Source organism: Trachurus trachurus (genome assembly GCF_905171665.1).
Source record: "Trachurus trachurus genome assembly, chromosome: 1".
NCBI classification, from domain to species: Eukaryota; Metazoa; Chordata; class Actinopteri; order Carangiformes; family Carangidae; genus Trachurus; species Trachurus trachurus.
This window is the reverse complement of record NC_139891.1, coordinates 28,744,311-28,805,258: the sequence shown is the minus strand read 5'-3', so window position 1 is coordinate 28,805,258 and position 60,948 is coordinate 28,744,311. Positions and strand designations below refer to the sequence as shown.

The 60,948-nt window shown below is 40.3% G+C and overlaps 1 protein-coding gene across 3 annotated transcripts; it reads right to left on the bottom strand.

Annotated features, from left to right (window-relative positions):
* Nucleotides 1–398: 398 nt before the first annotated feature.
* On the bottom strand, nt 399–14,939 carry parn (poly(A)-specific ribonuclease (deadenylation nuclease)). Of its 3 annotated transcripts, none has more exons than XM_083986152.1 (26): nt 14,859–14,939; nt 14,455–14,532; nt 14,268–14,347; nt 13,762–13,829; nt 13,174–13,255; nt 12,931–12,991; nt 11,846–12,011; nt 11,497–11,559; nt 11,345–11,383; nt 11,220–11,262; nt 11,023–11,103; nt 10,811–10,867; nt 10,597–10,674; nt 10,414–10,457; nt 10,034–10,076; nt 9,346–9,421; nt 9,135–9,245; nt 8,894–8,963; nt 8,742–8,797; nt 7,192–7,278; nt 6,066–6,140; nt 5,768–5,948; nt 5,039–5,166; nt 3,706–3,772; nt 3,452–3,610; nt 399–1,439 (listed from the first exon to the last, which is right to left on the bottom strand). In XM_083986152.1, exons 1-26 carry the CDS (start codon nt 14,875–14,877, stop codon nt 1,436–1,438), a joined length of 2,016 nt encoding a protein of 671 aa, XP_083842278.1. In that variant the 5' UTR covers nt 14,878–14,939; the 3' UTR covers nt 399–1,435. The 3 variants fall into 3 exon arrangements, with proteins under 3 accessions (XP_083842278.1, XP_083842276.1, XP_083842277.1); XM_083986150.1 differs by having other exon boundaries at nt 399–1,442; nt 3,456–3,610; XM_083986151.1 differs by having other exon boundaries at nt 3,456–3,610.
* Nucleotides 14,940–60,948: the final 46,009 nt, after the last annotated feature.

The window sequence follows — 60,948 nt, the reverse complement described above, 5'->3', positions numbered from 1 at the left end:
GTGCCTACAGCCACTGGGCTTTTTAATTCTTCTGCAAATGGTGGACGAGCTGCCAGATAAATTAATTTCCCTTTGGGGATTAATAAAAGTAGTTCATATTCATAAATTGTGTGATATATCAAAAAATATTTCTGATATTCATGGGCTACCTGGAGAAAAAGATACTCATCTGAGATATTATATGGAAGTAAATTAAATTAAAATTTTAATTACTCAAGTTCAAGAAACTTTTTTTTTTTTTTTTTGAGAACCAAGAGACTCGTGAGAAGTCATAAATTTAAAAAAAAAAGTTCTCAGATGCTTTGTTTTAAATGTCTACTGAAGTCTATTAAAAAGGAAACGTGGAGAACGTCTTCGGTGTGTGAACAGAGGATCCAGAAACAGGAGATTACTAAGAAACATTCTTTAATTTTTTCCCCTTTCCAAGGAAATATTTAAGATTTTAAGATTCTTAAACTTTATCTTATACAAAAATGTACACGTCTTTTTTAACGTTTATACCTTTTGCATTAGAACATACTTTGACATTGTTGCAGGGTTGACACAGTTACAAAACATTCAACACAAAGAAAAAAAAAGAAAAGATCTGTACAAAAAGAAAAACAAAAAAACCAAACAAGCACCTCATCAAGGGTCAAAACGCCACCAATCATAAATATCACATTATCATTGATGAGCTTATATGATAAAACTGGAGGAGTTGACTGAACTTAAAAAAAAATAATATCTGACTGCATTAAAATACTAAATTACCTTGACATTGTAAACTACAGGACCTGTCGTGGTATTTTACCTCTCACAATTTATGAAAATTGATTCACAGGGATACAAAGACTAGAGGAAAAAAATAAACGGTACATGTTCCGCACATGCACGAACTCGCATACAACTCACGCTCACAAAATTTAAGACTGGGTCGAGGTGACGTGTCGTTAAAATTGATCAATGATTCCAGAGTGATAGCATGGCTGTGGTGGCTAAATCCAGTCTGGACATATCAGAGGATCAATGGACATTTCTGTACTTGTAAGATTTTCTTTTCTTTTCTTTTTTTTAAAGATCTCATGGTTTACATGTGTTTGTATGCGTGTGTATGTGTTTACCCAGAAGAGTTTCCTGCTCCTCCCGTGGTACAAGATCAAAATATGGCAGCTGTCGTTATGGCTTGTGTTCTCTCTTTCTTTCCTTCCACAGTCCAGTCGAGCAGTTTGGCTGGTAGCTTCGGACACGGTATCCACAGCTGTTGAGTGAACGAATGAATTTTAAGGGGCGTGCACCACTCTCCCGGTGATGGACGACCTTACGGGAGGTTTCTCCCCCCCCTCAAGTGCTTCTGAAGAGACTCTGAGCAGGAGCGCGGCGTGGGACAGCGGCGGCTCCGCTCCCCACCGCTCGCTACCAAACCTCTGGGACTTCGAACAGCGACGCCTTGGATTCAGCTGCTGCAGCAGAAAAAGAGAAGGGTGTTAAAAAGATTTTTTTTTATTTTAATGTTTATTTTGCAGGGACGATACATACAACATTGTCACAAAGAATGAAAAATGTGATGCATACAAGACGTCTAGCTTCAGCTAATTTGCAGTCTTTGTCCCTGGTCAGGCTAGAGAAGGATAAAAGATACTGAATACAATAAGTGCAATAATACATATACAGTGAATAATACAGTGAATAGTTATTATACAAGTATGTGAATCCATCACTTTGGGTCATGTTAACATATCTAAAAAGTTTAAAGGGATAGTTCAACATTTTTTGGCAAATTCCCCCCATAGACCAGAGTGGCATCTTTATGCAAGAGAGTGACTGAGGCATCCTGGGTAATTTAGGGGCAGCGCCTGGCATCCCTCCATTGAAAAGTTCAGCCTAACTGGCTTGACAAACTAACTAACAAAAAGTTGGCTATTAACAGGCTATTTGCAGACAAGCCAAAACCGACAGATTCAACCAAATACATGTAGATGTCCGGGTAAGAAATTTCTGGCCACTGTGTGGGGTCATTGATCACTGTGGGAGGCTAAATGAGCATACCAGTAGATTAATTAATTGTAATTTTTCAAGATAGCGTGAACGGTCGGTTTCAAGGAGGGTGTCAAAATAATTATGAGACATAGTGCTACAAAAGAAACACAAAATAAAACATTCAAATTGATTGTTAGTGAGTCTACGCTCCATCAAAACACAAAAAGCCACTGAGTGCAATTTAAAAATGCCGGACGCTGCCTCTAAATTACCCAGGATGCCTCAGTCACTCTCATTTGCATAAAGATGCCACTCTGGTCTATTGCCATAATCCGTATAATCTTAGCAGTAGGTTCATTACCATTATTTATCGGTGCATGTTGTTTTTAGATAGGCGGGGCAGAGACGCGAGCTGCTCACGAAACGGTACAGTACCCCTGTCCCTAAAAACTCATCAAATACACAATCCAACAACTCCAAAACGCTCTTGTGGAGAAGTTGTGACGTGTACATTCACCACGCTATGAGATAATCATGTATGTAGCATTACGACACATGAAGCAAATACTCTGAACTTTTGAAATCACTCCGCCCAGTAGCCGTGTCTGGAGTGTAGTTCAGGCTTAATTTGCCTCAAAAACAACTCCATCTTGTAATGTTACATGATTATCTCGTAGCGTGGTGAATGTGCAGGTCACAACTTGTCCACCAGAGCGTTTTGGAGTTGTTGGATTGTGTATTTGATGAGTTTGATGAAGGAAAGGCGAAAGTACAGCACGCCTCCACTGTGTTCACTGAGCAGCTCACGTCTCTGCCCCGCGCATCTCAAAACAACATGCACCGATAATTAAAGGTAATGAACCTACTGCCTTGACTATAGGGATTATGGTGAGAGGAGGATTTGCCAAAATGTTGAACTATCCCTTTAAACTTTGTACAGACATCCGTGGTCCCCAGAGCATGAATCCAAACAACTTGACTTTTCCCAGTAGAGCAACCATGTTTATCGACGACAGCTACTGGATGGAATTCACCTAGTGTCAGCCTGTCAAACAAATTCATTTTCACAACATCTTCAGCTCCATTTTGCGTCAAGTTTAAGACGATGTACACGTTAAAACTGATGATGGTAGGATGCTGAACTTTAGCAGGTATAATATTGAGTCTGTCGTTGTACCTCAAACGGCTGCCATTATGGCTGTCAAGTCTCTGTTTCTTCTAGGTTGGTTTTAAAGATAAAAGGATGAGTTGGCTAATTCAGAAATGCTGCCAATTTAGAGTTAGTTGTTGTACATACCGGTAATGTACATTGGCATATAGGGAAAAAAAAAATACAGGCTTTCAAAAGGCAATTAATAACTTGTTTGGAGAAACACAGAAGAAGAATTAAAGAACAGTTATGACCAATAGTGTGTGATTTTACCAGATATCTATATTTTGTGAGAACTATCTGTCAGAGAGGCTTCCAAGAGTTAACGAGCCTGAACAAAACGCACCTTTTTTTTTCTTGTTCTTTTGACCTTTCCTCCTGTTGCCAGATGGGGCTTGTTGCCAGGTGACCGTCCCGTCAGCATCATCAGCTGGTTCTGAGCCCTCAGGACTTTCCTCCTCGTCGGGGACCGGACTTAACCCTGGTGAATGTGACGTATCTCTGCGGGGGCACAGCGACCGTTAGGAGGGTTAAATCACAGCAAACAGGACTGATAGTCAACAGGATGAAGGATCGCCTTCTCTCCCCTCACTTACGTCGTCTTGAGCCACCCCTCTGATGTCTTGCTCTCCACTGCCTCAGCGTTTGCCTGTGCACTTACATCTGGGGAACACAATGACAAGAGTGAAAGACTAGATTAGACATTTCCAAAAGAGCCTCTGCTGCTGCGTATTTTTAGGATTCAAAATGTGCAACCACTGTGAAATTGTGGCGATAAATAAGACTCGATAGCAACGTCAGGATGGAGCCACGTGTTGCAAAACTCTGATTTAAGGCGAAACACTACAGACAAAAACACAGTTTTTTCATGCATTTTGAGCCATTTTTCCTTCCTTAACATGTATTCTTTCAGAAAAGTTGAAAGAAATGGTAGAAAATACACATTAAGGTTTTTATTTTACTTCATTTTGTCTCTTTCATCAGTAGATTTCTCCAAAATTCACCAAACGTCATCATGCTACTGTGACATACTGTGCTGAGCCTGTTGTCTGACCCATGTCAGGCATCTTTGTAAAGCTCTCTTTCTCCTGAACAATGATGTAGGCTACAAAAATTGTTATTTCCTCCGTATCCGTAAAAGTACGATTTACATTAACAATCTATGGAGTTTTACAGTACAAGTCTTTAAAGGATGTTTTCGCTTTTCCTCAGACTCTGAGCCCGAAATCTCATTATTATTCCTTCCTTCCTTATTCCTGCCTATGTTCTGAAGGTTTTTATCATTCAAAGCCTAATTTATACTTCTTTTTTTAATTCCTAAAACAGGCAAAATTAGATTTTTTTTTTTTTTTAGAGCTGGTGACAGTATTTTCTCATTTACAGAGTGATGTCAACAAAATAAAACAAGAATTTTGAAATGGGCTTTTTCCATTGTTCAGATTTCAGTTCTGGAAATGTATGCAAATAAGCACAAATTTCATCAGACATCGTCTCATTTACATATCTAAACATAAAAAAACTTGTAATACAAAAAATATTTGTCTTATTGCAAGTGATCATAGTGATATCTGTTAGTTAAGATTTTTACCCTATTCACCTGTAGTGTCTCAGGACACATGACTGAAATCTGTGCTTCTTCAGTTGAAAGGAAAAGCTAAAAATATGAAGTGAAAGTGTGTGAGGACAATGCTGTCAATCCAGAGAGCGCCCGACCCGTCTGTTGTGGAGCAGGTGGCTGTGAATAAAATATGAAGTCTGATCTTCAACTAATTACTCAGCCTCGGTTGTGATGATGATGATTATTCAAAATGCCACCTGCACCTCTTCCTCGGGCCACGACGACGAACCTCTGCTCAAGTACTCTCCTACAGGAAAACCTGCGAGTTGCCAGGGAAAGTAGGTTTGCGTACATGCGTTCACTTCACACACCGTCAGTTTTCATCTTCTTGCTGCCCGTGCTATCCAGGTACGAGTAGTGACTCCAGCCATCTGTAATTGGACCTTCTCCACTCCCTTGCTCTCCCTGAACTGGACTGATGCTGCGTTTCCTCAAACCCCTGGAACAAAAAAAAAAAGAGGAAGAAATTACAGCTTAAAGGAACAGTTCACCCAAAATTGAAATTTCATTATCTACTCACCCTCATGTCGACTAAGGGCTGGGAGAAGTTTCAGAGTCCTCTGTGGCTTCTCTGAGCTCAAGCTTGTTTTGTAGCGGAAGCTTCTCGAAGCTCCTCTTCCCAGTTCGTCAAATTTGGACGAACTGGGAAGAGGAGCTTCCGCTACAAACAAGCTTGAAATATAGACTTATTTAATTTTTTTTTTTCGGAACAATTTCGCATTACGGGGCTTCAATACAAGAGGGACATTACATACGAGCAGCATGGAGGTATTTGGTTTTGGTGTGTCTTTTTGTTACGAAGACAGTTGGTATCCATTTGCAACCGTCATATGGACATGCACTGCTACGCCGAGACCCCCTGTAATTCAGAGAAGGCACGGATAACTCTGAAACTTCTCCCAGCCCTTAGTCGACATGAGGGTGAGTAGATAATGAGTGAAATTTCAATTTTGGGTGAGCTATCCCTTTAAACAGAAAATCCTAGGCAATAGGTAAACACAGACAATAACTTGCTGAAAGACAATATAGCACAGTTGTACCTGGGATATCCAAACCCACTGGAGGCGGTGGAGGTGTAGTGCGGTTTCACCCAGCCGTCCTCGCCCCACGATCTGGCGTTGTGGCCGACCTTCTCCTTCTCCTGCTGCTGCTGTCTGCCCTGGATGTACTCGGCGTACGTCTGGATCCTGTAGCTCTCAGCATAGCGGCTGGTGTTCATGGCTGCAGGATGAGGGGAACACGTCAACAAGCTGCACCAACTCCTTTTTGTTTTGTTTTTTTAAATGTGCAAGATGACAGGAGAGTAGTGTGGTGTGAGGAGACGGAGGTCAGACTCACCTATCTGCACCTGGTCTGTTTGACTTAGGGACACGAATGCTGATGTGTCGTCTATCCATGAAACCTGGATGTTCCCTGCATGGAGGAGGACACAGAGTAGAGGGTTAGTGAGCGATATGGCCTTGTTCACACTGCTACACCAAAGCCGATTTTTGTCATATCCAGATTGTGTCTAGTTTGATTTTTTGACAGTCTAAGCAGCCAAAAACCACATGACATGGATTTGTAGAGATCAGATTCAATGCGAACAGTGTCGCTACTCAAATTTTGTGTCACTCGCAGCGCAACAAAGGATGGACAACATAATTCTGGAAAGACCGAAGGCATCACCGATCTGCTGGTACCGAACACCCCGTCGTTCCACCGGTGATCGCATGGAAGGAGGCACAGCTCCGCAGTCCACACGAAAACGTTGCGACATGACAAATATAGAACGTCCCTGGTAAAATATCCGTTTATCTTGCCCACATGTCAAAACAAATATGGCCTTTTTAAAAATATTCACTGTGGCCGGAGTTTTTAAAAATCTCTGTTTTAAGCCGTTTTCAATACGTTTGCGTGTGTTCGGACCCCAACCTGGATGAAAAAAAGCTGCGTTTATCAAAAATACGTTTTGTGTGGATAGAGCCCCAGTTTCTGTCGCTTTCATGCAATTAGCAGTTTATTTATGCCACGGCTCCACCTAACAAATTGGGACATGAACACACAGTTCCCTTTATGACAGTTTTTATGATAACCTGTTTTATGTTTCTATGCTTTCATGTACCAGTTTTCTTTTTTTAACTGTGTGTCTCTTTGTTTTGTACTATGTTTTCTGCTCTTTTCTGATTCTACTGTGAACTCCTTCTGTGAAAAGTGCTATAGAAATAAAGTTTACCAACTTCCCTCTCATGCATTTTGTTTGATTGATTGTTTGTGGGCGTAGCTTGTTACCACAGAAACCATTGTGGATGAGATGCATAATATGGACACATGCAGCTCGAATCTGATCACTTGCAACATGTGATGTAGCCCGTCAGTCAGTGAGATCGGATCCTGGTCAGATTTCTGCTGCTGTCTGAACGAGGCCTGCATCATGGGAGTGGTATCTGTTTTCCAGGCTGAACGCACAAAGAGCACATCTTACCAAAGGCACTAAAGAGCTGGTAGAGGTCACTGGTCTTCCATTCTTTGGGGAAGGTGACGTACAGGACGTGGTCTCTCTTCGGCTGCACTGTAGGAGCAGAGGAGAAGAGAACGGCAAAGAGAAGAAGTGAGGAGTGATGTAGGGAAGTGGCGAAAGTGATTTTAAATTAATCTTAATGTGACAGTCAACAAGCACAGCATTAGCATCAGGCCTGTGGCTTCATTTTGTATTTTTCTGTCCCCGCACAGCCCCCCTCCCTCCAAAGACTCCAAAGATCTCAAAAATCACTTCAAGCTGTGTTGGGAGTGGAGTTCTGCGCTCTTGTAACCCGACAGGCTGAATGCATTATGTCCTCATACAATTTTAAACACAGTTTAAATTGTGCATTGTTTACATGCATATTTGCTAGCTTGCAGTCTTAAGTCATCGGTGCCTTTTGCAAGTGCGTTGCTGCATTTCTCTGCCCCTCCACCAACATCTACATCTGGATACATACAGTACATGTATCGCACCGCAGAGTTACTGTTAGTCACAAACTTTATAGAGCACCTTTAGCAGTGGTTAACAATCTCTAAAGAATATACAGGTGCATCCTAAATAGAATAGAATAGAATATCATGGAAAAGTTTATTTATGCCAGTACATTATATAGATCCATTCCACACAGAATGAAACATTTCATGTCTTTATTAATTTCTTCTAATTGTAATGATGGCTTACATTTAATGAAGACCTAAAATTCAGTATTTAACAATTAATATTACAGAAGACCAATTAAAAAAGCGTTTTTAATATGGAAATATTGGCCTTCTGAAAAGTATGCCCATCTACACTGCCTATAAAAAGTATTCACCACCCTTTGATGTTTTCCCCAAAGTGAAGCTGGATTTTTATAATGTCAATTAATCTTAGTCTATTATGTACTTTTAGTCACTACGGACCTCTGGTTTGTGTCCTTTATTAAGTCTTTATATTATATTATCAAAACTATGTAAAATGTAAAATAAATGATTGCATAAATATTCACCCCCAAGTTACTGTAACATTTAATAGAAGCACCTTTGGCTGAAGTCACAGCTCTGAGTCTGTGTGGATAGGTCTCAGTCAGGCTTGCAGGTCTCTGCAATGTTTGTCAATGTTTCCTTGCAAAACAGCTCAAATTGAGTCAGATTGTTTGGGGATTGGGCGTGAACAGCTCTTTTCAAGTCGAGACACAAATTCTCGATTGGATTGACGTCTTCTTGGCTTTGACTCGGCCACTCCAGACCAGTCACATTTTATTACACATTATATAGTTTTAATTAATTGACATCACTTTGTAAAAATCCGGTTTCACTTTGACATTTGAGAGTTATTTTTTTGTAAATTCTTGTCAAAAAAGCCGAATCATATTGGGGAAAACATCTGAGAGGGGTGAATACTTTTTTTTTTTTTTTTTAATAGGCAGTGTATATGCACTCAATACTTGGCTGGGGGCTATGTGACTGGAAATGGACTTTTCCATGTTATTCTAATTTGCTGAGATGCCCCTATATAGTAATTGTACTCACGATCTGGTCCTGTGATGTTGAGGTAGGGAATATCTATTATTCTCATCAGGAAAAGCCTTGAGAGGAGAAAGAGGGAGAATTATAAACAGTCATTTCAAGAATTTTAATTGTTATTAAAAAAAAATAAAGGAGGAGGAGAGTGCACCACTTACTTGTTGAAGAAAGGCTCAACGAGTTTGGATCGAGCTGAGATGTAAGCTTTGGGTGGAGTCAGGAAAGAGCCTGAAAAGAGAAAAGTGTCAATCACACCGACTCAGACTGATTTTTATTCATTTAGACACATTTTTTTTTTTTTTTTACATTTGCAGACTGATTTTTATTTATTTAGACACATTTCTTTCTTTTTTTTAACATTTGCAAAAAAAGAACCAGTGTGATGGTGCATGTTGTTACCCAGGTAGTTGGCCATGGAGATGAAGCAGAGGCCAGTGATGTAGGCGTCGTACCCAGCCTCGTGGAGCTGCTCCTGGGCTGTGTCGTAACTGAGGAACCCTTCAGCTGCTCCTGGAACAGCGCGGAGGAGAAGAAAAGGCGTCAGACGACAGGAAGGATTTTAGACCGAGGAGAACATGTCGGGAAATTTGTATCGGGTGTGTTTTCTCACCGACTTGCGGTGACTTGAAGGGAGTCTCCTTCAGCTGTTTCTCCAGCTCGGCCAGAGAGGTGTTGGTGATCAGCTCCTTCACCACAACAAGGTAAAACACAACTTGTTAAAGGGATAGTTCGACATTTTGGCAAATTGGTCCATTGCCATAATCCCTATAGTCATAGCAGTAGGTTCATTACCTTTAATTGTCGGTGCAAGCTATTTTTAGAACAGCGGAGCAGAGCCGCGAGCTGCTCAGAGCTACGCTACGGAGGCTCATGGGATTTCTTGGTTTCCCTCATCAAACACACAATCCAACAACTCAAAAACACTCTCGTGGTCTCTGCATTTGCCTCGAAAACAACTCAGTTTTGCAACGTTTCGTTATTATCTCGTAGCGTGGTGAATGTGCAGGTCACAACAACCACCACAGCGTTTTGGATTTGTTGGATTGTATTTGATGAGTTTGATGAGGGAAACCAAGAAATCCCATGAGCCTCCGTAGCGTAGCTCTGAGCAGCTCACGGCTCTGCTCCGCCGTTCTAAAAATAGCTTGCACCGACAATTAAAGGTAACAAACCTACTGCTAAAACTATAGGGATTATGGAAATGGGCCAATTTGCCAAAATGTTGAACTATCCCTTTAATGTTGGAGAACATATTTACTGAACAGACATAGAGAACAAATACAAGTGAACATTTATACCTTGAACGGCTGAGTGGAGGCCATTAACTTTGTGTCCAGAAGTCTGCAAGACAACAGGTAAACAAGATAAATAACACTGAACAACATCTGTTTTTAAGAGATAAAAAACACACTTGAGGTCAAACTACTAAACAGTCGCTTTTAAATGATTGTGAAAGCTGTGGACTATTGATTTATTTGTTGAGGCTTTTTATTGTGTATTGCTACTGTTTTTATTTTTGCCATTGTTTTTTTTTTATCATATGTTGTTACTGTTGTTATTGTTTTTTATTGCACTATTTATAGGTTTTAATGGCTGAGAGAGAGCCAGGGCAGAATGCATTTCATTGCACTTGATTGTACATTGTTCTTTTTAAAACTTGAAAAGAGTGATGCGTTACCTTGGAAAGACACACATCGTGACCTCTTTGAAATCTTGAAGATCCTGGAGAAAAGAAAAAAAAAAAAAAAAAAAAAAAAAAAAGAGTGACAGCCGTAGAAATTATGCATAGATCACATTACTCAGCTCCAAGTTTGTGTAGCGAAAAGGTTCAATATTTAAAATCTCCATGTTGAGTCTGTACCTCTGGGAGCGGGCAGTAGAACTGGTGGATGGTGTGCATCACGTCCAGCAGCATGTTGTGGCCAACAACCAGTTTGCCCTGTGTGTGTGTTGGACAAAATATGTTACCAGTGAAATTTAGCAAAGACATTTAGCAAAGACATTTCAAACAACTAAAATTGTGATTGATGATAGTTTATACTTCGAGGTGTCACTGTGTGTTGAGGCTGACTTACGGATTTAGAGATGGCGTGGATGACCCTGGAGAAGCCAACGGCATCATTTAGCTCCTCCTGTTGGAGGGGGTAAGAACATAACCTGTAGTCAGACAGGAGCTCAGTCTCGAGTCTCGAATGAGGCCAAGATGTTTCTATACAATATTGTGATAAATATAAAATAAAAAACCGAGGAGTGGTATATCTTATTTTTGTCTGAAGCTCAAACTCACCTGCTCTCTCTCCAGTTTCTGCTGCTCCCTCCTCTTCCTCTCCTCATCATCTACTTTGCTAACCTGGATGAATCGCTCCTTCTGCAAACAAACAGAAATCACATCAATGATTCCACAGACATTTAAAAATATATTATATAAATCTTATATAAAAGAAAATAATAATAATAATAATAATAATAATAATAATCACAAACCTTTTCTGTTTCCAAGGTTTCCACATGAAGGCCCTTGGGAAACCTAACAGAACAAGAAAACTTTAGAAAAAAGAAAATCAAAACAAACAAATCATAATAACAGCCCGGTTTCAAGTGCCACTCACTTCCAGTTCAGGGTCTGGTAGATCAGCTTTCTCTGAAACCTGGTAAGAAAAGATGAAAAGGTTCAGATTGAAATACAAATGAAATACAAATGAACCTGCATGAAAAACACAAACAAACTCGATGTGGCCTTTTGAGAGAAGGGCCCACTCACCCGGTGCACGGCTCCAGGTCCAGGGTCTTCTCTGAGTTTGTGAACAGAGCCTCAACTCTCTCTCTGTGTGCAGAAATCAAAGTGGAAAAGATCAAAACTCTGCTGCCAACATAACTGTTTATTTGTTTTGTTGTTAGGAAGTTTCATCATCTCTCCTTTAATTCATCATCACATGAGTCGGAGCCACAGTGGAAGCTTTGTAACAACAGCAACCTGACAATTTATTTCCCCCCACATGTGTCCTGTTCTTTGGTCTGAAACAAGAGCCACTACTGCGTCTTCTCTTCTGTGTACATGTTTTACTCACATCTGGACTCGAGGGTACTCTGCACTGCACTGTAACACTTACACCACCCTGTTGATGAAGTCTTTGTGCTCCTCTGGTACATTCGCGCAGCCTTTGGACGAGGGGGAGATGTAGGACGGCGTCCCGACACCGTTTGCATGTTGATTCCTCCTCTCCTCCGTCTGCTCCCTCAGCTGGGCTTCCTCGTCTTGATTTAGGTACGGGATTCCTTTGAAAACCAGGAAGGGGAAAAAAAAAGAAATTTCTGTGTAGTGAGCTGGAGCTCTGTGTTTTTTTGCTCTTACACAGTGACTTAACTAGAACAGCTGCAAAACTAAACAGTTTACTGCATTCCTTCAAATTAAACAGAGTCTGTGTTCTGGAAAGTCTAGTGCGAGATGAAAAGGAAAGTTGCTGAACATTATTCTCGGCATGATTCATGCATTTTTTAGAAGATACTCAATGTCAACATCAACACAGAGGAGAGCGCGCTAGTGAACCACAGCAAACGACGCCGTTGCAAGTTCTTCTAAGCCTGTATAATGTTTTATATGCAATCACACATTTTGAAGCTGTGAACAAGTTGGAGCGTAACCGTCGTTTGCAATGGTAAAACGGGCAATATAAAGAAACAAAAAGATTTAAAAAGAGAAGAAAGACTTTCCCATAACTGTTAGTCAGCGAGCCAATAAACAAGACGCAAGCAGCATTTCGTTTCGTCAGAGCTCTGGAATCAGACTAACCAAAGATCCCCATCACAAATCTTCGTGAGGAGCTACAGGCCCAGCTGTTCAGCGCTGGTGACAGATGACAGCTTTTCTTACACAACACATGAACCCATGTTGAAGTGCAGATTTGAAAAGGATTCCTTCTTCCTTTTTTTACCTACAGATATGCCTTGAATAAAACTGTCCAAATGTTGTATAACAAAAAATATATTAGAAGTTTTCCTCAGGATTATGTGTTAAATATGTTCAAAAAACAAAGAACATCAGGACAAACTAAGCAAACACTCACTACCAGCTGAAGTAAAAGTTTGATACTTGGTGCTGTGAGCTTAAATAAGTTGGTAGTCAGGACAGATTCAGGACAGATGCCTTGCAGGACACATAAGAGTGGACATCTCAGTGTTATTTCATTACACTCACCGTGACAGAACACCTTGTTGAAGTCGAATCCCTGACTGGCCAGAAAATCAATACTGGAGCTCTGAAAATGAAGAAAAGTGAGCCTCAACTTTCAAACTTTCACACAAAACAAACTCAAATATAATCTTTTCACTGCTGACTGAGCAGAAACTATTTTAAACCATTTAAATCACAGACCCCCCACAAGTCATCTGTTGTTCACAAAAGAAATTACCCCAGTGAATAATAATAACGCCGACTTACTTGGCAGATGAACTTAATGTCAGGGGACGTCCTGTTGAACGGTTTCGGGAATATATAAAAATTAAAAGGCTTTGTGACATACCTAGGGAGACATAAGAGGAAACAAAAGAAAAATGAGGATAATAGCTGAATCACTTTCATCATTAGCTCTTAGCTGGCAAACATGTTTTTTTTTGCATAAAATCCAACAATGGCATTGGCAGTGGAACTTGGGATAAATCAGTCACTGCACAATAAATGTTCTGGGGCCCTGAGGCTGTTAGCCACTTTGTAATCCAGTGCTGCTTTAATGCAGGAGATGGCACAGGGAGTAATTGTTATTTGTCCGCCCCAACAATACACACAAATCTATCCTGTCCAGACACTGTCGCCCAGAGGACTCGCAACAAGTTGGCCCCTGTTATCTGCACCTGATGGAAAAACCGAGCTGGCCTCAAAACACTGCATCCTTTTTCTGGATGTAACAAATAACACATTTGAATAATGAGCCAGTGAGACAATCTTGGGATTCCTTTGGGAGAGATGAACGGTTTTCCTCACACAATACAACGGTCAGAAGCTGTACGTGGTCAATGGATTGTTACTCACTTTGACTTTGCCTGGTCGTATTTGAAGGTACACAGTCCAAACTGGAACAGCAGAAAGTCCATAGAGTGCTGTGGTAGACAGAGAGGAAGAGGTTTAATTAGATTAAAAACAAAGAAACCAATGTCAAACGGCTGCAGGACCATAGTGGAAAACTGGGATGCACTGGTCCTGCAGGAGCTGCAGCCGCTCCACCTTGTGTGTGCATGCTTTGGCACAACTAGACTATCTTCATTGTTGTCTTCCTTGCTCTATTCTGCACACATGCTATCTAGTTTATGTCTGTCCGTCCTCCTCTGTTGTCCCCTCAGAGGTTACTAATGTATTTTCTCAATTTATGAGCTGTTCTGTAGAGTTTAGAGTGTAGGGTTCAGGGACAGAAGGTGTTGTTGTTCGCTGTGCAGACTGTAAAGCCCTTTGATTTGTGATACTGGACTCTATAAATTAAATGAAACCTGGCTGAAGATGTGCAATAATTAAAAAAAACAAAAAAAAACACCTCTGCTGACCTTTTTCAGCTTGGTGTACCGCTCCTCTGGTGTGTCCAGCCCGTTGGTTAGTGCACTGACATTAGGACCGTCACTTATCCCTAAAAAAGAAACAAACACATGTCACCTTTCTGCAGACACAACATTTCAGTTTGGTCAGTCTCCACTTCTGCTTTAAAAAATAAAAAAACACTCTGCACATCGTCACCTGAAAACTCCCCATCGATGGCAAGGAAGTCCGCATCCTCTATCGCGCTGTACACCGCGTTTAAACTGTCCTTATAATCTGGGGGGGGAAGAAAGAAAGGAAAAGTGCCATTAATACCAGTGAGTTACCGTGCTGCTGCTGCTGCTGCGGGAAGCGTGCTTGGCTTGGCCCGCAGAGGAGCTCACAAACCCCGCAGAGGAGCTGGTTTCCTCCTCGCTGCTGCTGCTGCTGCTACCTAGTTAGCTAGTTAGCTACCTAGCAGCAGCAGCACAAACAGAAAAATTAAAAGCGCCCGAAGCGTTTTCAATTTAATACACGTCTCCGCTCGGTTGTACAGTTTCGCAATGTCCACATGCGAATGAAAACAAATAGCAGTGTGCGCTAGCGTGTGGCCGGATACTTACTCTTTCGTGTCACCTCCATCCCTGCACAATGACTGAACCGGGCTGACAGCTAACGACAGCTAGCATCAACGGGCTTTTAACCGTTTTACAAACACTTCCGGGCCGCTCGTGCTGCCGCGAGACAAAGTGCTGCTGAGAAGCTGCGGCGAAACTACACGATGCAGGCTGCTGCTGCTCACCTGGATTTGGATTTATTCAACATAATTTAGGTACAAAATTATAATTATTTTTCATGAACATATCTGCAGCAATTTCATAGACTTGCTCAGTTACAAATATACAGATATTTTACTATTTTTTTCATTCCACTTTAACTCATCTAGCTACTCTTTCATATTCAAAGTATAAATATTTAATACATTTTTAAATCCGCTTATTATTACAGTAGGCTACATCAGTTACAAATCTGAGGTATTTTACTTTACTTTTACTTATTTTATCTTTCTTATTTTACTCTATTTTCATTAACACATCTAGCCTACTCTAATATTAATAGGCTACAAATATTTGGCGTAATTATTATCATTATATAGATATTTTTAAATAAATATATCTGCTTATTATTATATTAGGCTACATCCAGACAGAAAATGTATAGACTTACTCAATTACCAATTTTAGGTAGGCTATTTTAATCTGTTTTCATTCCACTATAGCCTATTCAAAGGGAAATGGCTAGTATTTTTTGTACTCCACCACTTTTTTTTTTCCTTTTGACTGTTTCAGTTATTTTACAGATTTGTTTGACATGTTTACGTCAAATATTGTTGCTGTTAATCTGGCTTGTAGACTACAAAATTATGTTAAAATATCAATGCTCAGGTTTGTTGTCCATGTTTTTGCATGCTCCTCCTTGGACATTATTATAATTAGTAGTGTATCCATACACACTTTTATTTTCTATAAGTAAGGCTTTAAGTTCCAATAATCAAATTGTTTGTAAATACTATAGGCTATCAAACCAAGTTCCATCTATCTATCTATCTATCTATCTATCTATCTATCTATCTATCTATCTATCTATCTATCTATCTATCTATCTATCTATCTATCTATCTATCTATCTATCCACAAAACAGTCATGAAACATTACAGTTATGGGACTTTTTGTTTTGTTTTTCAGACAACCAAAGGTCATCAGGTCACAAAGTTATGGACCTCTTACATTTTCCAGTTGTAAGTTTTCAAAAACAGAAAGCAGCACATCCAAACAATGTGGTACACTCTAAAGAGAAAGCTTGTCAAAGGTTATGTTTATCTACTTAAATTCACGTGTAATTCTTATCCTGTGTGATGTATTATATCTGTCTCATGGCCCTGTGTTTGTTGCTGTTGTTTCATGTTTTTCTCAATAATCTATAATTTTATCACAGTTTGCACCTGTGGTATACCAAATGTCATGCTGTTTAATACAGCTATATCTACGATACCAACTATCCACACAGCCTCTCTTCGCCTCACTATCTCTCTGCCTGTATCACTGTGTCCTTTTGTGCATCCAATTTACTAAGCAGGAGGATGCGTCCAAACTGCAGCTCCACTGTCAAACCATGTGGGGAAAATAAAAGAATGGCTCAAAGAAAACTCCAGAGAAAAGATTTACCCGAAGACACCAAAAGTGTAATTTCTTATACCGTTCATGTGCCCAGAGTTATTCATTATTCAGTTATTCATTTCCTTTGCTTTCTACAGGGTGGCAGGAAGCTGGAGCCTGCAAAACACTGACACTACAGGGCAAAGGGAACTGGATAATCTCCTTCACAGCTACTCACATTAAAAGCGGCCATTCACAACAACAGGTTTTTGTGGTTCTCAATTGTATCCGCTACATCTTTGAGTCCCAAAGTTGGTGTTTCTGAAGTCTGCCCGTCGGTGCACCTGCCGCTGGGTTTGATCGAGACCGAGCAGTTGCTGCAATCATCATACACTTTGCATTGTACCACGAATATAAAAAAGTATTTTTCAGGAGAAAATGTCCCCTGCAGTAAAGGCAGGGGTGAGTTGTTCTTCTCTCCAGTGAAAGACGACAATTCAAAAACTACAGAGGGGGATTTTTTCTTTCTTTAATGAAGGGAAGCAGACACAAAAAGACTTCAGCTTTTATGTCAGCTGCGGGGGAGTAAAAATTGTAGAATTAAATATTATTTGACAGAACATTATGAATGGAAATCGAAGTCTTTGCTATTCTTCAGCTTTAAGGGTTTTTAAACACAACAGAAATCCATATTATCTCACTGTAAGTCAAATACAGCAGTGTATGCAGGCAGTGAGTTTTATTACCTTGAAAGCAGGCAGGCTATACACTCTGTCTAGATTATTATTGTGATATATATATTTCTTTACAACATGAAACAAGCAGAGAACAAAACACAGAAGAAACATGGAGGAAACAAACAAACATCAGGATGACATGAATTTGATGTAAACGATGGTGTTGAACCTGCCAGGCATCGCTCTCTGCAGAACCTCCACCAGTGCCTTGGGTGGAAAACATCAAAAAACAAAACAAACAACAAAACCAGGTACCTGTTGTAAGCCAGGTAAATCATTTGGGACCAACCAGCCACTGATGCTTTACTCCTTCAACCCCCAGTACATCTGGTGGTCGAGTGGTAACAGAGATTTCTGTATAGCCTATGCCAGTGGTTCTCAAACTTTTTTTAAATCAAGGACCCCTAAATTGACACAAATCAGACCATGGACCCCCATTGGACAGAATTTTGAAGCAAATACACAAATATTGGTTATGAGACTGAAGAACATTACATTTTTAGTCAATGTATGTTCCAATTAGGGCCAATGGCAGGAATCTTTGGAAATATTGTAGAGAAATTTCTGGAAAATAGAAGAAACTGGTAAAACTTCTTTAAAGGGACAACGAGGAGTTTCTATTTGGTTATAAAAAAAAGTCTCACGTTAATGTGGATGAATCTACGCTACCCACACTTGTTAATGGGCCCATTTTCGATAAATATATCGTTTTGTCTCTATCGTTATTTTGTTATTATCAGTGGTGGCGGAAATGCTGGTCGAGCCGACCAGCGTTTCCTTACTTTCAGTTTCGTGGCGAGACATGAGAATAAGGCAGCCGAATCGCCGTTTATGGTCGGAACTACGACGGTATGTGATCGTCTTCGAACCTCTGACTTTAATTCTTGATGAATGAAAACATGAGTCCGTCTTGCGCCGGTCAAAGAAATGTACGGTGCGCGTGGAGGCTCATAAATGTAGTGTGAAAACGCTTCGCTTTTCCAAAACTCCTCGTTGTCCCTTTAAAAAAGTAAAATAAAAAAATCTAGAAAAAGTGGTAAAATTTCTAATTATATATTTATATATAAATGTTAAAAATAATAATAATTTAAAAAAAAAACTTTAAAAATTCTAGAAAAAAGTTGGGGACCCCCTCAAGGACCCTGGGGGTCCCCAAACCCCACTTTGAAAACCACCGGCCTATGCTTCCCGTTGCTGATGATGCCCGAGGTGTTGCCTGCCTGCCTGGCCTCCAACTCCTCAGCTGCAAACAGAATCGGCCTCCTCAGCCAGATCTTTACTGTAAAATACCTTGATGTTTCTAGATGTTGAAGAGCTGAAGAAGGAGAAGGAGAAGACCTGGCATCCCACCTAAAAGCCCTCCAGCCATGCAGCCTCTCATACCCATCCAACAGGTCAGAGGACTCTTTCCTCTCAGGCAGCCTCTATAACCTCTCCTCCTCCTCCTCCTCCTCATGGGGGATCCTGATTTATATGAATGGGATGTTCTTTGGAGCACATCACTTTTATCTACAGCCAGAGTGTTGCAGAGGTTATCTCCTGCAGGAACTGAAGCTATACCTTCTCTTTCCCATCTGCAAGATTCGCTGAATCTGTCAGGCGGAGACCTTTTGGCGCTTTCTCCCTGTATGCCTGCCTGGCGAATAGATGAAGTGCCTGCTGTTTGTATTCTGTCCTGTATCTGTCCAAAACGTTCGGTGAGTTCCCTCAGCGTGGGGTCATCTTGCCACCATCTGCAGCTCTTCATGGTGGCCTTCAACCAGAGGAGAGGGGCCTCAACCTCACCCCAGGCCTGCATGCTAATAACTTCTGCCTGGACTCTGCCACCAACCTTGTGACGTCTCGGTGTGTCGATTGCCTCGCTGACCTCCGTTTGCTCCTTCAGCTGCGTCCCTGTTCACAGGGGAGGTGTGTGCAGCTCTCACCACCAGCTGGTCAATGGACCTCATCTCCAGGACCAGAGGCTTATCGTCCTCTCCTCACTTACTTATACCCCTAAGCAGATAGATCGAAGTGGGGGATCTGCAGGGCGTACAGTACTTTCCTAAAACACTTTTCTCTGAAAACAATCTTGGCAGCTGCAGCCACTCTCTGATGTAGGAGTTTGAAAGTCGATCCTTCCTGCATCCTGCTGCTGAGGAGGGGATTTCGGAGGGGTCAAAACGCTACAGCACCCTACACTTGCAGCATGCAGAACAACTTTTTTTTTTTGTTAGACTGACTCATTCAGGCTTGGTGTGGCTTTCATCAGGATAACATTTCAACAAAGTAGGTGTGAGAGAAAAAAAAAAAAAAGAACTGAATAAAATTATCCATTTACATATCAGCCAGTTGGGCTTCTTTTAATTTTATCTATTCTATTAAAGGAATAGTTCACCAAAAAATTAAATTCAGTCATTATTGACTCACCCTCATGCTGATGAATACTCTGGAGTAGTTTTTTATTCCTCAAAGTGCATCTGGAGACCCGGGAGGCCGGTTCGTAGTCCAACGAAATCCTTATATGAGAGTCAATAGCGCCTGCATTGAATTTGCCTGGGGCGCGTTTTCACATTCACGTGCATGAACATCAGAGCGCAATACAGGACTGTTTAGGCTGTAAAAATGTACTAAATGACGTTGTTTCGAGTAAACTCTGGACTATATCCCTTCAGGACACTTGGATTGCAGTGGACGAGCAGTAAGGAGGAAGATTACAAGGTTTTTGTAGTTTTATGGACATTTTTGTGTTGGGCGCCACTGACTCTCATATAAGCATTTCGTTGGACTACGAACCGGCCTCCCGGGTCTCTAGATGCACTTTGAGGAATAAAAAATTACTCTGGAGTATTCATCAGCATGAGGGTGAGTCAATAATGAATGATGACTGAATTTCATTTTTTGGTCAACTATTCCTTTAATGCCATAGACATAAAATACTGTATAATGAGATGCAATATAAAAAGTACATCGACACATAACTAAATAAACAACCTGACCTTACTGAGCAATATGTTGGAACCACTTCCCGTCGTTGGTGCGTGGCGACTTAGTAACACCACACTTGTACTTGGCAAGGAGCAGGCTGTGGTCAGTCCTCGCCAGGCCATCTGAGCTCCTCTCGCCATCTGCTCGTCCGAGAGGAGCTCTGCCGTGAAAGACCGTGGACAAGCAGAGGAATCTCTTTCCCTACGCCTACGGTAAAGATGGTGCCGGTTGCTTCTGAGAGAGACAGACAGACTTTATAGCCCACACGTTCACAAGCTCATCGAGTAGCCGTCTTGATGGGCCTGCTGCTGTCTGGAGCATTAGTTGTGATGTTGCCCATGTCGCCTCTCAATGGCAGTTTCATCCGTCTTGCTGCAAAGTAAGAGAGAGGAGGAAGATTGCATGCAGATCCCATCGTGATGCCTCTTCTTAGCTGTTAGTCTACGTACTTGCCAGCCCATAGGGCCCCATTGTGAACCCGGAAATGTTGAGTACCCCAAAGTTTTATGTTAGAAATAGATAGTATGGGTCCCCAGTATTCAGAAACTGCCGGATGCTAACTTATATATATTGGGAAATTAGCATAATTGACATAATTAGCATTAATTAGCATAATTGCCTATATGGGCAATATTTCAACAAAATTGACTTGGCTGATCTGGGCAATATTGGAGTGGTTTTAGGGGTTATTGATGATGCTGAATCCATTTCTGACATTTTCAAAATTCAAAATGGCTGTCTGAACCGGAAGTGACCAGATTTTAACCGCCAGTGGGCCGATTTTGATGGATTTCAAAATCTGGTCATCGGTTTAGACAGCCATTTTGAATTTTGAAAATGTCAGAAATGGATTCAGCATCATCAATAACCCCTAAAACCACTCCAATATTGCCCAGATCAGCCAAGTCAATTTTGTTGAAATATTGCCCATATATGCAATTATGCTAATTTATGCTAATTATGTATGTTATGCTAATTGTCCAATATCTATAAGTTAGCATCCGGCAGTTTCTGAATACTGGGGACCCATACTATCTATTTCTAACATAAAACTTTGGGGTACTCAACATTTCCGGGTACTCATTGTTGGCAAGTAGACTATGTTGCCAACTTGAGGTGAAAACCTGGTATAGGTCCGACACATTCAAATGTCCTTGAAGTGTTTTATAAGGAAGTTGGTCGTCTTCTCTGGCACCTTGTCCTTCATAATGAACTGCACTGGCTCTGTCTGTCTGATTGATGGGATGTGTTGATTTTTTCATGCAGCTCTGATGAGGTTCAACAGGATTTTCAGGAGGACGCCCTGCTGAGGGAGGCTCTTGTAGAGCTTGTACAGTGTGGTATAGTGTGGTATATCCCATCGAGGCTTGGAGTTCCTGCTGCTCTTGCCTTTTGTGACGACCTCTGTCACCTCGGGAGCTGAGCCATATGATGTGGAAAAACAGATTACAACAGAGCACATCATGGTGACAGATGCTTACGTAGGTGATAGATGGAAGGACAAATGAAACAGATGTAATTGACAAGTGGGAGTGAGAAGTTATGAGTGTTTACAGTATGTGCTTGAGAGGGTTTTTTTTTTATTTAAACACTTTTTTCCAGAAATATTAATTTTTTTCCCCTAAAATTCTATACATTTTCCAAAAATTCACACCATTGGCCCTAATTTGAATGTCTAAAAAAGTAACATTATTCAGTCTCAGAACAAATATTTGTGTATTTATGGTGTTTGTTTCAGAATTGTGTCCAGTGGGGGTCTAATTTGTGTCAGTTCAGGGGTCTTTGATGTAAAAAAGTTAGAAAACTATTGATCTACGGGATGCCTTTATTTTTAAATGACCTGTAAGGTGTCTGCTGTTAGGGTTTTTCCCACAGACACTCTGCAGCGGAAAACTCACGTATCATTGAAAAACTTCAAACATACTCAGGTTTCAGCCACACTTTTACTTTGATTATTCATAACGTTGTGTGGCTTTAAGATCTGTCACACATATGTGAGCAGAAATGTCACATCTTAGAGCCAAACCTACTTTTTTTTTTTTTTTTAGGAGGAAAAATATACCCTGGGATGTTTTCCCATTCTCTTCGCCACCAGACATCACAGAGCTGTTCTGGTCAGTGGGTAAGTGATAACACGGCTGCTTTAGCTTGACTTGGCCCCCTGTTCCATATCAATCTCAGGAAATCCGTTTCTCCAAATGACTTTTGCTCTTTGTTGAGCGAACTGCAGAAACATTTTTTATATTGAGAAAAGCTGAAGCGTTGAAAAATGTCAAGGATATATATTTTTTGAACTCCTAAAACGATGACAAGCCCATGATCTATATGCCCTATACATTATAATAGTTTTTGGTTGTTGTAGCTGCTCCTTCTGTCCATTCTAGCTGCAAAGAAATCCATTTTAGACTATGTAGTAGAAATAATTCAGCTGAAACTAATAGGACATTTCTGTAATCTGTGTTATACAGGTGCTTTGGGGCTGAGATACAATGTTTCAGTCTGAGTCTTACTCTTTGAGTTATCCCTCAGCTGCAGATCTGCAGGTAACGCTGTCTGTGGATATACAAGGAGAATTTCATATTAAAAACTCTGTAACTTTGCAAGACACCCAATTTACTGGCTGAGCTTAAAAGGAGCTATTTGTAAAGTTTTCTCTGCCACTGCTCAATGCAGTTCCTTGTGCGGGAGACGTGTGAGGTATGTGATTGATGCTTGAAAAGAGCTGTGGCCATTGTTACATCTAAAAGAAAAGATGTTAAAACACATCATCTTCTGAGCTGCAGCACATCTTCAGGGCAGATCACAGTGAGTCGCTGTTTGAAAGTGACGAGACAAGCTAGCTGGTTAGCATGTTCACTTCAAGTGGAAGAAGGAATGAAGTCTGATACTGAACTCACACTGTTTCTTCTATACTTGTATGTAAACAGCTACTAATAGTAACACTGGAGATGTAGTAAAACTTACACATAGGCTTTTCTCCATATTTTTCTTTATACAAAATGGGAAGTGTGGGTTGCGTCCCCCAACACTTAGACTGAAATTACTTTAGGGATAGAGGAGGATCACTTTGTCCAGTTCAGTTTTAATGTAAGATTCACAGCCTGAATATGTGATTTGTTCTTTTACTCCCTAAGATCCAGAGAGCACATTACCATTCAGAGGCAGCTCGATATGTTTATGTATGTAAGACAAAATCCCTTTCTTACTGCCTTTAGTTCTATTAGTATCCTCACAACATCGCCCACTCAACTACAGTTGTTCATTTTGGTACAAAACAACCGATACAACCACTGGAAATAAATAAATAGGCTAAATAAATAAATAAATAGCTCAACAGCAGCTTACTATTATTTTAAATAATAATCATCTATGACTTTGAATTTCTTTCAACCAGAGCTGCAAACAACGTCCTTCTCTCCGCCCATACGGAGCCTCTTTGATATACAACAGTTGCTGAACTGAAAGCTACTTGAATGTACAAAATGGGCACGTCACTTCTGTTTTAGGACAGACTTCAACAAAAACAGTGGAGCCGTCCTTTAATGGACTGTGACAGTGGAGCGATGACAGGAAATAAGAGGAGAGAGAGAGTGATGGAGAGTGACATGCGACAAAGGTTTCTAGTCACACTGATACGTACAGCCTCCAAACCTCGGCCCTTTTCACAAATTAAGGTCAGTAGCAACAGTGCCTACAGTGGGTCAAACACAAGGCCAGGATTTAACATATTATGGGACCTCAGGCGGGGAAATAAGAGGCTGGGTGCAGAGTGTATGTATACAACTGGGAACCTGTCACTCACTGTCAATGTACACGCGATGGCAGTAACATTATATTTAGCCTGGAGTGCCACATCCAGCCAGTCTATTGAGCGCACTTCCCACATGGTGGTAGCAATAAAGCAGCAGTTATTGTGTATTAAATCAATGAGACAAATACTGTATGCCATTTTAAAGCTTTGTTATTTATGAAAGTTTACCTTGCTGCAACTGTTTGTGTAGAATAATCAATTTCATCCACAGCTTTTTGCTTTTTCGTTGCACTTTTTCCCCCTACTGCTATATTGTTTAGGTTTCTGGCTCTGGAAGGTGACACCCCAGCACAAAATCCTGGCCACTAATCTCTTATAGGTTTTGGTTGTTGTTGTTCCTTTTCCCTAGGACAATACCATACAGTATATGTTCAAAAAACACTAGGCGGATTAGGTTTAGGGATATTTTACTGCACCGGGTTTGTGAATCTGCACAAATGATTTCATGTTGAGTCAGGTGGTGGAGGTGCAGATGGGGCTCTTCAAGACAAGGCAGGTTGGATTTTGACAAACTGATAATGAAACAGCAATCTCCGGGAGTTATCAGGGGGAGAACATCAGCAAAGCCCCATGCACTCGGTAAAGGTGAAACACTACAATGTAATCTTTGACTGCGCTTTCATCCCTGATCAGGACGAGCAGTTTAGAAATTGGATAGATTAAAAGATTTAAGTTTCAGGGTGGATTTTTTTGAGGGGAGGTGAACATGCAACAATAAAACTCTTTAATCTGAACAAAAGTGGCGACGGTTGGTCGTGTTGTCGGTTTGAATTTCTGGTCCATATACAAATCTCTATATCACCTACAACTATACCTGCCTGTTAAGTTTAGGATTCACTCAAATCCACAAAAACAATCACAACACTATGTTTTCTCATGGGCTCTGGTTTGTGAAACAAACTACTGATGCTACATTGAGATCAGATGAAAAATACTTCATAATACATAATAAACCAATGTAAAAAGTAAGAAAATAAATAGTGTGATGTAATCAGTGGTGGTGGTACACTTGAGTATTTCAATTTTATAATATACTAGATTTATTTGACTTCCCAAATTTAGATTCCTTTTACACAAAGTTGTGTCAAAAAGATTTCAACCCTTGTTCTTCTGAGACAGCCTCATTCACACGGCTCCTCTGAGGCCGTTACAGAAAAGAAAAGAGAGATTAAAGAAAAAATGGAAACAGATGTGTTTATTAGAGAACTTATTTGCTCCCCCCCCCCCAACCACCCAGATCTATCTGATGGAGACATTTCGCAAGGGCCCGACCCATAGTTTTGGAAACAATCTGGATTTAATTCATGGGTCTAATACACAAAGAACAGACTGACTACACCTTGACCTATTACTTAAAGTGTATGTGCATAATTTAGTCTACAGGAGTTACAGCGTCCAGCTTGCAAAAACCTGCACTTATAATTCTGATACTTATATGATACGTAGCCTATGTGTGTTTTTACATTCTTATACTGTCACTTTTACTTTTACAAAGAGCACACTCAACTTGAACATCACTTTTGTCATAGACTTCTCGTTTTGCCGCAACAATTTCACACCTAATTTCTCTACATCCAGTCCTCATTGTCATCAGTGTTGGTGAGACATCTTCCCCCAAATCTGCCTCCTATATATAGGTTAATGTAAAGATGGTCACCACAGGAGGGCGCTCTACTCCACTATTTCTGATGAATTGTTATCTTATTATCATCTGGCTTTTCGAGAGTCCCTCCCCTCTTTCTAATTACACACACACACACGTACACACACACATAACCACATGTGGATGCTTGAGCTCGCTATAAAAGCTCTGTGCTCCCTCTGTGTGTGTGTTTTTCTTCTTTCCTTTTTCATCAAAGCACATCATACCTTTTACAGTCAAAATGAGCACAATGGGGAGGCTGAGGACTGGGTAGAGCCAGGAAGTGCATGAAAGAGGGAGAGGGAGAGAGAAAGAAAGAAAGAGGCAGGAGAGGTGAGCGAGGGAGGAAGGGCAGCAACCACAGCTTATAGAAAAAGCAACCTGAAGAGAGACCATTAGCATCTGTCAAGTGAGCATGACCACTTGTGTGTGTGTGTTTGTGAGATGGGACATCTTCACAATCAACCTCTTCTAGAGCGGACAAAGAGGCCAGCGGGGACGGAAGAGGAGAAGACGGATGATACGTTAGTCAAAGAAGCAATCAGGGAGAGACGGGCGAAGGTCAAGGAGGACGGAGGGTCAGAGACCTGTGATGGAGCAGGATGTGCGACACACTGGAGACTGAAGGAGCGCACCTCGACAACAGAAAGAGAGGGGTTGTAATGTGACAGTTATAGTGGTTCAATAAACATTTTCTCAGCTGTCACACACATAAAAGCAAACACACACACACACGCACGTACACATATACACGCACAGAGGAGCTCCCATTTTTATAACCTGCTCAGACAGTCGTGTTATTGCTCTCCTAATCATGCGTGAGATTAGGTGGCAACACACAAGCAAAAGCCTGCTGTTGACACGTCCTATGCCATTTCATCTCACACACACGCACACACTCTCTGTTTTAACTGGTCCTCCGGTGAATAGAAACTAATTTGCTTTCAGGCCAAACAGAGGAATGAATAAGTATGGTTTATCACTGTTTAACTGTAAGGGTGGGGGGGCGGGAAGGGAACAGAGACGTAACCGTGAAAGGGATAAAAGTTTTTCCGAGTCGTGGAAGTGTAACAGATAAGCAAGAACAAAGAATAAATTGATGGCAATTTAGCAAGAGAGGAGCTTTGCCGGCTACCTCTTTCTGGTCTGCTTCTTTGTTTAAAAGGAACTTCTGGGAGGATGAGGGGTTTGACTCGGATGAAAAGGAGAGCTGGAGTGAATCTCAGCTGTGGAGACGAGAAGGAGGAGGAGGAGGAGAAGGAAGTCTCACTCTCAACCGTTTCCCATCGTCTGCGCACTGAAATGGTTTTGTTTATCACAATTCTTTGGGCTGTAAATATACCACACATGATCTGAGCTGTGCTGCTGACTGTGGTTTCCATGTGTTTGCTGCCGAGGTCGACTGAGATCTCAGACCAAACACTTCATGTAAGAACATTTCCAGAATCCAAATTTGTCTTGGTCTTGGTTTTGGAGCAGAGACGTTCTGTACTCAAAGGTGATAAAGAGACACAACATTAGCACACAACAGGTAATGCATAGTATCTATCATCCTCATACACACCATAGTGTATTGTGATGCCAAGGTGTAGTCTACAATACTACAATAAGAAATGATTAATCTTAGCTGCATTAATCAAGATTTTTTTTATGTTGAAATGGGTCACAGATGTGATAAAGAGTCATTACCAGACTTTCCAACATCAGCTCTACAAAGCATTTTGAGCTGATTGTTTTGATTTTATAGACCACCACAACAAAATACATAAAATCAAAAATAGAAAAAGAAAAAAAAAAGCTGTGATGATTTCCCTCAGGAGGTTGTGGAGACCAAAACAAAACTAAAAAGAAGGTGAATATTGAACTTGCATCACATGAACACAAACATGACTCGAAATGAATGATGTGATATTTTCCCTTTGACAGCCTCTTCCTCTTAATCTTACATTAATGATGTGCTGCGTTGGCCCTAAATTAAAAACTAAATAATTACAGGTTTAATCGTTTGAACACTTTGAATATTGGAAGTTTTTAAGTGCAGACACTAATGTAATGTAATGTGTCTTCCTCCCAATAGACTGTTACAGTAATAAAGATGAACACGACATCCTGGACAACATCAGCCATAGGTTTTGAAGCCCCGACTGACCTGTCACCATCTCATTTTGCCTACCTGGCTAATCCAAAAATGTCCTACGAGGAGGGTCACGTATGGAGCCCAGGCTTCGGTACATGCTGGTTTTTAGCTCATGTAACTGTCACTCAAAGCAGCACGGAGTCAATTATAGCCTACTGAACTTGGAGCCTTAATAGAATTTGAAGGAGTGAGCTTTACAAGAAAACAACCCACATACACTCGTCACGAGGGAGCAAATTAATACCAGTCTGTGAACGCTGGTTGGGCATTTTAAAGGGGGAGCTACAGTATGCAAGATTTTTACCTTAATTAAACAGCTTCAGAGTAATTGTGATGGTTAAATGACTTGTTACAGGGAGAATGGAGGCTCTCTGACTTCCACCTATAGCGTTGTGGCCAAAAACCAAAGATCAGCGCTTCTGACCGGGTGTCCCATGACTGCCGTCTCGACTGCTTTACGGCACTAATACACCAACACGCCCAGTAATCCATAATCTCTTGTTAATGTTACCCACCTACGCTGCCCATTCGCAAGCTTCATTGAAAACAAATGCACATGGCCAGGGGGGAGAGGGAGGACGAGGGTTAGCTGTGAGTTTTTACAACAGTGAAAATATGCATTTGAAACTATAGGAGGAGCTCCGTTGAGGAAAAAAATCATCAATCATGTTGTAACTAAGATATCCGCTGGAAAAATGTTTTTTTCATGGACCGTTTATTGAGTCACTGAGCTATTAAAGTTAAACTGGTAACGGATAGCCCTGCCAATTTACGATAACCATGACTAATTACATAAACATGCACACAGAAATAGTTCTGTTGGTCCAATCATTGGTTTTATAGACTTTACAAACATCAGATTAGTCTAAAATGTGATGTAGTGATGTGAAAAATTTGATATATATAGCGAAACTATCATCCATCAGTATTGTTCTCATGCTGGTTTTTCAGGCTTTTTTATTCTTCTGCAAATGGTCGATGAGCTGACAGACAAATGAATTTACCTTTGAGGAATTAATAAAGTAATTCATATTCGTATTTGTACTAGTTAATGATGCTCCTACATACTTCTAATAAAGTCAGTATCAGTGTTGACATTTTTGTTTGTTAACAAGCCATTTCTTGGCATTGTGCTGAAATGCAGGCGAAAGTGGATAAAGTCAGATATTGTCCAATGTTATTGAGTCTTTGTAAAGACACGAGCAGCAAGAACGTCATCAAACTGATCCAAACATATCCCTCAACTTCTATGATGGAGGCATGATGATGAGTGTTAAACTTTATAATTACAATATTTGGTTTTGTTGCTTATACAACTCAAAGTAATGCAACAAGGCCATGGGAGAGCGTGGCAGGCTGCAATGTCAAGGTCAAAATCTTTAGAAGATAGCTACAGATGCAGATGGATCATAATTTATACCGAGGAGTTTTTATGTAACAAACTCAGCTGTGATGATGTGCGATGACACCCTATGAGTGTTAGCCTTGTTATACAGCGGGGAAAATAAGTATTGAACGCGTCAACATTTTTCTCAGAAAATATATTTCTAATAGAGCTATTGACATGAAATTTTCACCAGATGTCGGCATCAACACAAGTAATGCACACATACAAAGAAATCCGAACATTAATGTCCATAAATTAAGTTATGTGTAATAAAGTGAAATGACACAGGGAATAAGTATTGAACACATGAAGAAAAGGAGGGGCAAAAAGGTATGGAAAGCCAAGAAAGCAGCTGGAGTTTGTCAGTATTTAGAATGTAATCCTGTCTCCTATCAGTGCAAAGTAATATCTGCTGGTTTAGTCCTGATTGATGCCTTTTAAAAAGGTTTCTCACCACCAAGGTGTCAGACAATAAGAATTGCATGGTGGGCAATGGCAAAGAGCTGTCTAAGAGCTGTCTAAAGACCTACGCAGCCAAAGATTTCAAACAGAAGAGTCAAAACAATAATCAGAAGGGTTCCCTAACAGTCCAGGACACTGGTGGAGAGCTTCAGAAAGATCTGGAATCAGCAGGTACAGTTGTTTCAGAGAAAACAATAAGTAATGCACTCAACCATCATGGCCTCCATGCACACACACCATGCAAGCCATGGCAGTTGAGTGCATTACTTATTGTTTTCTCTGAAACAACTGTACCTGCTGATCCCAGGTCTGTCTGAAGCTCTCCACCAGTGTCCTGGACTGTTAGGGAACCCTTCTGATTATTGTTTTGACTCCTGTTTTGCAATAGTAAGGTTGTGTAGGTCTTTAGACAGCTCTTAGACAGCCCTTTGCCATTGCCCACCATGCAATTCTTATTGTCTGACACCTTGGTGGTGAGAAACCTTTTTAAAAGGCATCAATCAGGACTAAACCAGCAGATATTACTTTGCACTGATAGGAGACAGGATTACATTCTAAATACTGACAAACTCCAGCTGTTTTCTTGGCTTTCCATACCTTTTTGCCCCTCCTTTTCTTCATGTGTTCAATACTTATTCCCTGTGTCATTTCACTTTATTACACATAACTTAATTTATGGACATTAATGTTCGGATTTCTTTGTATGTGTGCATTACTTGTGTTGATGCCAACATCTGGTGAAAATTTCATGTCAATAGCTCTATTAGAAATATATTTTCTGAGAAAAATGTTGACGCGTTCAATACTTATTTTCCCCGCTGTATATCTGGTATTGTTTCTTTTTTCTTCTCCACATACAGTCGGGTTCAGAGGGTAAAGAGATAAACTGGCCTCCTCCTATTAACATGTAGGAGTTAGCAGCTGTTCTCGCTGTGTTACATATGAAAAGTAGTCATCAACATCGGCATTTTATCGACTATAACCTATAATAGAACCCACACAGTGACAGACCTTTACACACACACACACCCGCAGAGTAGACACACGCACACACTCACTCACTCAGAGCTGAGCATTGGATGATGATAATCTCAGCCTGTGATGGCACTCACTGCCACAGTAATTTTATGAATCACTTCCAATTTCCCAGGCCTCTGACTCTGCGAGATAGGAGGCAGTTACCAAGAGAGAGAGAAAAAAGAAACGCTTACAGTTTTCTAAAAAAGTGTGCGTTATCCCCCCCAATTTTAATGTCCAATACTATCTGCGAGATGAGATAAGATAGATAGATAGATAGATAGATAGATAGATAGATAGATAGATAGATAGATAGATAGATAGATAGATAGATAGATAGATAGATAGATAGATAGATAGATAGAGGTTACACTCTCTTTCATCATTCAGCTGTGTGAAAGACGTAGGAAGCACACACTCTTGTTCAGTTTCTCTCTTTTGGTCTCAGTACCTTTTGCACATGCAGGTGAACAGTGATGTCTGAATATAATTACAAGTGCATAGTTACCTGTATGTATAATATTGTTTTATATATAGGTAGTTGGCAGCCGTTGGTTGATGAAAAACAGAATATCAGAAACAATGAACTTAAAGCAGAAGTAAGCGATCCGGTCATTTTGGCTAATGCTGCGTTCCAGGCAGGCTTTTGAAACCGTAAGTTACAGCTTCAAGTCACAACGTACGACTTTGTAGCGTTCCAGGCAACCCGCAACTCGCGTTTCTCCGACCTGTTACCTGTGAAAGTCACTATAACGGCCACTCGTAACTTCCGACCCGTGAACTCGCACCAGATCGAACTGGTACGACTTCACAGGTCGGAAAAACACGAATTACGGGCTGCCCTGAACGCACCATAACTTCTTGTCAGCCGATGGAGTTAGCTGCCCCCGCCCTCGTCATGGATCTATTGGTCCTCGTCCCTACGTCACCACATTCAGGCGCATCCCTTGGCTGCACACACAGCCCTGCATGCCGTTCTCTCTCCTCATTGGATAAAAACTGTAGGATACGATAAATGTTTTCTCCTCGGCTCAGAGCAGAGCAGAGTGACTGAGAGACCCATGTTTCGGTCCAAACACTCTATGTAAGTGATTGCTGTCGGAAGATATAACTATTTAAGACTTATATTAACACAAATATATCGCTTACTTCTGCTTTAAAGATGCGAAAATGGTTTATCAACCATTTGATCCACAACAACCATATTAAATACATATTTTACTGTGTGTTATTCTACATTAATACAGAGACCCAACAGGCAGCCTTTATCAGCAACATTTATCAATATAAAACTATTGTTTGTCTGCAGCAGCTGTGCAGATCTCATCTGCAAAGACTTCATCAGCGGACGGACACAGAGGTATTTTTTTTAATACTTCAGCGCAGTTGTTTTCAGAGGAGTGTGTGGGTTAGAATTATAGATTTGTTTATAGAAACCTAAGGACTGTTTCACACCCTGACTCTGACTCTGGAGCCACGACTCAAAGTTTGAAGCGAGAGCGTTTAAAAGAAATACTTCTACAGAGATTGAAAAGAAAAAAAAAAGTTTCTGTGTTGCCACTTCATTTCACTGAAAAATGGCTTTCAGCAGTGCCTGAAAGCCATTTTTCAGTTAACTAGATTTCCTGCTTGTTCTGACTGGATAGATTTGATGAATTAATCAATTTTTCATCCAAACACATTTGAGACAAATTGGTGAATTTGAAAGGCGGCGTGGACGAAAATGGATATTTTTTCACAGAAGTCCTCTTGGTACAGTAAACCCCCTTAAAGACATGATTGTAAAAACAAACCATTTTAAAAGGTTTCTGATTTAACATATTAAGTGTAATTACTTGATATTATTATTAGTAATAATAAAAACACCACAACTTTAGTTTATATCCTAAACTGAGTAGATCCACACACAGCCATCACTTCACATTTATAATGTTCATTAAGGGAGAGAAATAAACCTCCACCCACAGTGGAAATTATAAACAGGCTACCTTTCAGCTCAGTGCTTTGATACCTCAAACTACTGCCTCAGAAAAATGACAGAATCAGCAACTCTCTGACAGTGTGTGAAGAAAAAATGAATTAAAGCTTGCTCACAACAGACAGTATCCCAGCACGGTTAATCTGCTCATGCTTGGGAAATGGGTGGTTCTTAGCTTGTTGACATCAGGACTATTTCCAAGGCTGCAGGGATAATGCATTTTTGTAGGAAGTTAGCAACAGTTTGGTTCCTTTGACCAAAAGTCAATGGAATTTTTTTCAGTTACAGTCTTTGGAAAGCAGAGGCAGTGTTGTTAGCAACTGGCCTTTCTTTTTAAAAAACCATAACAGCTTAAAGGCCCCATGGCATGAAAAATGTGATTTTGGTTATTTGTTCATGCTTGGGGAGGTCTCTGGGCCACGTATATACTGTCCCATGCATCAAACTGGTCATAAACGGAGAAACACACACCGCCCATTTGTAGGAACATTCTATTTGAGACGAGCAGATAGCACTTCCTCCTTTCTGTGATGTCACACACAAGGTAACTCCGCCCACCGTGACCAGTTGTTATTTTTCAATTTCTATGAATGCAGCTTAGGTTTCAGTTACTTGCCTGTGATTGGCCCGACTACATGCCACTCTAAAACAGTCAGCCAATCAGAGGAGAGGTTCTCATTCTCTCTTCTGATTGGCCAAATGACCTGTGCCTGTTAGAACTCCAGAAAGAGGCAACAGAAAGGGGCAATATCGACGATATTAAGCAGATCACAGGTACTCAAAACCAATGATACATCTTGTTAGGGATATCAGCAGGTAAATAAACCCAGAGAAAAGTGCACAGCATGGGGCCTTTAAAGAAATCACAGCAGTAGCTAGTATTCAATCTTCTAGAATTAATTTGTAGCCATGGTTACCTATAAGTGTGACATCATTCACTCAGTGCCACACTTGAACAGCTTGAACATTCCGCTACTAACGTAAAAATCCGGAAACTTTCATAAATCGACCTGTCGATGAGGATGGTATTTATGTGGAGGTGGATTTGTCTCAGTGTTTTTTGTATGGATATATTTCAGTCTATAAATGAATTATCTGGATTCTTTGGTTAAAAGTAAAACAAAACAAAACAAAACTGCTAGCGTGAAATGCTAACATTCACTTATGGTGCACTACGTTTACCTCCTAACTTTATTCATATGGAGATACATTTGTGTCTTTATTATTCAATCAAAAAAAAAAGTTGATTTAAACAAAAATTATATTTTCAATCAAAACAAACTTCACTTCAATCAATCACAAAAAAAGTGTTTGAATGCAAAAAAATATTTGAGATGCAAAAAATTGCATTTGAACCCTTTTTTTCTTCGATTGAAGTGAGTTGTTATTTGATTGAAAATATCTTTTTTTGTTGAAATCAACTTTTTTTTGATTGAATAATAAAGACACAAATATCCTACCCATAATATGGCCCAAATACAAAAAAGATGACTTAAATCCAAAATAATATTTTCAATCAAAGTGCTCGAATGCAATTGGTCACCTTCGGAGGTGGTTTGGCTGATCAGATCACAATCCGTCCTTAATGTTACTTGTGGTGCGTTTACACTATCAGATTGCAATCGCATGAAAATACATGTTAATGCCAGGTATAAACAAGGTGTCTGTTGTAATGGAATGCAATGTAGGTTTAATCTTGTTGTAATGGTATGCATTGTAATGGTATGCATCATAACTCCTGAAGCACCCACCTGGTAAACTACCATGGCTTGTGTGGGCTGATGGCTAACGTGCTATCAAGTAATAAAGGCTCTCTGAGCTAGCTAGGCAATAACAGTTAACACTCACACAGAGACTTGGGCCTGGTTTCATCATCCCCTCCAGTCTTATAACTGTCTACAAACCTATTCCATTTAGTGGAGCAGTTTCTCGTTCAATGAGGTTGAACTCACCACCAAAGATTTGGCAGATTTATTTTTCCTCCTGCTGCTGTATCCACTGATCACTGAGTAATGGGACTTTTTTTTTTTCAACAAAGGCTTTTGACATTTCACTGTCGGAGAAAGCTCAGGTGTAGGTGAACACTGCGATGAGCGGCGGTGGCTGAAAAGCATTTAGCTGCTTAAGTTTCAAGGTCTTGATATTATTGCGCGTGCTGGCTCACTCTTCACAGTGTCATGGCTGACAGGGACACTTGAATAGCCATCAGTAATTTTATTAGTAACACCTGCTCTTTTCTTACAATGACACAGTCAAAATACTGGCTGTGAAAAGTCCACTGAAATCAGTTGATTTCACACCATCTATCTTCACTGGTAGTGTGACAGAGCCTCTATATCTTATTCATGTCATGTAGGGGGTTTCTGTCATTTCTGGTTTCTGGCTGTCAGCTCCAAACACGTAATTTGGACTTTTTTTTTTTTTTTTGGTAGTCGATGCTCTGATATCTGACTTGATGTCATCTGAAGTATGTTGTTCAGGTAATCAAACCCAATTTAACACAGGTGCTCTCACTAATTACGTTGCTTGATTAGACATCTTCTCTGGGCTGCCGGGGTACAATCAAACCGTGCTTCAATCCTTCACTCCACTGTTTAGTTTCCTTGCAACTTTTTTCTGAAACTGTCAGGGCTGGGCAACTTTCACCTTTATCATTTTCACTAGTACACAGGGTTTGGTAATGTGATAATAACATACAATCTCCAGCATAGCTCCATCCAACATCCACTTGACCACAGGTCTAATCAGTGTGGTTGTAACACCTGCAGGTTTGCAGCTCTGTCATGTATTTAAAGCTACGTTCAAGACTCGCAACTTGGAAAAAAAAAGATTTGTGAAAAATGAATTGAACATTGCCAAACTTGTAAATTACTTGTTGTAAATTTGGGTATCATCTCAGAGCTCCGATTTTCCGACTTGACATCAGTGACGGCAACAAAACATGGCGGCCCTCATCGTTAATGGTAAGAATGGAATTTTAACAAAAGTTAGGCTATTCTCTATTGTTTTAAACCCCCACACGACCATCTCTGTAAAAACACAAGCTTCTCTGTCCAGTGACATTAATAATTGTTAATGGTTGAAGTTGCAATGACAGTGCAGATGCTTAAAGGTGACATTATGATGCTGTTATTCACCTCACAGCAGGAAGGCCTGGGGTCTTGGGCCTGGGAGATATGCAAATTAGGTTAATTAGTGACTCTGATTGAAACTGCAACAGTAAAATTTAAGTTTATAGAAAAAACATAATGCAGACATAGTGATTACCTACAGATACAATAATTTAGATTTAATCAATACCATCGTAGTTCTCTGTCTGTGCAAACCAGTCTCTAGTTTGACAGGTGTGTGCTTTATCCTCTCTAGAAACTACCATCAGGTAATAAATACAGGACTTCATTCATTTAAAAAAAAAAAAACTTTGCCTCTGCAGATAATCCATACAGCAATTACGGTTTTCACAAAACGTATCTGCTGCTGCAGTTTAGTCGTGTATAAAGGTAATTTCTAGGAGACAGGCATGGAAGCTCACGGAGAGACTGATTAGAAACTTGACGAAAACTATCCTTACTGCAATGCATTACGCAGGTGCACCTAATTAAAGGATAACAGATTTCCTTTTTTTTCTCGTTTGTTCCTGCACTGCATGCTTCATTCTGGATCAATATCCTCCTCCACACACTTTACCATCTAAACGTCTGGCTCCAAATACACAAGAATGTCAGCTTGGACAAAAACCCCACTCTCTGTGATCTCATATGGGCCGGAGGAAACTTGAACATGAGCACCGGCTGTGCTTACAAGGCCTACAACAGCCTCTCTGTCCTGTCACTGCTTTGTGCCAATTTCCCTTTGATCTGTTCTATCTATGGCTCTACATGAGACTTGATTCATGGGGGTCATTCCTATGTTCCCACAGCCCTATGTTCCCACAGCCCTATGTTCCCACATTTCTAACTTTTGTTGTCACTGAAAATTAGGCCCTATGTTCCCACAGCCCTTTGGTCCCACCATTGGTTGGGTTTAGGCAATGAAGAAAAGAGTTGGTTAAGTTTAGTAAAAAGACCCGGTAGAGGCTAGACAGGCCAGATAGATAGAGTCCAGATAGGTAGAGAGAGTCCAGTGGGAACATAGGGCCTAATTTTGAGGAAAACCTTAGAACTGTGGGAACATAGGGCCGTGGGAACATAGGGCTGTGGGAACATAGGGCTGTGGGAACATAGGCACGCTCCCTCATTCATGCACAGCAATAGCTCATGCATCATCATCAAATAGCTGGGTTTCAGTATGTGACGCAAAATGCCACAAAAACTCTGAGTCATAGTTTTTATAAAGGCATATACGTATCTTAAGTGCCCTTCAGTGATGAGATTGAATCCATAGAGTCCGTTATTCAAAGCTTGTTTTGGTTAATTCAATTAGAAACTAATGTTTCTTACTGAGTGTATTGTCTAAATTGGATAAATGTCAGCTGTCACTTTGTGCGCATTATACCTGCATGCTGTGTGGGTGGTAGCGACCATACAATCAAAGGTAGATGGGTTTGTTTATGTTTGGTGCTTGTGCGTGCGTGTGCGAGAGAATAAACCTTAATGAAGACAGAAGTTGCGTAGTTCGAACAATGCTTTAATGAGGCCTCTGTGTGTGCAGCTGGACAAGTACTCACTGTTCATGATGGCGCTCGATTACCTTCAGCTGCTGCGTGGGCAGAGCCTGAAAGTGACACTAACATGAAAACACTGTGTATTATTTATAAAGAACCAGTTGCTACAGCGTGGGGTATCTTCTGAATGCACACAGTAAGTAAGGCGCCTTCCCACACAGCGCATTAGTTGGCCACTCAGTCTCTGAAGTCACTCAGTGCATCAGTCAGTCGCTCAGGTAGTTGAAGAGTAAGTCACTTAGATGTCGGCCACTTCATCAGCCACTTCATCAATCATTCCCAGTTGCCTTTTTTTTCTCCTTTTAGCCACATTAGCAGCATGTATAGGAACAGCAAGGGCAGTCTCCCACTTAGCTTTGTCCGCTGCTTTGGCCCCAGACTGAAATATCTTACCAACAACGCCATAAATTGTAATGAGATCATGGTTCCCAGAGGATGAACCTTACTCACTCTGTTGACCTTTCATTCATTTCATTTCATTTCATTTTATTCATTTATTGTTTATTTGACGAGGACAATGCACATTGATGAACAATTGGTGACGCACACATGACGTCATGTAAATATGCCGCCGGATTTAGCTCAAAGCTAATTTCCATCCGTAATCCTCACATTTAAAGATGGACAGACATACCATAAAAAACAGAGAGAAAAAACTGAATATTAGCAGCAGTTACAACAATAAGAAAATAGATAACAACCTGCATAAATATAAGAGAGGACAGAGTACTAGCAGCAGTTATAGCAGTAAGAAATAAGAAAACAGATAACAATGCCATGCAGTGCTGCATGGCATTGTTATGGGCATAAATATAAGAGAAAACAGAATATTAGCAGCAGTTACACAATAAATTACAATAAAGAATAGGATACAGTAAGAAATAAGGGCTACAGTAGTATTGTATTAAAGTGCTGGTCAATATTTCATTCATGGGTGCAGATTTGGTGGGACAGTAACCATTCTTTAAGCTGTTTTTTGAATGCATTAAAAGTGGGACTGTCTCTAATCGGGGTATTCTACTTCCACCTATTTGTGATGTTGAATGACACAATAATAATAATAATGGCTTTGATTTATATATATTTTCATGGCACTCAGAAACCATTACCGTGTTCATTAATTCATACCGGTGGTGTTAAGCTACATCTGTAGCCACAGCTGCCCTGGGCTGGCTGCCAATGTGCGCCAAACGGCCGCTCCGCTCCGACCACCACCAAACATTCATACACATTTATAGGCATTCATACGAGGCAAGGTGGGGAAGGTGTCTTGCCTGCAACTGGGATGGGGCGGGACTCAAAACGCCAATCATCTGGTTATTGGATGACCCACTCTACTGTCGACATGCACCTGACTGGATTTTCAGACAATTTTTGACATTCATGATGGATGAAACATCTTGACTTCACCAAGGCTTCATTTATCTTGTGAAATATCTATAAAGGTGGAGTGGAACAACAAATGTATGCAACAATTCATGACACTCAGAGGGTGAGCCTCATGATGTTGGTCTTGATATCAGCATTTGTCATCAACCAGTGGATGAACCCCATGAATTTTAGTACAGACATTCATCTCCTCTGTTTTGTGATCATTTCAATGAAAAGCCTTGGTTTTTCACCAAATACCTGCAAAACCGACATTAACTTTCCCATCATTGTTGGCTCTAGCATGTGTTTCATAACTTCATTTGGAAGGCATGCAATGACTAAAATGTGGCTTTTTTGTGCTCAGTAAAATGAGACAATCTTGATGAAACTATGCACCTGCGCTCAGACTTTTATGGTCAATAAGTGCAAACAAAAATTTTGAACAGAAGCTCAGATCTTATCATTGCAAAGCTCACAGCACTTAGCGCACAGTTTGACTGCTAAATCACTAGTGGAAAGTGAAGAAACACCGAAGCAATAACTGCTTATCATCACAGAGGTGATATAAGGCAGTAGGATAGAAATGAAACAAAAAAATAAAAAAATAGCGTGTGAGATTACTAGATCACAGGCTGCTCATGAATTTTTCAACCGCTGCATGAAATGTATTGATTCAAAAAAAAAAATGTATGAAGTCTTATTACATCAGTTCTGGTGTGTGGTTGCTGTCCTTTCTTCACCTCCTTTGTCTTTCCCAGCTAACCCGTCCTCTGTCTCTGTCCTCCTCACTCCTCTGTTACCAGCCTCTCTCTTTTAGCCTTTATTTATCATGATCCACTTTTCTCTTTTGTCTTTGAACCCCTGTCTGCCTGTGTGTGTGTCCGTCTGTCTCTCTGCCTCTCTGTCTGTCTCACTCAGTCTGTCTCTGCCCCAACAGCCCCGTCAGTTTGAGCCTGAATAATATTTCTGCCTCTGCTTCGTGGCGTATGGTGGGTGGATTGTGGATGCCTCCGGGACAGGAATTAATTTACAGTTAGTAACGTTGCAGTAGTTTCAACAGCACTAAGGCAACATCAGAAAGACGTCTTGTTCTTTCACTCAGCCAGTGATACATAGGAGCTGGGTTTTGCTTCTTCCTAGATATCATCCTCACTATCAGTCTCCACATGGTTTAACACATACCACCAACGGTGACCTCTTGCACCCATATGGAAATGTAATATATGCCATATCTGGCCTTATATCAAGGAAGAGTTTGTCACATATGTTGATATATAACACTATATTTAATTTATATATGGAAATGTATAAGTCATATATGCTCACACATGTTTTTGTACATATTTACCGACATAACATTAACATATTTCAATAGGCTGTGCTATGTGTACAATATAGACATAGAACATATCTGCACATATGCTTGAACCACATACATACACATTAGAGGCAATGACACATAAATGTGAATAATAAATACCATGTATGTATTACACTTTTATGAAAAATACATATAGGCTACACCACATAATTACATGTCAAATTTTATGTTATATATAAATATTTTATATGATCTAAACATATATATCCCTTATGATATTGTTCCAATTTCTAATAAGTTTCATATAGAATATTTACAGATATGTCTTTAGTTTATATGTATTTCATATATGGAAATTCAGTGCATATACGTATATTACATGTGTGTAAGGGCAGTGTGTGTCCACAGAGTATACTGCTCTCCGTACACAGACAAACAATAGTCAGAGTCGAGTCAAAAGCAACATAAGGACGCAACCTTAAGCGAGGAGGGTGGTACCACATGAGTCAACAGACAATCTGGCAATGAGTGAAGTGAAGAGCTGGGTTTTAAATACTGCAGCGGCTCATTGAGTTGATGAACTGAGTCTGGAAGGCCATGCCCAGACACACACACACACACATACACATACACACAAAAGCTTCAGTCTTTTTTACTTAAGAAGTTTCTTAACTGAGTTAAAAGACCTGGGAGTACAGTATCTAAGCAGCAGACATGATAAGACCTGGTCATGTAAAGAAAGGAGCGTCAGTGCTTCCTGTCTTATCTCCTTCATCATAAGATACACTGACTGGACCTTCCAATATGAAAAGAAAACAGATAATGTAATCCCACAATTCCTTGCTGCCGCAGCAACATTTTAAGTACTGTTGTTTAACCTTGGCATGGAAATGTAGAAAGAATTAAGGACCTATATATTGTGCTTGTGACATGATGCAAAACCTATACAAATCACTTTATACACACTTTATAATAAGTACACACTATTAAGCATTAGTTAAGCATTAATAAATACTGAATTCTTCATTTATAACGCATGAATACACATTAGTATGTTGTTTATAAATACAGCTAGTGCTTATCAATGATGAGTAAAACATCTTTAAATAAACTATACTAATGAGTATTCATGTGTTACAAATTATGAATTCAGTATGTAATGCTTAATAGTGTGCAGTGTTACCACAAATCCTCATATGACTGGCTCAGCTCTAAATCCATCACCTATTCTCCTGCCTTATTTTACTAATCTATTATCTTTTTCACATGTTATAAATGAAGTTGTTTTTTTTTTTTTCCATGTGAAGGTGCAGTCGGACTCTCTCTGGGTGTCTCTTCCTAAATCCTACGTGAAGTTCACATCTTTCCTTGGCCTCTTCTTGATCGGATGTTTCTCCCTCGGCCCTGATACGACAGGTGCCATGACTCCAGTGCAAAAACAAATTTCCATTTCATGAGCAAGTATTGTTTTGCCGTCAAAAAAGACTATTCATTTTTAATATTCACATGTTTCCATGATGACTAACGCCCTGTCCAAGGTGTACCCCGCCTTCACCCTATGCCCAGCTGGTAATGGATTGCAGGGACAAGCGGTAGAGCCAATGGATGGGTGGATGGATGGATGGATTGATGGATGTATCGTGTAAAACACCTAGTAAAAGAGACAGAGTGGAGACAAATAGGAAAAATGAGGAGTGAGAAAACAGCTGGAACACAGTGAGAGAGAGAGCAAAGCTGACACCGAACACCTCCGACTGTTGACATTATAGATCAAAGAACAAATCGTTGTGAAGTGTCTTAAGTTAAACGAAGTGCTCTGTTACATCATGTAGGACAATTGTAAAAAGAACAAACACAAAAAAAAACACAGGACAATTGCCGCGGCTGCTCTGTATACCCATAATTCACCTTCCTCCGTGACACTGTGCTCTGAGTGAAGACAGACGCTCAATAGGAACAATACAGTGGTGTTTAATAGTGGCAGTCAACAACACAAGAGCAATAATTCCTGCCAAGAAAACAAACAAGCAAATAATAATAAAAAAAGGAAACACATACAGTACAAGGGACAAAAACACACCCAACACACACACACACATACATGGAGACAGCAGTGTCATTATTTTTCACAAAGAGCAGATAAAAGCAGTGTGGAGCACATACAGTACAAGTGTAGGCTCATCTATCTATCTGTACGTGTATGATGAAAACTGAGAGACAGAGCTGAGAATTTATGGGAAATCACATGTGAACACACACACACACACACACATGCACATGCACACAGACACACACACACACACACTGAGTTAATCTCATACGGCCTTGTGTTCAGGGAGGATTCTGAGGTGCCTGAGTTCAGCCTTGAAGGGGAAGAGAAACCACGACGGAGGAATAACGAGAGAGAGAAAAAAAAGTAAGAGAAAAGAAATGAGAGCTAATGAGAGAGGGATCATGTTCGGGTTTGAGGCTGTTCTCGTTTTGTAATTTTGCAACAGCACACACACACACACACATACACACATGCTCAAACACTCATATTCACACTCATCTGATGCACAAACTACAGTATAAACAATTTTGTTTTGGGGGGCAGTCATTTGGTTGTGTGTTTACTCTCTGTGTGTGTGTGTGTGTGTGTGTGTGTGTGTGTGTGTGTGTGTGTGTGTGTGTTACAGTATGTGTATTTAAACTATTGGTGTGTGGATGTGTCATCATGCATGTAAAGAGTTTATTACACATGTTCAAAAGAGGGATTGATTAGGTGCCGTAAACTGACACCCAACACATCGTGGCCTTGACTTGCAGCAGCAGCAGCAGCAGCAGACATGAGCAGGAAATGAGATTGTGTTTTACAAGCACACACACACACACACACACATACACACACACACACAGGAGAGGTGGTGGTGGGGGGAAAAAATCACACTCTCATTTATATCTGAGGGACGAAATTCAACATCCTCTCATTAAAATCACTGTCAGAAATGTAATGCGATATATAGTGCAGAAATTTGTCATTTCATACAGCATGTAAAAGGGAGAAAATTATCTCCAGCTGACAAATGTGTGTGGGCATGTATTGCAACCACTATACCAAAGCTTGTCTTATTTGTCTGCTTGCTATCACTTTTTTTTTTTTTTTCATTTTTTATAATTATAAAACATTTCGGTAAGTGTAATTTGGACTTGCTCTCCGATTTAAAACTCATCTCCCCCCTCTCTCTCCCAGGGTACAGTAGTTAACACATGTTGTCTCCTGCTGCTTCCAACAATGTTTTACTCTCATTTATCACAAGTGAAGGTCTCTACAAATGAATCTTTTTTTTTTCTTACAGGAGGAATTGAAATGAAATCTATTTCAAATAAACAGAAGCTTTAGTGAGGATTTCTCTTGGCTCAGGAGGTTTTACACACTGGTTCACGGCCAATCGAGAAGATGCTCAGTGTACGAGTATAAAGCGAACGCTCATGATACCATTTTGCTTTTGCAAATACTAAAATTCACACATTCTCTCCAAACGGGAGATGATTCAACATTTGAATATTTTCCATTTACTCTGAGATTGTAGTTTCCGTGTTCTGTTTCAATTTCAATATTTGGCAGTGATCTCCAGGTAAAGTTTGAATAAATTTATCATCCCATGGACAGAATAATGTGATGGTGATAGATGCTTCGGTTCTTCTGCATTATACTATATTTTTTAAGTTTTCCTGACACGGATTGATGAAACAAACAACCTGTATCATTTCCATTGTATCCTGTGTTGCTCCTCTCAATCAGCTGTGGATGATTAATGTGCTGGAAGATTAATAACAACATCATAAACTCTTTTTTTGAGTAAAGCACTCAACAAATGAGGTTTACACCAGTACACAAGTGTCCAATAAAGGAAAGTGGTAACACCGATAAATTAAGGAGAAATGTTAAAGACGGTGATATGAAAGTGTCTGTGATAGGAAAGATTGCTCCATACAATTATGTAGCGTATGACGTATATGTCCCTCTATCAGGAGTGATGCTGCCATGAATGTCACCTAGAGGATAAATACAGAGGTAATACATCCTCTGATGGGGATGGAAGCTTGTAATATGTGAAAACCACAAAACTGTATCAAATATTTATGGTTTAACCTGTTGAGATATTATATAGGGGAGACTGGAGACGGTTGCAACAAGTCTTATTTCTCCAATCAGAAACATGATAGAGTGATGGCACTGACACTGCACACGCTCAGTTAGACCCTCTGCCCACCAAGAAAAAAGAAGACGTATTCAGCATCTGCTCCTGCTGCTTGTACTGAGACAAAGTTGTTTTCGAGGTATGAAAGTAGCTTTTTTCATGAGCTGTATTTTTGTCATACTTTCCTGACCTTTTGTATGAATTAATCCAAACCTCCTCACCGTTTTGTTGACTATCAAATGACATGGTGTCGATGTAATTGTGTCTAGCTACTTGATGTTTTGTCATGGCTGATGGTTGTATCTACAGCCTAGTTGTATCTTGTAGGAGTAGCCACATATGTTTTCTGATGAAAATTGGAGCAAAGTTAATTTATTTGATGTCATACAGTGAATAAATCATCCAAAAGTAGAGTACATGCTTAATAAAAGTTTTTTGTGTTGCAAATTGTTCCATTCTTCTTGTCTCACACTGAGCTATTGAGTTTTAACGCCACTGGTAACTTCTTCACATTGACTCAAGGCCTATATGTTCTACGCAAAACAAAACTCCAACTATCCTAGTATTATTGTAAGACAATGCATATGCTTATTGAGACAAAAATCAAGTTATACTGTGAAATTTAATGTGTTTTTAATATGTCGCAACCGCCCCGATCCATGTTGCAGTTGTCCCCAGGTTTGGCGTTAGTTGCAACATCTGAATTCTTCCATTCGAATGAATATTGTGATTGATATGTCATATGTAACCATATTTAAGTGGCATAGCTAATTAGCAGACAAATGTATGTTTAATCTATCAAAGTTTGGTGAGCGTAGCCGTAGTCCAAATAGTCTCTGGGTAACTGAGAAAAATGTGAAAAGTGTTGCAACTGTCCCCAGTCTCCCCTATATATATTGTGGGGAGTTTTTTATTTAATAGGACAGTGAACAGAGACAGGAAAGCAGGGAGAGAGACTGGGGGGAATGATATGAGGTAAGGACCTCAGTCTCAGTCGGTAGTCGAACTGGCGATCACCGCCTTGGACTATGCCAACATGAGTTGCACTCTATAACCACTCAAACACCAAGTGCCTCAATGAATGGTACACATATGCAATTTAATTTACACAACATACTTGTGCATAATTATGGAAAAGTCTATATGCTTTTCTTATTTCATACAGCAATATAAACATATTAAACTTTGGGATGTAAGATTACAAAACATAAGCATACACATGGATGATTTAATGATGTAATGATTTTCAATATGCATATTGGAATTCATTGTGTACACATGAAACAAGGATTTAAAATGGTGTGCACACTTCCACTCAGGTGGTTTCACTTATTCTGGTTGATTACACCTTACACAGGTGGATATGGTGATGGACCAAATTACCCTCCTCATTCTATATAGCCGCTCTATGAACTGTTTGCCAACGAGTGTGAAATGAAACGGTAGAAGATCTTATCGTTCTCTCAGAAATGTCAAACTTCCACCAAATGCTGCTCCAGTTAACTCGTTTACATTCAGGTCACAAACCCCTCCAGTGGGTGCAAGCAGGCAGTGAATTCAGGTGATGCAGTTACAGATGGACAGAGTCTGTACAGGGAGGAAGTCCCACTGGGCGGATGGTCGAACAAAGCATCATAATTTAACTCAAGAGAAGTCGTGTTTCTTTTTTAAAATTGCCAGCCAGTGTTGTTTATGAATATAACCACTGTGATGATGAAGCCTCTCTAACTGTAATACACCTGTCTAAACCCGACCACAGAGCTGATGTGTCTGAACGCATCAGACAAATGATGTGAAAACTCACCTGTACCACTCTACTGGGCAAAATGGACATTTGTGTATTTTGTCGTAATAAAGCAATGAAATGAGAAAAAGAAAAGTGTTCTAACAATCCCACAGTGTAAAGCATCACATTTTATAAATATAAATGCAAAATTATGAGTAAGTCTCTCTCTCTCTCTTTCCAGCTGCTTGGTTGGAGAAATTACACTTTCATCATTCTTCAGGTAGGTCATGTGACCTCAGTGTAGCTCCACCACCACTACACTTTAAAGGGATAGTTTAATATTTTGGCAAATTGGCCCAATGCCATAATCCCTATAGTTATAGCAGTAGGTTCGTTACCTTCAATTGTCGGTGCAAGCTATTTTTAGAACGGCAGAGCAGAGCCACGAGCTGCCCAGGCTGATTTCTTGGTTTCCCTCATCAAACTCATCAAATACACAATCCAAAACGCTCTGGTGGACAAGTTGTGACCTGCACATTCACCACGCTATGACAGAACGTTACGAGACGAGAGTTGTTTTAGAGGTAAATTCATGCAAAACCGCTGATGCGTGTTCCTGTCGGGGGCAGTTTTTCGGCAAGCAGTCTCTGCATTTGCCTCAAACAATTGGCAAATACAATAACAATCAAGGTAACGACCATTAAAGGTAACAAACCTACTCCTAAAACTATAGGGATTATGGCAATGGGCCAGTTTGCCAAAATGATGAACTATCCCTTTAACAAACTATGAACTAAACTGAGCCTCCATAGCGTAGCTCTGAGCAGCTCGTGGCTCTGTTCTGCTGCTCTAAAAATAGCTTGCACCGACAATTAAAGATAACAAACCTTATGCTATGACTATAGGGATTATGGGACAATTTGCAAAAATGTTGAACTACCCCTTTAACATAGAGATTCACTGCTGAACAAAATATTTGAAAAGTGGCAAGAGTCTTAACTCAAGGTTCAACTTTTTTTCCCCAGGGCTTTCAACTGCATCTCTGTTCCTCAGAGGATACACTTGTCACACAACAGCTGAGGCATCGCCATGACGACTGAGAAAGCTCCATCTCCTAATGAAGACAGAGATGCAGCTGAAAGTCTGAAAACGCTTGTTAGCAGACCCTGAGTCGAGCCGAGATTTTTTTTTATTTTTTCTCTTTTTACTTTTTTTTCCCAGGCAAAATTTAAAACTGGTTGTAAAATGAACTGGTGGTCAGTGTAATGAGGCCACACTAAAAGTAATATTAAAGTTTTGTAAGAAACCCGGCGGCATGAGTTTCGAACAAGCTGGAAACCTGCGAAAATCCAGTAGGATCATTTTCAATGAACATGGTGATTATTGTGTTGCATACTAAAACGGACGAATGAACATTATGGCATCAGTGAGAGGAAAAAAAAACCCATCGGAGGACTTGTTGGAACTAAAGGACGTTAACAGAGCTAAAGAAAATATATCCGTGGAGATGAAAGTTACTGTTATGAAATGAGAAGCAGTTTGCAGCAGAGGCGTTACATCCACAGATGAGATTATAAATAGAAGGAGAGGAGACCACAAAGCAGGCGGCTGCCATTACAACCTCAGTTCAGGAATTTAAAAGATTGTCTAATTAAAAGCTAAATGAACTAAAACTAAAACCACGGTCAAGGCCAGGCGAAGAAGCCGAGGCACCGACGACGTGTGTGAAAACAGATTCCTGAAAAGTTTCTAATTTAGCAAACATCAGTGTGACTCGATGAATCCCGCAAAAGTGAAATTATTAATCGTCTCCCAGCCGATTAAATCAGTGCTTATTCTAGTCCAGTGGCACAGACATAACTCACAGCTTGAACCAATAATAGACGCACGCTGACTGGGGCTGGAGGCCCAGGCCTCCCTTAATTATTACACCGCTCATGCCTCGTAGAGCAGGCTGAACTGTAGCCTGTGAGCAAACACACAAACAGTTTAATTCCCCAAACACAGTGTTCTCCGTGTTCATGAGGGTGGAAGGTGAGCTCCTCTGTGTGGGCCCACATGTCCCATAGCGAGCTGTTTTTCATCCCAGATGAGATGCTCCGTCCTGGGCGTCCCCCCCCTCCTCCCACAAAACGAGTCCATATATTATCTCCCCCCACCCCCCCCCCTTCGACATTTATAGCATGAGCCGTTGTTGCAGTGTTGTTTACTATCTGCACATACATGCTCGTTGTGTTTTGCTGCTGCACACATGCACAGAACCACATTTGTGTAATAAGGAGAGGTGTAAATGAGCTCAGCGGGAGGCCACCAGGGTGAAGATTAAATCCAGTCTGCAGCGATTTTCTTAGATAATTCCTAACGGCAAAGTCAATGTATTCATGACTTCCAGGTCCTTATTATTTCATTATTTCTTTATGATCTCTTAATTAGCTATTGTAGCCATGACAATTATCCTTTCTAGGAATCAGACAAGATTAAAGAAAATGCACAGGCTGGTACAACAGGAACTTCATCAAGGTACAACGGTGTATAAATTGAACAGTGTATTTTAATTGCAAACACCTTAAAAAAAAGAAAGAAAGAAAGAAAGAAAGAAAGACAGGAAACAATGAGTGTGAGACTGCATACAAATTTAGCTCAGCTTTAGCCTCACCCCTCACATGCTATTTTGATTTTCTTTTGCCCACAGACGAGCCACAGTAGCTGCTGCCCACCCTCAGAGCAGCCGTCGTAGCAGCTTGTGAACTGGAGCGTGTGCAGCACCACATGTGAGGCTGAATTGCAGGGGATGAATCTAATAAAACCTTGAATTTCTGTAAATTGTTGTGCAGAGGGAGCGACAGAGAGAGAGAGAGAGAGAGAGGGAGGTGTGAGAGCTATACTTCATGAGCAAATATGCAAATCAGCTGCTTTTGAGTGTCAACCTGTCAAAGGAAGCCCCAGTCGGTAAAAAAAACAAACATGAAATAGGAATGAAATTGTTGGAGGTCTTTTTAGGCCGGGCGGCAGAGACTAACCGTGCAGCTGTTCAGGCTCTGCTCTTACCAGTCGGCGCTCGCTCGCTCGGTGGAGTTAAAGAGAGTGACTGTACGCAGCAAAAATGAAATTATCATGTCTGATGATGAGTGCAGGTAATGACATCCATACCCCTGCCTGCGTTCTTATGAAACCCATTTCAACTGCAGCTGATGTCACATCATTATGGCAAAATGTTGAATGGGATGCACATACATTACAACATGGTGCGTGTGCAAAAACTGACAGGATCAATTTACCCCGGACCATAAAAAAAGCTTGTTCTCATTAACCTCATGTGTTTTGCGGTTAAGGTGGTATTACAGGAACAACATTCAGTCCAAGTGCTTAGATGACAGTCATGTAAGGCGGAGGAGGGTGTAGGCTATATAATATACATAATGGGAGAAACAGCAGTTCATCCAGATTGTGTTTTTTATTTATTTATTCATGAAGATAATGAAGAAATGTCTTTAATTAACTTATCAGCAAATGATGTAAAGATGTTCGTATCTGCATAACGTTTGCAGACAAAACATTTTTCATTTGTTTTCCCCGACAGCAACTGAAACATGATTAATGTTTCAAATCTTTATGGTTTAGGAGAAGATGTTGGTTTTAGTTAAATAAATAAATAATAATAACAATAATAATTAAAAAAAGTAAGAGAAGACACAGCTGCGAGGCTGAGGTTTCTTTTTAAATATTTAAACCTGCATTAACTGATCTGTTTGGCCATGAAAAAGTTATGAATATCTCTCTGACCTATGATCACCTTTTGAGCCTCATGGCTAATGTGCTACAGCAAACAGTTGGCTGTGTGTAGCTTCTTCAGTGAAAGCACCTAGACAGTAATGATGAGAGCAGTGTTGCTATAACACTAAACTCTGTTATGTCATGCAATTGCTCCTGTGTTTTCACATGCGTCATGTCTTCAAATTAAGAGTTACAGTGGATTTAGTTGGAGAGCATTGGCTCTGTGCTATGGGAAAATACATGTTGTGACGTTAGCATTATGCTTTTATACACAGTATGTGACAGTTGACGGTCCTGTCACTTTTTAAATTTTTTTTTTTTTTTAAATTGGTTTATTTGGGTGGGACAATGCACATTAATGGACATATAAAAACATGTAAATGTGCTGGATTGTAGCAGCTAGTGCTAGTTTCCATCCGGAGTCCCAAAACATAAAAACAGTACAGTGTCAGAACAACAACAACATAGTATTATAACAAATGTAATGCAGACAACAACACACAACTTTAACGAAATAAAACATTGACATTTTGACAACACTTATAATGGTAGGGGGACCAAAAGAGTTTCTGAGAGATAAAGTGCAAAAGTGCAAAGGTGCCGGGCCAAAGTGACAAGTGCTAAAGTGCAGGAGTGCATGGGTACCAAGTTGTATTGCACGGTGCCCTAAAGTGCACATCGGTTTAGAGTGCCAGATTGTATTGCACTATGCCCGTACACACAGTTGCACAAGCAGGAGTGTGTAGATATTGCAAGAGATGTGATACATAATTGTGATTATGTAAATACTACTAGAACCAAAAATAGAGTTCACTTTTGAATCGTCCAAAACACACACTATGAAACATCCAAATACCTCCGTACTGCTCGTCTGTACTGATCCAAGTGTCCTGAAGCCGCCACATGAAAAAGTTGTTCAGAAAAAAATAATTAGCTACTACTACAACAAAGCTAAAAACAGAGATCAAATTCATTTTTTCCTAACAGCTTTTTCATGTGGCGGCTTCAGGACACTTGGGTCAGTACGGATGAGCAGTATGGAGGTATCTGGATGTTTCATAGTGTGTGTTTTGGACGATTCAAAAGTGAGCTCTATCCGCCGCCATTATATGAAAATCCGTTTCCAGCCGGACCCCCCCTGGAACTCCTAAAGCGTTTTGATAACTCAGAAAGTTCTCCAAACCCTTCCTTGGCATGATGGTGAGTAAAAAATTGATGAATTATTGATTTTGGGTGAAGTATCCCTTTAATATTCTGAAAATAAAGCTTCTAATCTACAGTAATCTAATTGTACTTTGGCCGTGGTGTCTCGCACTGTTGCTCTTCTCCGGCTCCAGAGCTCCATCCCTTTGCACCAACGACCGCCTGCATCACCTCCTTCCCTCTGCTCCTGAACCCACCTGCCCTTCCTGCTTATGAACCAGCCTACTCACCAGTATTCCCATTAACCTTCCATGATCTTCCTGCTTTCCCTGTATATGACCCAGCCTGCTCACCAGAAGCAGCCTTCATCAGCTTGACTTTTCCATCCCATTTTCCATATTTTTCCCAGATTCCATGCTGTAAATTGTTTTTCATGTTTTCTTGGGAGTTTCTCCTCAGTCAATGTGAGGGTCTAAGGGCAAGAGGATGTTGTTATGATGCTGTCTTTGAGACAAACTGTAGGTAAAAATGGTCTACTCTATACAAATACATTTCCCTTGCTAGCAGTAAAGACAGTTGCAGTTGGTGTCTGAAAGTTAAAGGGGTTTTTAAAGATGTGTGGTAGAATAGGAGACAGGATATCAGTGGGGTCCTGTGCAATGAATACAAGCCAAGCTGTACAGTTTGTCATTGAGCTTGTTTGTTCGCCCACAGACAGATGTTAGATCTTGAGCAGCATGCTGCAGGTGATATATACGCATGTCTGAGCAGCTACAAAGTGAATCACACACACTCCACATTATACCTCAGTCCTTTGTTTCTGTGAAACCTGAGAGTGGCCACGGAGAAAATTTCATTTTTATTTGTTCAGATTGGAGATTTGGCAGGGTGAGGTGAAGGCAAGTACAGTAAGTAGTAAAAAAAAAAAAAAAGTAGTGGGAGGTATTTGTATTTCCAATAATGATTGTTTACAGTATCGTCTGTGGAGTAATATTGTTTCAGTGTCGGGATTTTCAAACAAGTACCTTGTAACTCAGAGGTGGAGAAATCAAATCCAAACTAAGTGCATGACCAGGAGTGATAAGATAAGAAAAGAAAAGAAAAACAGCTTTTATTAAATAGTTGAGCCAAATGGAGATGAGACAGTTCTCGTGAATTAAAAGTTACTCTTTGCTTCATTCCTCTTAAAAGAGCTGAAATTGTCAGAGGAGTCATTTTGTGAATCGTGGGCATGTGGGATTTCTTCGCCATGGCAGCCAGGCAAAGATCAGTGATATCTGAAAGATTCTTGGATATTACAATCACAGGACATCTGCTGCTACTAATGCTGTGAGTCCCTCCCCCGAGGACTCACAGGGACTGAATATTAAGGAATGCGTGGTGACGGTAAGAAAACAGTGAGTGATTACTATATTTAAATCACTTCACATCATTTAAATCAGTCTAAGCTACAACTACTTCGAGGTTTGTGGTGGGAGAGGAACACACAGCGGGTACAGCAAACACACACAAGCGCGTCGATAAACAAACTCATAAAAAAGTGACCTTCACAGTTAATATGCGGGTGACAGATGACATTCAACCCATGGAGCCCTAGGGTGAGCAGATCCCATAAAAACAAATGATTTTTATGTGAGACACTGTAGGAAAAACATTATCAGTGAGAGGGACTGTGTAGTCTAAAATGTTGATAGAGTCTAAGTTCATAAAAAGAAACACACAGACTGCAGGTTTCATTTATAATACTGGTGCTTTCATCCTTCAAATGCATGGAAGACACTGGTGGGATGTGATCTTTGCCAACATGGGAATTGAACCCAAATGCCCACTCAACCTTAAAGGGATAGTTCAACATTTTGGCAAATTGGCCCACTGCCATAATCCCTATAGTTTTAGCAGTAGGGTTCGTTACCTTTAATTGTTGGTGCAAGTTCCGTTACCAGACAGAGTTGTTTTAGAGGTAAATACAGAGACTGCTTGCTGAAAAACTGTCCCTGAAGGCAACGCACATCATTGGTTTTGCATGAATTTACCGTCTCGTAACGTTCCGTTATTATCTCATAGCGTGGTGAAAGTGCAGGTCACAACTTGTCCACCAGAGCGTTTTGGAGTTGTTGGATTGTGTATTTGATGAGTTTGATGAGGGAAACCAAGAAATCCCATGAGCCTCCGTAGCTTAGCTAATAATAGGTAACAAACCTACTGCTAAAGCTAGGGATTATGGCAATGGGCCAATTTACCAAAATGTTGAACTATCCCTTTAACATCTGGAGTCACACTTTGCACAGACAGAGCTATTCTGAGAGACACATGAACCACTTTCTCTCTGAACACTGACATGTAGGAGGTGTTAATCCGCCTGTGTGCATTTATGTTTTCTTATAATGAATATATGTGAAATGTATTTGCTGTAATCAAAACGATTTGTGATTTGTGTCATTATCCCGAGGTATTATCAGAAAGTATAAAGTACGATAATAGTCTGGTGAAGCTGAGGGCTCAACTCATCCAGCCATAGCAGGAAACGGGACTGACTCCCAAAAGTTTCTTTTCCAGTATAGTTATCATTAGATCATTATCTTCTATACTCACCCACTCAAACACAATTATTTTACTTTTATACACACCCATGATTTTATTTTGACTCTTTTTGTTATAAATAGGCATTTGAATTGCTTGCTTTTTTGTTGTTGTTGCTTTTGAATTTTTTTTATAAGCCCATACAGTATATGGTTTTTAACATCTCCTGCACTTACTTACTTCATTTCTGTTTTTGTAATTGTCCTTCTTTTTATGGTGCAAATAATAACGTAATAATAATGTAAACTAGACTTTGAATAGGCAGGCTGAGGTTCAAATCCCAGTCATTATCCTCTACTCTGTTGCAGCAGTCAAAGAGATCTGTAATAGAGGGGCTTGTTTTCTTTTATAAATAATGTGAAAAGTATTTCCTGTAATCACAGTGATTTGTGTTTTTGTGTCATTATCTGTAGATATTATCAGTAAGTGCAATGTCCGATAATAGCACGGTGGAGGTGATGGTGCAACAAAACTGGACAACTCATTGAGAAATGGTACTGCCTCTGGGTTTAGGGGGCTGGGAGGAAGAAGAAGAAGAATGATGATGAAAACCCTGAACAAAGCAGAACACCTACTCACCCTATGGAGCCCCCATGTGAGACTCTGCAATCGCTAAAAGAGCCTTACTACACACACACACACACACACACACACTTTGCAGCTACGTTTCTGCATCAGTAGCACCACCAGCACAAATACAGTTACATGTCGGTTCCCCGTGAAAATCTGAATAAAACAGCCGACAGCTGAGGATTTCATAACGTCTGCCAGTGCACTGAAGCCACGATTCAATCTATCTTGATATTCAGTGTTTCAGCGCGTCTGTGTGCGTGCCAGGGTGTGTTGCAATTAGCCAAGAAAAAGTGGTTACTGCGTGGCCTCCAAGCTGAAAATTCATGTAGCTAATTATTTTCTCACAAGTCCTGCTGGACACAGACTCCTCGCAGCTTCCTGTGTGTGCGTTTTTGCAAATGCAGTACAGTATAGCTATGTGTGTGTGTGTATGCATTGTATGCAAGCACAAATCAATAGAGAGACATTAATCAATGGCTGCATTGAAGTCTAATTTGCTAACAATGCATCACCCAAGACACATGAACAATGCTTCAAAGGAGCGCACATTATAGAACCAAATTATTGATTATGGGCTATAGATTTGTACCTCAAAATGTGCAGATTCAACATTTGCAAACCACACACAAACATGAGCTCACACACCAGATGAAGTCTATACACCTCAGCGAGAGCATCCAATTCCAGTCAAAATACGAATGCATGTAGCGCCGGCACAGTACAAGTGTCTCGTAGCGAACAAACGACACTTTACAGTAGATGATGTAGCAGATTTCTCGAATGTTCCCTCACAAACACAAAACAACTGTGCTCCGTTTGATGATTAAGCTCAATAAAAATGAATAAACACGGAGCGCTGATGAAGAAAAAACGCTGTAAATGTGTAAGTTGAGGCGGAACGACTCCTGTGATCATTGTTGAACTCTACTGTAAAGAAAAACAGTACGATCTATAAAGGAGCTTTTCTTGTGTAGCTGCAGGCTATATAGTGCATGTGCTCTGTGTTTATAGGCCAAGCACGCCCATACAACAGGCCGAGGTGAAAGGTGGTTTGTATGGCTCTCTGCCTGATCAAAAGCCATAAGAACTTTTCTCTTATTATATTTCTCCTTTTCTTTATGGTCTGCAGTAGCTCGCTTTTGTATCCTGATCACTTTGCTGCACTGAAACGTGTTTCCTTTTTGGATTTCGCCTCGCAGCTTTCTGAGCTGAAAGCTGTTTTTCAGTCTGAACTCTCCGCCAGTCGAACAAAAGGTTCCTGCTGAGGTCCTTTTCACAGGGCATGGAAATAAGATCTCTGCCATTTTAAGTGTGGCTCCAATCAGTGGGGGTCATGTGTGACCACGGCTACGACACCTCCAATCTCCACAGCGTTACAAGACACGGCCCTTTTAGGGGAAATGGGAGGATGTTTCACAGATGATACAATCAAATATATCTCAAGGCTTGATAGCTGTTTACATATGAGGAATAGTATGAGTAAATTATTGATATATTCAGACCATAAAACAGGGTCAGATCGGTGTTTACACAGGATTTAATGAAATAATTTAAAAGGATGGGACATACCTTAAGGGATAGTTCAACATTTTGGCATTTTGCATGAATTTACCTCTAAAACAACTCTGTCTTGTAACATTCTGTTATTATCTCATAGCGTGGTGTCCACCAGAGCGTTTTGGAGTTGTTGGATTGTGTATTTGATGAGTTTGATGAGGGAAAACAAGAAATCCCATTAGCCTCTGTAGCTCTGAGCAGCTCACGGCTCTGCTCCGCCGTTCTACAAATAGCTTGCACTGACAATTAAAGGTAACGAACCTACTGCTATGACTGTAGGGATTATGGCAATGGGCCAATTTGCCAAAATGTTGAACTATCCCTTTAGGATACTGTAGGAAATACAGATAGGATTGGATTTGACTGCTTCTTGGAGGGATTATATCTTCACTCATGTATCAGAAATACTTATTTAATCTACATAAATGTATTGATTTATAGATAAAACCAAAGCCTGTGATGTCTCAGTTTGTCACTTCCAGAGATGTCCTTGTATTTCTTAGACCTTTGGTTAAAGAATCGGTGACATTCAACGTTTCTGTCTAACAAATACAAAGCATCTCCCACCGAAGGTCATTGACAATACAGAATTAAATAATGTCCCTTTTCTACAAATGGGACAGTTGGAATCACAGTGGATTTTCTTTATTTCTATTTTTTTTAAAAGCCTGACATTTTCATTGCGAATAAGATCATGATCTTTTTTTCCCCAAGCAATGGCACAGTCACTGTAACCTGGGTCCTGCATATTTAAAAAAAAAAAAAAAAAACGAGCCTCAATAATATACATTTGGCAGTATGAGGAAAGACAAATTAGAGATGGAAATCATGTGCACAGACAGGCGGTGACTTTGGAAAGCTTTACTGCCAGTTTCAAAGTTTTTTTTTTCTCTTTTTCTTCCTGGAACTGTCTCTCCTGACCGTCCAGGATTTATTTTGATGGCATCTGTTGCATTATTATACCACACCAGCGTTAAAATGAAACCAGGGAAAGATTGCTGGCACGTACGCACGCACGTGGCTCAGGAGGTACAGCGGGTCCTTCACTAACCAGAAGGTCGGTGGTTCGATTCCCGGCTCCACTGTCTGTGTGTGTGAATAAGGGTGAATGCGACAAATATTGTAAAGGGCTTTGAGTGATCCTTTAAGACCAGAAAAGGGCTATATAATGCAAGTCCATTTCCCATTTACACAGGTCACAGGAACACATTAGTGACAATGGACAGCAATAATCAATAGTCACATACAGACAGTGTAAAATATAAGAGCATGACTATAAATGAATAAAAAATATCAAAAAGGTAATAAAATCTGCTAAAATAATGCTTCTTTAGAAAAAGAATTAGGATCAGGTGAAGCACAAATGGAAATTAGATCCCATTAGATAAGAGTAACAGCAATCACATGCAGATGTGCCCTTGATTGGAGCATTTTAAGAACCAGCGAAGCTTTACTCACAACAGATGTCTTGAAACACGGCTGCACCTTCATCACTTTTCTGGCTTCTGTGACCCGCTCAGCCTGCCTGTCGTCACTTAGCTGAGTGAAACAAACAAACTGAACAGTCTAATGATATAATAAATGGCAGGTGAATTTCATGTCTTTAAGAAAATTGTTTTCCTTATCAGATTGTGGTAAAGTCATATATACGTAGCTTTGGTGAAACTCAAGCTCAGTGCACAAGCTTTCACTGACCTGCTGGGATAATCTATATAGGCTATTATCAATATTTCTGAAGGGTGATTAATAGATATTGGAGCTGCATACATTTGTAATCGGTAAAAGAATGAATGATCAGCTGATCAGTATAACCTACCGTCAGAGAAAAGGTGGGGAGCCTCTCGTACCTAAACTCAAAGATGATGTTATCTCTGCAAGTCTTAATTCTCAATTCAGATCAGAATTTTTTTGTTTGGCTGTTAACATTATCTTTTAAAATGTGGTCTATCAGATCCCAGTGTGAGCTTATTGTGATTCTGCAAAACAGGAGCAATTAAAAAGAAAATCTTCAGATTCCTTCTTTTAGACCTAAAATATTAGGAAACTATAGGTCCAGGTTGAATTTACCTGGAATTGTCCTTTAACGTAGCCTAATATTCCTTTATGAGTGTCTGTATTTTTGTGTGTGTGGCTGTATATGAGGGAAGCTGCAGGTAAACCTCAGGGGGGGCGTATGCATAAGTGAAACGCCACTGTAAGCTAAAATAAAGACAAAAAAAGTTTCTCCACATGCAGTTAAAATGCTTAGCCAGGAGAAACTGGGCTAAATTACTCACTGGTAATAAAGGAAACCAGAGATACTGGGACAGAACAATTAATACACAGCAACAATTTTATTTCTATTTTTTCAAATCTCCTGAGAAACCCAGAAGCTGAAAGAAAAACAACACTTTTCAGTATCGTGGCAACATTCAAATATTTTTCCACGTCCATTTCCCTGTGAGCAGAGGTTCAAAGTTTATTGTTAATATTGGAAACTCACCATGCAAAGGCCCAATTAGTAGCTGTTCTGGTGCGTTTGATCACTTCATAATATCACAGTTCATGTAAAGCACAAAGAGGAGGGCTGGGAGGCAGCAGAGAGGTGCAGGGTAGAGATGGATGAAATGAAAAAGGAGGCAGGTGGAAACATGGAGCAGGTGCACAGAGCAGGTACATGGAGTCAGCTGAAATCTGGAAATGAAGATTGTGTAATATTAAAGCTGCATTATGATAAGAGAAAATGAAGAAAAAAAAAGGTTAGGAAAAGTTTTTTAAGGATGTATTTGTAAGTTTAGTGAAGAAGAAGCTTTTGAGTTTAACATCAAACTTCACTCATTTTACTCACAGAGCATCTCCAGTGGTGGAAAACATTAGGTCCTACCACTATTTTGCATTGCTGATTATACTGAAACTAGCATGCTAACCGGCTAACAGGCAACCTATATGTACCTTGAAACCACATGTGGTCAGTTTTATGCAACAGTGTATTAGCCTCAAGAGATTGACTTTCCAAATTTACAAATATAAAACTCAGAATTTTCTGGTTAAGTTGCAAATTTACAAGAAAAACATGGTTTAAACTCACAAATTTGTGAAAAACTTCAAAATTTATGTTGAAATTCAATCACACAAGGAAATAAAAAAGTTTTAGTTTTAATTTTTTTTTTAAATCAAGGACAATCTATGACCTACAAACTGTATTCATTTGCTGTTGTATCTCCTCACTAACTTGCATGGTGTAGCTGTAGCTTGGTGTCAGTTCTTTCTCTTGTAAATATCATTTCCACAGAAAACACTTTCCAGATGAGGACTGTAACCAGTGTGTGTGTGTGTGTGTGTGTGTGTGTGTGTGTGTGTGTGTGTTGTCGCTGTGGCTATGGCTCTGGTCCAATAAAAACAGTAAATGTCACTAACTAAACCTCTGGTTGCTTCCAGGAGGACCAGCTTCAACACATGGGGACATACACAGCTAATTAACGATACACTGCTGTAGCCTATATAGGCCTACTCTTGGCCTTGAGGATAATAATAGGTATGTTAGCATTATAATTAGCCTGACATGCTAACGATTGCATCTTATGTAACAGCAGACAAACACACTATTTATTCCATCACTCAGATTTTTTCCTCCTTTGCCTTTTTGATTTCATCAAGGCTATAAAAAACTAAACAAAACAAACAAAAAAAGAAGCCAGTGTCCAAACTCTCAAAATGTCAAGCATCGCTCCTTCGCCGTTTGAACATGTGGCAAAATCATAAGCTTGACAGGCCTGCCATGCCTAGTTACAGTTACAAAGCTATGATATGATAATCGCTGCTCGGGGAGGAGGTTTAGTGAACATTCAATCGAGTCAATTGCAGTTGGAGCATGAGACAATACCATTGGTTTTAATGAGCTAAAATCTAAATTGTTCATAATCTGCCTCTGCTCTCTCTCCTCCCACACACACAGCACAACCACCCACAGCCCATCTTGGTTGTGTCTGTTCTGCTAATTCTTGCCTCCTCTTTGCTTTGTGGTTGTATTAAAAAAAAAGAAAAGAAAGAAAAAGTTCCCTGGTTTATATTTATTGACAGGTTCAACAGTAAAATGTCCTGATCTCCACAGACTCAGCCATGTGCTGGAGTGTGTGCAGCATAGTGTGGCGTCTGAGAGATGCAGGGAAAAGACCACATTGTTATATCCATCTCCTCCAGCAGACTAAACAAAGGCTACCAGCACTGACATTAAACAAACAGGATTTTTTTTTTTTTTTTTTTGGAGCAGTGAAGGTTTCTGATTGTGCTGATTGCCTCTGGGAAGGATTTATTAAGGACAGACAGAGGAACGGTGACAATCTAACGCTGTCCCCTGAAGAGAGGAGTGTTTGGACAAGGCTCGGACGGGGATTCGCCTGCAGCCCTACTAAGAAACAGAAGGAACAGCTGTCCTTGACACATACACTGCACACAAATATCTGCACAGTGCACACGGACAAAGACATGTCCACGGACACGTTCATCATGCACATGCACACTATGCTCAAACTAAGCCTGTCTATTGTTGCCTGAGGGTGCGTTCTTTTTCTTTTTTTTGCAGGGCGCATGGAAAAGCCCACGAGGCCGACGCTCTCATATCACAACCTCACATCTCCTGCGCTGCCTGACAGGTGGAGATGTGAGTTTCACATTACGTATGCTCCTCGTATACGTGCCTTTGTTTGAACACAACCACTTTAATAGTGTGAAATCATGAATAGGAAACCTTCTCCTCCACCTAATGGTTCTACAGTATCTCTCAATATTCCTCTTTCGGTCCCCCTGACCTCTCTCTATTTGTCTCTTTTCTCTTGTTTAAATAACTCTCCTCCTCCAGAGTCCTGCAGCACTTGTTAACATAGGAGGCCATTAAATGGGTTCATTTAAAAGAAACACCGCTTAAATCGTCTGAGAGCGGATAAATCAATGTCACATGCATGCATGGTCTTGAGGGAAGGGTTAAAGTGCCGGTGAGTTATGGCGGCCATTAGGGTTTTCCTATGAAGCGTTTCTTGCATATTGGCTTCTGTTGCTTTCACCGAAACTGTTAATTCTTCTCCTCAATCAGACTTTACACAAAGCTACAGTTGGTGCTTTCAAAATAATAAATATTTTCTGACAGTCGTTTGAATTAAGGGGCCAAATAAAACTAGCAGTATACAGAGAATCTTTAAATAACAAGCACGATGGGACAAGTCATCTTGTCATCTTGGAAGTTTACTATAAAAATGATAATGATCTCTATTAGATGTTACATCCCACACATAGTGATTCAATCAGCTTTCACTGAAGCTGTTCACGTTGGCGAGCAGCTCAAATCTTCACTATGTATTACAGATTTTTTTTATGAAGATGTTCACCTCCCTCCCTGGAAGGTAAAACTTTATCAGGCATTGCAATATTTTTCAGCATCTGTGCCGCGGATAATTAGAAGCTTGTTGGGTTGAAGTGGAGAGAGAAATAAATTCTTCCTGGTGGTAGCTGTGGAAGGAAGTCTTTTTGTGAGGTGGGATGTGAGAGAGAAGA

What these genes read in the sequence shown, in the direction of transcription:
- parn (XM_083986150.1), bottom strand. An exon ending in GACCTGGAGCCGTGCACCGG is followed by an intron (nt 11,384 to 11,496) that starts GTGAGTGGGCCC and finishes TTTTCTTACCAG; the next exon opens with GTTTCAGAGAAAGCTGATCT. An exon ending in CAACATCACAGGACCAGATC is followed by an intron (nt 7,279 to 8,741) that starts GTGAGTACAATT and finishes CTGCTCCTACAG; the next exon opens with TGCAGCCGAAGAGAGACCAC.